The 70787-nt window shown below is 33.7% G+C and overlaps 4 protein-coding genes across 16 annotated transcripts; 1 reads left to right on the top strand and 3 right to left on the bottom strand.

The window, feature by feature from the left end:
- Positions 1-3537: 3537 nt before the first annotated feature.
- Positions 3538-6413, bottom strand: LOC110656526 (cytochrome P450 724B1). Its single transcript, XM_021813352.2, has 9 exons — positions 6143-6413; positions 5739-6063; positions 5477-5629; positions 5150-5389; positions 4965-5051; positions 4815-4893; positions 4612-4718; positions 4182-4300; positions 3538-3868 (listed from the first exon to the last, which is right to left on the bottom strand). Exons 1-9 carry the CDS (start codon positions 6352-6354, stop codon positions 3766-3768), a joined length of 1425 nt encoding a protein of 474 aa, XP_021669044.1. The 5' UTR covers positions 6355-6413; the 3' UTR covers positions 3538-3765.
- Positions 6414-18417: 12004 nt separating this feature from the next.
- On the top strand, positions 18418-19579 carry LOC110656585 (uncharacterized). The gene is made up of 2 exons (XM_021813440.2): positions 18418-18985; positions 19051-19579. Exons 1-2 carry the CDS (start codon positions 18461-18463, stop codon positions 19369-19371), a joined length of 846 nt encoding a protein of 281 aa, XP_021669132.2. The 5' UTR covers positions 18418-18460; the 3' UTR covers positions 19372-19579.
- Positions 19580-19875: 296 nt separating this feature from the next.
- On the bottom strand, positions 19876-42659 carry LOC110656586 (uncharacterized). 13 transcript variants are annotated; one of them, XM_058137322.1, is made up of 11 exons: positions 42483-42656; positions 40162-40240; positions 31078-31251; positions 24577-24892; positions 23684-23881; positions 21921-22058; positions 21720-21809; positions 21377-21466; positions 21206-21264; positions 20577-20727; positions 19876-20518 (listed from the first exon to the last, which is right to left on the bottom strand). In XM_058137322.1, exons 4-11 carry the CDS (start codon positions 24871-24873, stop codon positions 20411-20413), a joined length of 1131 nt encoding a protein of 376 aa, XP_057993305.1. In that variant the 5' UTR covers positions 24874-24892; positions 31078-31251; positions 40162-40240; positions 42483-42656; the 3' UTR covers positions 19876-20410. The 13 variants fall into 13 exon arrangements, with proteins under 13 accessions (XP_057993305.1, XP_057993308.1, XP_057993307.1 ...); XM_058137325.1 differs by having other exon boundaries at positions 24577-24887; XM_058137324.1 differs by having other exon boundaries at positions 31078-31246.
- On the bottom strand, positions 30123-30966 carry LOC131174168 (uncharacterized). The gene is made up of 2 exons (XM_058137333.1): positions 30730-30966; positions 30123-30461 (listed from the first exon to the last, which is right to left on the bottom strand). Exons 1-2 carry the CDS (start codon positions 30964-30966, stop codon positions 30123-30125), a joined length of 576 nt encoding a protein of 191 aa, XP_057993316.1.
- Positions 42660-70787: the final 28128 nt, after the last annotated feature.

Here is a 70787-nt window from a genome sequence, read left to right as displayed (position 1 = left end):
TTAAGTATTGGGCAATCGATGGCTAGGAGGTATATAATTCTGTTTGATAATGGTTCATGCACCATTCAAGAGAAGAATTCAGGCCACATCATAATTAATGTTAAATGGCACAAAACAAAATGTTCGCATTTGAAGTCTCTAAGTTTGGTAATTTTGCCTTTGTTGTTAGGAGAACCAGTGAGTCTAAATTATGGCATTTGCGTTATGGTCATTTGAATGAAAATGGTTTAAGATTGTTGAATCAAAAAGAAATGGTGATTGGACTACTTAAATTTGATTCTTTTGAATTTTGTGAAGGGTGCGTTTTGAAAAACAAAGTAGAAAAATACTTTCCCATAGGAAAATCTTGGAGGGCTGATAATTGTCTAGAATTGTTGTATGCTGATTTGTGTGGACCCATGAACACGGAGTCATTTGGTGGAAGTCGATATTTTTTGTTGCTTATTGATGATTATAGCCGCATGAATTCGGTTTATTTTTTGAGATCTAATTCAAAAGCTCTTGCCAATTTCAAGAAATTTAAGGCACTTATAGAGAATCAAACAGACAGTAGTGTCAAGTGTCTTCGCACTGACAGAGGTGGTGAGTTTATTTCCACTAAATTTAATGGTTTTTAATGAATAATGCGGCATTCACGGGGAGTTTACTGCAACACATACACCAGAGCAGAATGGTGTCGTTGAACAGAAGAATTGAACTATGGTGGAAAGGGCTAGAAGCTTAATAAAAGCTAAAGGTCTTTCTAATTCTTTTTGGGCTGAAGTAGTTGCAACGGCAGTGTATTTGTTGAATATCTCTCCTACAAAAGTAGTTCTGAATAAAACTCCATATCAAGCTTGGAAAGGTACGAGATCTTGCATTCGCCACTTAAAACTTTTTGTTGTGTAGCCCATTCTTTAGTAAGCTCTCAACATCATCCCAAACTGAATGAAAATTTTGAAAAATGTATCTTTGTTGGCTATAATCCTCAATCTAAGCATGTAGGCTGTATAACCCTTTAAGTGGCAAGATTATTATTAGCAGATATGCAGTGTTAGATGAAGATGCAAAATGGGACTGGGGAAGCTTTTAAAACAGCGATCAAATTCCAACTTTAGAAGATGTTTCTGATCCATTGCCTTCACATTCAGAAAATTCCTCTACTGGGTGCAGTAGTTCTTCAATTCCCATCAGCTTTAGTACCTCCTTGTTCAATGAAACTCCTCCAAGGAAATTTAAGTCCTTCAAAGATATTTATGCATCTTGTTCTTTTATTTTGTATGTTTCATATCCAATACTCTACGAGAAAGCATAAAAAATGAAAGAATGGTGCACTTTTATGGATGAAGACTGAAGAGATGGCTCCAATTCAGAAAAATTAGAACTGGGAATTAGTGGACTTGCCTTAAGGGAAGAATGCAATTGGGCTTAAGTGGGTGTTCAGAACAAAGTACCATGTAGATGGAGGTATACAGAAACATAAAGCTAGACTTTTAGCATAGGGGTATGCTTAACAACAAGGCATTGATTTCAAAGAAACATGCTCTCCTGTTGCTTGTTTTAAAACAGCTTTGCATGCCTTAGCTATGCAATTATCTTTGCCTTTTTTCAATTTGATGTGAAATCTGCCTTTTTGAATGCAGATTTGGAAGAGAAAGTTTACGTTTTTCAACCTGAAGGTTACGCTGTAAATGGCCATAAGGATAAAGTTTTCAGGTTAAAAAAAGCTCTTTACAGGCTTAAACATGCTTCGTGAGAATGGTATAGCAAAATTGACAATTACTTTGGTGAACATGGATTTGAAAGAAGTGAAAATGAACCCATTTTGTATGTAAATAAGCAAGGGAAAGCTGATTTTCTAGTGATATGTCTTTATGTTGATATTATTTATTTTAGGTCAAGTGAATTTCTTATTGCTATTTTTAATTTTTCTATGATGAAGAAATTTGAGATGACATATTTAAGTCTAGTGCAATATTTTCTTGGGCCTAAGGTGAAATAGGGTGTAGATGAAATTTTTGTTTCCCAACACAAGTATGCAATACGCTCAAGAGGTTCAGCATGCTGAATTGCAACAAAGCATCAACACCAATGAATTTGAATGAAAAATTGCAAACTGAAGATGGGACAGAAATGGCTAATGCAACATATTTTCAGAAGTTGATTGGTGGATGGAATTATTTGACACATACATGTCCTAACATTGCATTTCCTATTGTTATTGTGTAGAAGTTCGTGCATAGCCCAACAAAACAACATCTTGGAACAGCTAAGAGGATCTTTGCAATATATCTTCGAGACTGCTGATTATGGAATTTGATACTCTAAAATATCAGATTTCAGCTATTTAGGTATATTGATAATGATTGGGCAGGTTCATTGGATGATAGAAGAAGTACCTCGGGCTATAGTTTCAATATTGGTTCAGGTGCAATCTCATGGTGCTCAGAAATGAAAAATACTATCACACTTTCATCTTTAGAAAAGGAGTATATTGCTGCAACTTCATCAGCATGTCAAGCTGTGTGGTTGAGAAGAATTTTAGCTAATTAAAGCCAAGGCAGTAACAAAGATCTTTTGTGGCAACAAAGCTACAATTGCAATGATAAAGAATCCAACCTTTCATGGGAGGACAAAGCATATTGAGGTCCAACATCATTTCATTCGAAAATTGGCAGCAAGTGGAACAATTGCCTTAGAGTTTTGCAGCACAAATGAACAAGGTGCAGACATGTTTACCAAGTCTGTGTCTCATCTCAAGCTTCACAATTTTCGATAGCAGTTGGGAGTATCCAATTTTCAATCAAGGGGAATGATAGGAGTGAAGACTAATTCAAAATTAGTTTGCAATGTGTCCAAAAAATTGCAATGTATCCAAAAAAAGTGCTATGTGTCCTTGTTTCTAGCTTTCAAGATTACTCTATTTTTTTGTTTTGTTAGTGGTGAATAAAATATCTGCACATTCAGTAAATTTTTAGTTCTTTTTTTTGGTTTAAGTTGTTGCTGTAAAGCCTATAAAGGCTCCACTTTCTCTAACAATAATATGACCACTTTTACTCTCTTACTTTGGTTTTGTCCTTTAGTGGGTAACTTGTTTGAGTTTATAAATTTTGCCAACATTTATAGCCCTAAACAGGAGCAGGGAGGGAGTAACCTATACCCTGGATTGAGATAAAGCCTTTCCTACGTAATCTTGGAAGAAGAAACCAACGAAGAGAAAAACCTCTCTCTAAAAAAATTAGAGAGAAAGAAACTAATTCCTTCTTCATGTTGACTTCTGCTATTTCCGATAGTATTACTCTATTTTAATAATAAATAGTTTCAAATTTCACACACACACGCACACGTGCGTGCGCACATATATATATATATTAAAAATTTTTCCCACATTGCTGAATAGCCTTGAGAATGGAGAATGGATGAGTGGTGACAAGGTTGAGAAGAATTCTTTCCCATTATTTAGGGAGGCGAGGCCAGAAATGAGTAATAATATAATGGCTCTGATCCCTTCTATTGCCATATCAATTTCTACTCAGAAAAAAGAATTTATAAACTAAATAAAGAGAAAATTACTTGCTAGAAATCACTAGCATTATTTAAATTCCATATGCTGAAATTTCTACAACTTAAATTCTTAATTACCACTCCATTTTCTTCTTTCTACAGCTGACTAATTAATTACACTAATTAAATCTGACCTCATAACAATTTCTTTCAACATACATTGATGTTCAACCATTAACTGTAATTAATCAAGGTTCTGCAGTCCCGGCCTTTCCTTTCCCATTATGGTTTGTGCCTGCCTGCTGGTTCAATCTCCAAAAGCAATCCTTTGCGGAATTCCACATAAGGGTAAGCAACAGGGAACTCATCTGCTTTTATTTCCCACCTGCATGTATACATATGCAAAAGTAATTAATATAATATAATATAATTAATCATTTTGCTTTCCATATCTATCAATTCATGTTTGTATTTGTATGTGCAAAATGTTGTGTCTGTAGGCCAGGTTTGAGCCTCCAACATTATCCAATAGCCCATCGATTGGCAAAAAATTAAACAACATTAAAGCATAATTATTTAGGTTCCTAATTGGGATGCAGTGGATAATTAAACCCAATAATCATTAGAAATGTATAATTAATCCATGTATTGATGATGATTATGTTGTAGGGTGCGTTAATTAGAAGCTGAAATTTTACCTATAACAAAGGACAAGATGATGGAGGAAGAATGCAATCTCCACTTTAGCTAGCTCGGCCCCTGGACATAGCCGAGGTCCACCACCAAATGGCACCACCTTTTTGCTTGTCGCTTTATCCTGTCAATATATATATATATATATATATATATATATATATATATATATATATATATATATATATATATATATATTATATTGAAGGGTAAAATTATCAAAAAAAAAAAAAAGAATTAGCTATTATTCTATGTAAGTGTAAAATGTTAATTATATATGCAGCTCTGTCCATGTCTATTCAAGCAACCAACTCATTGTGCTTCTGTCCCAATTATACCATCTTTAACTTCACCTTTTACCTGCCGTCAAACTGATATATAAATGCATGCAGATGCTTACATATATACGAGATTGTGTACTTGATAAGTACTTACAGTCCATCTCCACGGATTAAACTCGAAAGGGTTTTCATGAAGGGATGGATCAAAATGTGCCCCTGTAAACACTGGTAAGACTTTCCATCCTGAAGGAATGAAATATTCTGCAGAAATATAACAAACAAGAATTGAGAACCACCTCCATAATATAAGACTTATGCATATAATGATATATCTATGAGCATTTATATTACAAAAACCTTTATATTTGACATCTTGAAGAGCTTTGCGGTGGACAAACTTGACAACGTTCCCACATCTCATAGCTTCTGACATGACCTGCTAGTTTCAAGAATCTATAAGTTCTAGCTTATTAATTAAGGAGATTCTCATTAAATATGAGTTATTACATTTTGGGTAAACTCCATTTTTTGGTAATCTTCCCAGTCCAAGGGTTTGCCATCCTCTTTGCTTCTTCTTATAGCTTCATGTTCTTTCTGTGTAAGTCATTGAAAAGAGAGAAAAATTAAGAAAACAAAAAAAAACTCTTTTGGCGGCCTATAATGAAAAGAGAGAGAAATTAAGAGAGAAAAACCTTCACGCTTTCAAAAGCCGCCGGTGCATGCCCAAGAAAGTAAACAATTAAAGAAATGAGTGTCGAGGTTGTCTCATAGCCTCCAAGCAAGATGTCCAATACAATACTTATAGTTTCTTCATCGCTTAGCCTCTGTTTTGATAAAATAACATCCAAAAAGTCTCCTTTTGGCGCCACACTGATCTCCTTTTCCCTTTCTTTAATAATCTCTCTGACAGTGGAAGAAAGTCTTGCTCTTGCCTATACCATATATGAGAAGAGAACTTTAGAAACTATAGGCTCATTTGGGTAGTTGAGAAGATACAAATAACAGTAAATAGTACTTACCTTTACTGCTTTTGTATAAGGAGATCCAGGAAAGTCTAGTGGCAAAGATACAAACCCTTTCATGTAAGTTCGAAAATCTTTTAGTATCTTGGAGGCTACTGGTTCTTCTGGTTCAATACTTAGAAGGGTCTTCACCATGAGATTGAGTGTAAACTGTTGTTAAATCACAAATTAAGCAAGGTAAAATAAGTGGGACCACCATACATAATGTGTCACAATGGACGGTAAGAATTTTCATAGGTTATTTTGCCTAATTGATTACCTTTCTAACTTCTTTATGAAAGGCAATTTCTTTACACTCTTTCCATGATTCCATCATTGAGATAGCAAACTTTTCCACACAATGAAGAAAGCTGGGGGTCGACTTTGACACCGCGATGAAGCTAACAGCGATGCTTCTTAGCTTCTTATGAAGGTCTCCAGAGACGAGAAGTAATGAGAAGTTGCCAAGAATGCCATGCATGGCTGTGGGGTAGCTGGCTTGAAACAACTTCTCTTCATTCTGAAGGATAAACAAGTTGAACTCATGGTCACAAGAAACTATAGCAGGAGAACCAAAGAGATGTGATTTGAAAACTTTCCCATACCTGCAAAGAGCAAAAATGAGACTAGATCATCATTGTCTAAATGCAAGTATATTAAAATGAAAAAGAAAGAGTTATATACCTAGAGCAGCGTTCTTGCAAGAAGGTGCCCATGGAGTTTGATCTATGAGGCTTGAGAAAGGCAAGAGTCTCTCCACAGAGAGGCCAGCCCATGGTTCCATTGGGTACGTTTGCAGGCTTGTTTCTTGTGAGAAAACGAGGGAGAACAAAGGCCAAGCTTATTCCTAATAAAATGAGAGGTAATACAATGGGCAAAAACCCAAGAACGACCATGGTTGGCCGGTAGCTAGCTCAAAATCGCAATAAAGAAATGAAGATTGAAGAAAAGGACAATGTTTTGAGTCCACTGATTTGTCCCCTGCCATTTATATATATATTCCAAAAAGCACCAAATTTAGAATAGCACTTAATATGCTTCTTTTTTTTATTATTTTTTTATTTTTTAATTTGTGTTTTCAAACCAATACAATAATATTATTGCTTGGATTCTAACTTTAATGATTATCCTCTAAAGGAGGAAATAAAGGAAACTTTACTTTTATGCTTGGCAATTTTATGGAAATACTTTTTATTAATTAAATTTTATGTAATATTCGTCTTATATTGGAGAAAAATAATTGTCAAAGGGATTTGTATATATTTTAGACTTAATTTTAATTTTTAATGTTGTAATTATAATTTTAAACTGTTTAATAATTAAATTTTAGAATATTACCAAACATTCAAATTTGAAAATTTAGTAACTCCGACAGATTACCTAAGCATTTACCTTTTTTAAGGAATATCTTAGCATCAAATTAGCAATACATATGAGATCCATCCATATCTTAGTACAAAAATATATATTTGACCAAAAATAAAGTAATATAAATGTATATTTGACCAAAAATAAACTAATTATTTTATAAAGGATCATCATTATAAAAAAGGAAATGGAGGCTGACCTAACCTTCCTTAGTCCTCATGCATAATCTATCTCTCCTCATGAATCTTGATGTTTTTTTAAGAAACATCATAAAGAAGATAAGGGCAATTGCATTCTTAAGGGAAAAACTTAAATTCAGTCTTTGAAAATGATATTATTGAAAAGAATAACAACGAATCTAAAAAAATTAGTTTTTTTTGGATTATAAAATGAAAATAAAAAACATCCTGATATACTTTAAAAAAAACCATAAAAGGGAAAAGCCTAATTGATTTGCTTTTTCAATGTGTGATTAAAATATATTCCAACTTACAAGCCATATAGGCACACATATACTGTATGTAAGTATGGATTGAAATGTTTAGAGACATATATACATGAGAAAATGAAGATGGTTTCCCTAATGGTGAGCAAAGAGCAAACATGTTTGGTGGGATTCTTCCACTTTTGGAGCTCAAAGAAGGCAAAACTTTGAAAAACTTTGATTGGGTTTTTAGGCTTGATGTGGGTTTATGATGTGGATGTTTGCAATAGAAATCCGACCAAAAAATTAGTGACCCATAAGGCTATTAGCTATATAAGGTTGAAAAAGGATCATAATCATCATCACCAAAAACCAATCTTTAGGCTTTTAGCCAAAGGGAATAAGAGAATGAGAAAGAAGGCAAGAAAAGGAATTTGCTTTGCTTCGCTTTCTTGTCTCTCCTTTATTAAGTGTTTGCATGGTGCACGTGCAATGGGCTAATCATAATAAAGATGGGTTTTTTTTTGGGCATCTAGAACAATTTCTAACTAGCTGTATATCATTAATTCTTATTTGCAATCATGCATGAGATGTCTTGGTTTTTCTCCTTTTGCTTTTTATATATATATATTTTAATTTTCTTTATAAATTATTTAAAATAAATTTAATATCTAATAGAACTGAACTATGAAACTTTTTAAATTGTATAATTTATTGACTAAATTTTCTTATATTTTTAATCTCTTTTTGGGTTGCATACATGAGACTATTTTTTAAAATAATATATAATGATTCAAGAGTCAACTTTTGTTTACAAATTTCAAACCTTTTAATAAGTGCAAAAATGTTACTGACCCTTTAAAAAAAATTCCTTCTCAAATGAATAAAAATATTTATAACCTTATTTTTACAGAAAAGCCACGATTAGTTAGTGATTTATTATAGCTTTTTAAGTGTTTGATGTAAATTTCTATATAATACTTTTTTACTTCTAAAGGGTTTGAGTGACAGATGAAATTATCTATTATAAACCAAAATCATATCATATAATATAAACCAACTTACTTCTAAGGGAACACAGCTTAATTGACACTATACTGAAAAATTGAAGTCCCAAATTATTTTGGTTAAAAAATAATATTGTAAGTATAAATATATACTATATATTGCTTTAGCACCTCCTAAATTTGTAATCTAGCTCCATTATTAATTACGGTCTCATTCGATAATAACTTTTAAGATAATATTTAGTGTTTTGATTAAGTTAAAATATTATCTCTCTTATTTATACTGTTTAGTGACATAATATTTATACTGGTATTTGAAGGTTGAGGGAGCGATTTATGAAAAATTACTCTCCTAATTTTTAGAGGTTGAGGGATAGTTTTTACTAAAGTAAATAAGATTATATCACTATTTTTATATTTAACGGCTAATCCAACAACTATTTTTACTGAACACTTCTACTTTAACAGCTATGTAAACAGCTAATTGTTAACAATTAACGATTAGTAAAATAACTGATAACTATTAAGACAGCTAATAACTATTAAAATAATATTATCGAATTGAACTTAAATCAATAATCTATCCACAAATAAAAGTTTCAGCCTCCAAATAATGAGAAGAGAAAAAAAATTTCTACTGCAATTTAAACTCAAAATCTTTAAAGAAGATTCAAGTAAGGAAAGATTGCTTTCAAACAAATTAGATTAATTTGCATTAATATTCCATGCACCTAGACAAGGGTGACTATATGATACTGTACCCTTCTCTCTTGTTCACAAAGCATAATCATTTGAAAACATTCTTTTAGAAATGTCATGTGTCTTGAACCTTGACGTTGATATGATACCTTATTGCACGTTTAAGTAGGAAAAAAAAAAAACAATGATTATTCTTGTCTTTCTATTTTTTTTTTTCAATCAATATTGACAGGATAGGACAGCTTGTAGGCTTAGCAGGAAATTAAATTTAAAAAAAAATTAAAGGGTAATTAATTACTTCTGATCGCATTAATTTTGGATGAAATATTTAAACTATATATAAAATTTAGACAAATATTTTTCTCTTAACTTAAGTTTTAGGAAGGAGGTAAGTCTAATGCATATAATTAGATAATGCACACCATTCTTTTAATGTAACTTGAATTTTAATAAAAGAGTTGAGAAGCTTGTTCATTAATTAAAAAGGAAAAAAAATTAAATTAACCTTAATAAATCTTTTCAAAGTTAGATTTCTTTTAGAGTTATAATTATATTTTTTTTAATTATATTATTTATATCTATTTTATGTTTAAAGGGTTGAATTAAACATTAAATTTAAGATAAAATAATGAAAAATATATGAATTAGAAGTATACCTAAAAAAAATTAAAAATTAAGAAAACAAGTTTGATGCTACACCCTAAGTTACCCAAATAAGATGGATTAGTTGCTCGAGTGTCTGACCCATGTAGTCCATCCTAACATATGATTTTGACATACATCCAACAACTAAATTATTAGGGCTACAAAATACTTGCCTGACTGAGTTATTATCCTGATCCTAGTCAAACCGAAATAATGGAAATGAATCATAAGTCTAGGTGATGCTTATATAATGGATTATTAGGTAATCATATATTATTGTATCTCATTTAGTGGGTGTTTGTTTTAACTTATAAGCTGATCAGTTTATAAGTTCTAAAAAATATGCTGATATATTTGTTTATAATAATTTTTGGATGTATAAATTGAGTTTATAAGTTAAAAAAAAGGTTGGGGAACCCAACTTTTTATTTTAGTGCTTATAAGCTAATGGATAAAGTTTTACAGTCTTTCCTGAACTTATATAGTTATAACACTACAGTCTTTCAACTTAAAAAAATAATATAAAACCCCCTCAACTTTTAAATTTTACACAATAAAATCCTTATAACATCCAATCACCGGTTTTCTAGTTAGACACTAACATGGACAGTTTCTACGGGATATTTAGTCAACATTTCTCTTTCCTTTCTTAAGTAATGTGTAAATTGAATACTTCTCCTCTTTGTATAGAGAATAACTCTCATCATAGTGCTCCTAGATATTTGCTAGACAAGCTTGGCTGCCTTAGTTGGCTTTCTAGGATAGTTTTTGGAAAAGTGTCCTTTTTCTCCGCATATGAAATAGCAGTCCGATCTTTTATTTTTTTCCCCTAGCCTACTTCTTCCTAAAGTATCTGAAAGACTTTCTCTTCTTATCCTTCAACTTCTTCTTTTTGTATGTCTTGAAATGAGATTTTTTGGATGAAGGACAAACACAATCTTTATCTCCACATTTAATCTCCAAATAAGATTTCTTACAAGCCTTTCTGAGATGCTTATTGTCAAGCATGGATTTCAACATCTTCTGTTGGTCACATTACTTTTCAATGGCATTAAGTGTCATCTGATGAATTTCTCCTAGAGAAATTTGAGCCATGTCTTTGCTAGTGGCAATAATGGTCCATTGGATTTCTGGTTGTAACTCCTTGGGGAGAGAGGTAATGCAAGTGTGTCTCAAATTTGGATCATTATATCCATTAAATAGATAGTATCCGTGAGACATCTTTTGATAATGAAACTCAATGTCTTTAGGCTTGATAGAACAACACCTCATCTCAAAAACCTCCTCGTCCTTTTTGCAACCAAGGAGGGATCTCCAATGAATTTCGCATGAATAAGCCCTAAAGCATGATTGGTATGAGGAAACTGAAAGAACTGAAGCTGTCTATATTCTCCGAGACTTTGGAACCAATCCCTGAAGGTACCAATGAATCTAGAAGTAAATTCCTAAAGTACTTCTGAAAGGATAGCATCAGGCCGAGTCATCTGTAAATCAATCCATGCTCTAAACTCACGAATTGTGCTCTGCCATTGAATAGAAGGGAGACTATTAAAGGAAAACTAAGAGCCTGATGTAGGTCCTAGTTTGTTGATCTTTTATTCTCCTTCTTTATGAACCACATAAGCTGAAGCATCTGGAATGTGCTCATTTGGAGGGGGATGAGGCTCTCCCATTTCTCCAAAAAGAGATGTAACACCCCTAATTGCATAGCCTGGTATATTTCACTGTTCCGGTGACCGGTGTCAGTCCGGACAATTAAGGGGATTAGAACCACACTTAAGACAACTAGAGAAGTCATAAACACAAATAATTAGTAATGCTCAATTAGTTAAATATAAATAAGAAAAACAGAACAGAAGAAGTTAAACGAGCCGAGAGTCACAGCGATGGGTGACCTTCTCGGGAAGGACTGCGAAGTCATTTTAAACTCAAATTTCAAACCGTAAAAAGTGACACTGCGGTCCTTAGGACCCTTATAAACACAGTGGAAAAGAGAAAATCACGAAAAAGATCTATTAAGCCAGTCAAATAATTAGGTCAGGGAGCCGGAAGAAATATTGAATTAATTGCAAACCGGTTGAATCAAGTAGGGGCAATTTGGTCAATTGACCGAGAGTCGACTCTGACCTAATCACAAATAAAATCAGAGAAAAGAAAATTTCGGGATCAAGAATTAAATTAAAGAACTATTGAAGAATTAAAGAAAAAAGAAAAAGAATAAAAATGATACTTATTACATCATGATGATGACATCATATAAGATGTCAAAAATTAATTTTAATTTTCCAACCTTTTTTGACCAAGTCAATTATGGGCATAAAAACAAAAATTGAAAAGCCAAATTTTATCTCTTCTTCTTCTTTTTTTTTTCTCTCTTTCCCGTAGCTCCTCATCCCTCCCCCTTTTCTCACTAAATCCTCCATGGCTACTTAATTTCAAGCTTTTAAAGCTTGAATCAACCCCATAAATCCCATAATTTTCCTAAATAAAACTTGTTCTTAGATCTTGGTAAGCCTATTGAGAAGGAAATTTGAAGGAAAATAAAAGGAAAATTGAAGCTTGGGGAAACTTCACAAGAGGTTAGTGACAAATTCTTCAAATTGTCTATTGAATTTTTGTTTAAGTAATTGATATAAGTTAGAAAGTAACTTTAAATGGAAAGAAAACAATTATTGAGGGACTATATATGAGTTCAACCAGCTAGGGTTTATGTTTGAAATGGGTGATTTGATGCAAATTAGAAAGTAGTTAAGTGAGAATAAGTGAATGAGAACTAAATATGCATTTATAATTCAATAAATGAACTAAAAATGGAAGTTAGGGTTTTGCACTTAGGGTTTGTGAACCAAAAATGCAAGAAATGAGTAAATGGCATCTTTGACCTATTTTGAAGTGAAAAATGGTCAATTGTGACCAAATGAGTTGTGTTTGAATTGTTGGAAGTGAAGCCAAATTCGGAGGTTGAATGGTCATGCTGCTGGCAGCATGACCAAGCCAACTTTGAAGGACTAAAACGGAAATTTTACAAGTCCAATTGATATACCACCAATTGGAGATGAAAATAGACATAAAATGACACAATTTTCATTAAGGAACCATGCCCAAAAACTGACCAAAACCTAGTAAACCAATTGACCAAAGTTGGTTAAGAGCAGTCTGCCACTACACAAACTAACCAAATGAACAGTATTTGTTCATTTGGTCATAACTCGAGCTAGGAAGTTCAAAATGACCTGAAATTTTACCAGTAATTAGATAAGATATAGGTCTAAAACTTTCATGAGGAACACCAACCCAAATTATGCCATTAACCTAATCAAATTATTGAGCAAAGTTGAGTTACTGAACCTGCAAAACTGCAGGATTGCCATTTGAACAGTAAGGTTTCAATGGCTATAACTCTCTCTAGAAAACTCCGATTTAGGTGAATCTTGAACCGATGGAAACCTAAGACATAGTAGAACATTTCGTATGAAGGAAATTAGACCAAATTACGGACTTAACTTGATCAAATTATTGAACGAAGTTGGATCAAAAATCTGCCAGAACCAAAATTGCAGCATGAACAGTGCACGTGAACAGTAACTGTATTTTGGCTATAACTTGAGCTACAAAACTCCAATTGGGGTGATTCAAAAAGGAGAATAAACTTAAGACAATGGGGAATATTTTATATGAAGAAAGTTTTGCTAAATTCCAACAATAAAGTGACCAATGGAACAGTGCAACTTAGGACTCCAAAACTGAAATTTACCAAATTTGCCTAAAAGACTTAGGATTTGAGTAAACAACCAAAACCAACAAGTTTAGTGACCAAAATGTGGTATGTGGGTGAAGTTGGAGTTCCCATACCTATTAAGCCTTAGAAAGTCAACTATTTGACTTGAATAGTATAGTGAATAGTAACCCGAAACACAAAAATTTCGAGAACGTCGAATTTAACACGTTAGAACTAGGTAAATGTGAAGCTAAATTTATTTTGGATTTATGTTAAGTTCTAGTACTGAAACATTATAAAATTGTGTGTTTCAGTTGAAAAGAATACCGGGAAAAAACCCGAGGAACCGAGTCAAGGCCAAGAGGCGACTCACTTGAGGTTTGTGCACAACGTATACTTTTTATAATCATCTTTTGTATACTGTTTTGAATAATGTGAAATATTGAATTATGGCATTCTTATGATATTTTGATTTAAATTGTTGAAAGTTATTATGTATATTGAAATGACAATGTTTAGCAAATTGTTAAGATAAGTTTTCAAACCACAGTGTCATGATCATATATTTGAACACCTCACTAGCGCGACTAGTGGGAGTAATTAGTTTCGAATTTTGATTCCTTCTCTGGAGAAGTGTTGAGGTGTGCCAGTAGAAGAGGATGTGAATGGATATCCATATATTTGAGCTAGCTAGCCTTGTGATGTGATTTCTCTTTAGCCTCTGGCTATTGAGATTCTATTTGTTTCGAATGGCATGATCTAACTGTGGGTTTTATGAAATGTGTTTTGATACTTCGAAATGAACGTGATTTGCATTAAAATCTCATAATTCATGTTTTGTGTTTAATGCTCATGTTTAGTCAAATTTTTGAATAAATGTGATTTTATTTTTGCATAAAGATTATTTTAGTATGTTTTGCACCACTGAGTCCTAGTACTCAGCGATAGCTTCTATTGCTGTCGCAGATACAGAGACTAGAGGAGCAGCAGACTGAGCTGCTAAAAATTGAGGATCATTCAGCTTGAAGTCTTCGAGTATAATTTATACCCCAACTGTAAATATTTCTTTTGATGTATGTATTGCATATAAATGTATGCAGATACAGAGACTAGAGGAGCAGCAGACTGAGCTGCTAAAGATTGAGGATCATTCAGCTTGAAGTCTTCGAGTATAATTTATACCCCTACTGTAAATATTTCTTTTGATGTATGTATTGCATATAAATGTATGGACATGTAAATGGGTCTTGAGCAGCTTGTACAAAATTTGTATGAAGTTTGTAATAAAGTTTAGTTTGTATTTCTTTTAATGTGAATTTTGTAAGAATGTATATAAATTGTTTTATCTCAAATGAAATGATTGTGGAATTGTTGAAATTGATAGAGTTTGATTGTGAAATTGAAGTAGTGGTTGAGAAAAATTTTTAGAAGTGCTTTTTACAGGTATTTGAAGAACTGTTTTCTCAAAATACAGAGGGAACTCTGTCAAAATTTTTATAAAATTGCGGAAAAATAAGATGGACTAAAAATATTAACGAGATTTACTTTTAATCATATGTTTTAAATACCTATTAGAAAATGCTCACCACTTAACAAAAGTAAGAAAATTGCTTTAAAATCCCTTGTAGGGTACTTAATGAGTTATCGGTAGGTGAAGTGCGGTAGTTCATTAGGTATTCTACGGGATCATGTTATGCCTTACAAAGGGGTAAGGTGTGACAAGAGAAGTGTCTGTTTCCCCTATAGCACCTTTGTATCCAAGATTTGATGATGCAGCTGAAGTAGCCATAAGTAAATTAGTGATATCCATAATTTCTGACTCTAATTTTGTAGTTGTGTCTTCATAACTAAAATAAGAATTTATATCAAAAGAGTCTTTTTATACTGGAGAAACCATATGTTGATCAGGCAAACCTGTCATGGGTTGCTTGTCTTTGAAAGTGTTGGGATTAGGCTTCCTAGGTTGAGAAAGGTACTGAGGATAATCTTCCTTTTCCATAGAATTAAAAGAGGAAAGACTTTTGGGTGGTTGAGGATGGACTGATGGGGAAGATATTGACTTTTTGAATAAGTCATAGGTCATCTTAAAGGGATTTGAATCTGAGCAGGTTGGTTGGAAAATGGCTTATAAAATGAGAATGGGTAAGTAGAAGAGAAAGGGTCATTTGTTTGTTGATTTAAGTCTGCCTCGATCTTTGCAGGCCCCATTTTTAGCCTTTTGATTTCTACTTCCTCTGATAAAATTCACCTCCAAATCTCTTTTGCTCGATAAGGCTTTTTAATTCTGCATCCAGCCGAGAAATCTTGACCTTTAAGTCACAATACATGTTTTAGACTTTGGTAGTCAAAGAATTCAGATTGACATCAATGTTTTTGCCTGGCTCACTACTTGATTCAATTTCCCATCGATCTTTTAGAGGACCTAGTTTTAGGCTATTGCATTATTAGTTTGCCAATTGAGCATCGCTTTAAATGGTTTTGGTTCTTCCATTTTACCGGAAGGGGTCACCATAGATGGTTGGACATATGGAGTTGAAACCATTTTGGTTTGTGAATTTATAAATCTTCTTAGAGGGAAGAAAATTTGTGTTCATGTCTATTGGATTAAACATCATATAGGGTTGAACCAGAGGAACTGAAGGAGTAGGGCCATATATTGGTGAGCATTTGTTAGGATAAACCATTGCTTCTCTTTCCTTTTTTAGGATCTCAAGTCCTTTCTAATGGATAGGAAGTGGCTTCCTGTAAAAATTGAGCTCCTTAGCCTCCTTTTCCAATACCTATTTATGGGTACCAATCCAAGGACTAGAATCTAGATCCTCTGGTTTTCTCCTTGACATGCTTTATCTATCGGGGTTGACTGCAGTCTTCTTGAGCTTCCTGTTGTTCTTATGACATTCATGGTATTCGATTTCTTCACTATAAGTGCATCCTGGGTCACAGCTACCACTCCTAGCAACATCCCAAATAAAATGCCCATTTATCTTGTCAACATAAATGCAATTTCATCAGATTTAAAACTATGAATAGGGATTTTTTCCCTAGGCTGCATTATAGGGGTTATCATGAAAGAATAATGAACTGTATCTAAACTAAAAGAGCTTCTAGGCTTCTAGAAAATAGTTTTTACCAACCCATCCACTTATTTATGAAATATGGGTTGAATAGTCTGGATAGTTTGGGAGTCCTGCAAGAGCCTTTCATAGTTTGTTAACCATTCCATGAGCATGAGTTTTATCAACTCCTCCCTTGAAATTTTTCTAGAGATTTGCACAATAGTTGGAACTCTTTCTTCTTCTGCTAATATGAATAGAGCCTCAGAAGAAGTTTCTTGTGAAGGGAGTTCCAAAGCATGATTTTGGACTCTGATTATTAATTGACGATGCAAGGTGGCTGATAAGGAAGTGGCCGTCTATTCTACTCCCGTGGTCTAGATATGAACTTTAAAAGCAATGGATAGATTTGGATCCATAAGAGATAGGTTGAAGTTAGGGAAGAAGGTTAAGACTACACTTCCTGCATGCAAAGTAGTCAAAACAGTGCTAATCACTACATACTCATAATGGACAAAATGAGTATCTAATAGAGCAAGCTGAGCGATGACTAGTAATCCTTTCCTGCCATGGAGGAACAAGATCAAATGAACTACTCCAAGATGAAAATGGGTATATCCTTCTCTTTTCGAGTAGGAGACAAGTTCTTGTAATTCAAGCATAACACATGGTTCGGCCACAGTGGGCTTGAGAGAACATTGGTCTAAACAAGAGGCTTGGACATATTCTTTAGTTACTAGTCTTTTAGCAGAGATGAGAGTTCTAATACTCTGGGTCAGAGTATTATTCCTCCTATATACATTGTAAGGATTCAATAGAGGCATAGATGCTTCAGAAATTTGGGCTTCCTCCGGAACATAAGAGTATTTGATAAGGTTTTCAATTTTTGAATCTATAGAACTAGAGCATGAACGAGGTAGAGAAAGGGAGGATGAGACTCTAACTAGATCACCAGAGAAGGGTGTCAAAGAGGATGCCATTTACGAAGACTAGCTCTCTCTCTATTCTCTACTATTCATATTTTGCATAAGAGAGGAGAGAGAAATGTTAACTAAGCATCACGTTAGAATTGTTTATGTCAGTGTCTAATTGGAAAATCAGTAATTGGAAGTCAGAAGAATTTTATTGTTCAAAATTTGAAGGTTGAGGGATCTTTATGTTACATTTTAAAGTTAAAATACTGTAATATTACAACCATATAAGTTCAGGGACAGTTGTTGAAATTTATCCTTAGCTAATTTGATCAAATATTTTATTATATTATCCTCATTTAATTTTTAAAATTTTATTATAAATCTTATTTAATATTTTTTTATTCATTTTAATAATAAATGTGCTAATAAGCTATTTTTCATTAAATATATTAACTATTTATTAGTTAATTATAAGTACTTACCAAACACGTAACTGCTTAAAATTTCAAGTGCTTTTAAGTTTAAATTAGCTTATAAGCACTAGGTGCTTTATAATCTGATTTTCATTAATTAAGCTAAACAACCTCTGAATACTCTCTCTCAAATCACTTGAGCATCAAAGAGTTTACCCAAGTAACCCGCCTAATGTTTTCTCTTGTTTTGAAGATCCATACCCATGGAAATTACAAATAGTATTAATATTAAATATAAAATATAATTTTTTTTAAAAAATTAAAAAGTTAAAAACTAAGATAATAAATTTAAAATTAAAAATTCTTGAAAAATATTAAAATTATTAAACAAATTAATAAATTAAGATGATTGATTAAATTTGATTATAAGAAAAAAAAGATTTGAATTATTTTTGTTAATCAATAATTTAATTATTAAATTTATTTTAAAAATAATATAAAAAGTTTAGAATTAAACTAATAAATTAAAAAGTTTAAATAAAATTGAAATGCTTGTAAAGATTTGAATTTTCTTTTTTCATTTAACCTAAAAAATTGAAAAAAAAAACAATTAAAGAGGAAAAAAAAAAGAAAAACCAACGACACATGAAATTCATCTTGGGCCCATGAAAGGATGAACCAGACCCAGCAAATGAAGTTATCAACTTATCATCCATCCATTCTCCGACACAGAATCTAAAGAACTTGATCACTTCAAATCCATGCTGGCCTTAGCCTTACCACCTGCTGCAAACGCCCTGCAGACCTCATCCTCTTTTCTATTCCAAACCAAATTTCTTCCTGCAAAAATTTCCAATTCTTTAAATGATAACAGAGAAACTCAAGAATCCACTGCAGGCAAAATTAAGCGACTTGTTCTTACCCAGGAAGGCAGAACCAAACTCAACACATACCCTGACACAGAATTCTATGCCTATCCACGGTTTGTGACCCATGTTGATCATGGCTTTATTTCCACATTGACCAACCTCTATAGAGAGAGGTTGAGACCTGGTTCAGAGATTCTTGATCTCATGAGCTCTTGGGTTAGTCATCTGCCTAAAGAAGTTGCATACAAAAGAGTAGTGGGACATGGGCTTAACGCACAAGAACTTGCCAAGAACCCAAGGCTGGATTACTTTATTGTGAAGGATCTCAATCGGGACCAGAAGCTGGAATTTGCGAGTACCAGTTTTGATGCAGTGATATGCACTGTTAGTGTGCAGTATCTTCAACAGCCAGAGAAGGTTAGTTTTGTTGGGAGCCATATATATAAAATTGGAGATGCCTAAATGGACTAATTCCATTGCAGGTATTTGCAGAAGTGTTTCGAGTGCTAAGGCCTGGAGGGGTGTTCATTGTGAGCTTTAGCAATCGAATGTTCTATGAGAAAGCCATTGGAGCATGGAGAGAAGGGACTGGATACAGTCGGGTTCAGCTAGTCGTGCAATACTTCCAGTCTGTGGAAGGATTCACTCAACCAGAGATTGTTCGGAAACTGCCTGCTTCTGGTGGCGCTCAGGAGGATAATTCAGCCTTTAAATGGTTCATGGGTTTGCTAGGATTTTTGTCTGGATCAGACCCTTTCTATGCAGTAATAGCCTACAAAAACTTCAAACCTGTATACGAATAAAATCCTGGAATTCTGCCGGTCACATTCAAGAGTTAAGGTCGAGGCCATTCATTAGTACTGACTATATTTCCAGATATGCTCATTACAATTTCGTTCTTTTTATTTTTTCATATCGTTAGTCCATCATGTCTTTGTACCCATATATAGACAAGTATTAAACATCTTGTTTGCGTAATTGAAAATATAATGAAAACATGATTATATAGTATATTACATTATTTTATTTAATAAAAAAATATTAATACTATTAAATAATAATCATATTATATAATTAGTGATGTATGCAAAAATTACAAATTTTAGTTTATTTTTTAATTGTCACTATGTCCACTAGGCTACCCACAACACCATTATCACCACCATTGTTACCACCACTATTACCGTGACCCAACATTCAAAGTTAACTCAAGGAGAGAGGAGAGGAGTAAACAAGACCATATAAAGGGTACATTACTTTTGTTTCAAACCAACATAAGATTTTAAAAATACAAGAAGAAGAAATGAGGACACAATAGAAGAGAAATTTCTTGCTAGTGAATAGTGTATTTGCTAAAGAACTGGCATATAAATATTTTCCGATACGGTGTATACAAACTTTACATTCTTCACATTTCAGATCAAGATCATTTTCTTACATCACTCAACAATGAGAACTTGAGATGTGCAAAAAAATCTTCAAAAATTTTAATGATTTCAGTAAGAATACACATGCTAAGAACCTAAAAAAGGAGAAAAAAAAAAAATTATTCCCACAACGTGCAGATATTGTACCTATTCATCTCAGCAGGCAAAAAAATTGGCTGTACTGTGCAGTAAATTGCACCAAAACCAAGTACTAAGGAATCATCCGGGAATTGCTTCAACTTGAAGTGTGGAGGTATTCAAGAATGAGGTTACTTTTTAGCCTTTGTGCTTGAAGTATCAAGCTTAAAAAATAGAGCTGAGATGCAGAAATTCACAAGCATCTCCTGCTTAAGCAAGAGCTCTATATCATGGCACTGATCTTGTAGTATTAGCTGCACTTGGGTAATAATAGGGTCTAGATACCTGAAATTTTGCTATTATGAGAGCTTTCTAGCTTTTTCAACTGCTTCAACATAGTAATACAACCTCCACAGAGTTGCATTGTCCTGGAAAAGGGAAGATACTAGAGAGAATCAGAATATATTAACATATCAACAAAAAATAATTTGATGTTCCGTTACCTCTTTCTCCAAATCAACAAAAATTTCATCACAGTTCTGTGTTTCTAATGACTTGCTACGTTGGACAATTTCAGCCACACGGTTGAGATTTTTTGGTGGTAGCTTCTGAATCAGTTTTTGAAGCTGCTTCTTCTCCGCAAGGGACATGGGCCTGCAGCTCGGAGATGGCAGTTCAGTTGAAGTCAAGGTAATATTAAGGCAGAATAGCAATTTACACATTCAAAAATCAAAAAGTTGGGGCACAAAAACACGGCCCAAGATGTTATATATACAAAGCCAAAACTCAACACTAGCACAGCTTACTGGTGAGTTTGGTTAGTTCGATTGAATTTCACTTCTCTAATATTTATTCTCAACATTAGGCATTATTGCATCTTATTTTTTTATTTATGTATTTATTTTAATGTGGTGTTACAAAAGCCTTCATTTTGCAATATTAATAATGGCCAAATTAACCCCTCTTCTCCTCCCAATCTTTTTACTTGAAAACATCACATTCCATGTATCAGAACATCATTAATAGGTCATTACTTGCATTTATACAATTGCATATGCTATGATTGAGGAATATGAAACTTGAACAGCAAAAAACCAACTTGTCTTTCTGTCAAGCATCAAATGTATCATACCTGCATGTAGACACCACAACATCAAGAAGTTCTTCAAGTTGCTTCTCCATGTGACCAAGCTGAAAACAAGCATCTACCCTTTGTTCAGCTATAATCACAAAACTAATATTCCAAACACAACGTGGCCTTGGTACAGAGCCATAAAAAATGGATTAAATTTCTGAAAATTACCATTGTGAATAGTTGATCAGAATATTTCTTGATTGATGCCTCAACCAGTGAGCTATCATTCTCTAGTAAAAACTGCAAATCAACATCCCCCTAGAATGAAGAGAAAAGAAGAAAAAAGACAAATGTTTGTTTAAAATTTAATAATGCATGTGTTTGAGAGAGAAAGAGAGAGAGAGAGAGGGAGAGAGAGAGAGAGATAGAAAGAGAGAGTGAAAGAGAGGCACGAGCACATCTTGCAACTCCTTCTCAACTCTCCTCTAATGCATCTGCAAAAGCAACTTAAATTCTGCATCCAACAATCTCTTAAACCAAAATAATAAATAATCTATGCTCCACCTCTCACCTCTTCGTCCACTTTATCAGCGGATGTGTTTGAGGCCAAATGAAATTCACTTTCATTTGTACTAGTAGTTCCACAAGCATTACATTGAAACTGAGGGAAAAAAGAGCACCAAAATGAATATAATTTGTGTGACTACATGTATCTGTTTGTTGCATGAACAATGATGAATGAAATATATAATTACAAAAGAGTGTTTGCTACCTTTCCTTCTTGGTCAGCTGTACCATTCGGGTTGTTAGTACTGCAACAAGTACAGTGCTTCTGGACAACAGTGGACATTCCTTTTCCAGGCAAAGCAACATCTGAACATTTAGAACCCATACATTTAGATGCTGAACCCTGTATCAGGAAATAAATCTAACAGTAAATCCTTCCACATAGAAGTTTCTTGATCATCCCAAACTTGGTTCTTTCTTGCTTTAGACAATAAGGAAAAGAAATATGATACAAACATTTATTCTTATGGGAGTGCAAAGATAATATATACAGAAAAAAACATAGATCTTTCAAACAAAAGAAAGAACAAACAACATAGGCATCCAGATGATTTCATGTGAGAGTAACAAATGGAAAAGCATGAGGTAAGGATTCATTAACATGAAGTAAGGATCTATTATGTTAATCTATATTTGCAGGAGAATATGAGCACAGGCACTTTGATCTTGGGATTTGTTTGTGGATTTGGAATGTTGCTTATGCATTTTACGGTATGGGGCCTTTACTATAGAAGAATATCATAGGATATTTAGTGGACTGGTACATTATGTTAAATATTTGCAGGCGACATGAGTAGGAGGTATCTGAGAGTTGTGCTACACATCAAGGCAAAAATTGTTCTAATGACTTGCAAAAAGAGTTTGAGTGACTACAAAAAAGATGCTTGGGTTGATTTAGAACACTAATAAAATGACCTATATTTGTGCTTGTGAAAGGTGCAGATCCTAGGTTCTCACATCCAAAATAGCATACCTCAACAACAAATCAAATATGCCTTAGAGGCTACATCCTTAATTCCTTATATAGAGAATTAATGCAAAAAATTGCTTAACCACCTTTTAAAAAATATTTAATAATTTTATTATTAATAGAATGGCTAAAGGAAGAATAATAGTTGCAATAAGTCTTTCTCTCCAAGACAGGCTCAAGTCATGATTAGAACCCAGGCTAAGTCTATTGAGAGAGAATAAACTCCATAATTCTACCATTGTTTGAAGAATTAAACCTTGAACAATTAAAGGCAAACTTGGGAGAATCCAGGAAATCAACCCAACTAAACTAAGCCTTTATCCCAAAATTTATTGGGGTTGGAGAATCCAAGAAATCAACAGGACAAAATTTCCTCAAGGAAAATGTGACACCCCCAACATTTGCCTCTTGCCATATTTACAAGAATGGCAATGGATCAGGTTTGGAGTAAATTGGCGCCCTCCATCACTAACATTTATGGTTACTCCACCCACATGACCACTAGCAGATATGGGGATGTACAAAAGCTAGGGATTAGAAAAATAGGTCATTAAAATTCCAAAAGATCTAGATCAAAGTAATGAATTGGCAAAAATATCTTTCTCAAACCCATACTCTTGAGTTTAAACTGAAACAACATATCCCATTCTTTCCAACAAACCACAAGGCAACAAGACATCTTATAAAACCTTAGATTTGAGTGATTAGAGATCAAACAACAAAAGGAGTCACAAGAAACTCAAACTTAAGGGTGAGAGGTTTTCGGAAGGGAGTTGAGAAAAATCCTCACTTTGAGATTTTGACCTTACAATCTAAAGGAGAGAATTTTTAAACCATAACAATAGTACCCTTTTTATCATGCATAAGATACTATTTCAAGAAAATTCTCATAAACTAACATATCATATTGTTTCAAGAAAATGACACCAGATAAAACATAAGATCTCAATGTGTAGACTAATATGAAGAACAAGGATTTATTGATAAGCATGTATAACCTCTCTACATGATCCAGAACTAACAGGACTAGCAGCTGTATTGATGTTGGTTGATGAGGAAGATGACTTCTTGATTCTCTTATTGGCATTGTTCTGCTCAGTCTCACCTTCAGACATTACATCCTTAAGACCTGAAATTAACTTTCTGTTTCTTACCTTTGATTGGAGTCGACGCATGGCTACAACAGGATCAAGCATCTGTATTTGCCCATTCAAAATTACAGTCAATTCAAGTACTTATGGTACATACACTTAGTTGAAAATAAAAACAACGAAAGTGAAAAAAAAGAAGGAAGATCACCCAAGCAATTATTCGAGTATCAAGTGAATGAATTACAAATCAGTAACTTTGCACGGCAACACAAGTATCACTATACCAAAAGAAGAGGGAAAAGGAAAAAGAACAAAGGAAAAACAAAGTATAAACTTAGTCTCCATAGAAAATCGATAAAGTATAAACTTAGTCTCCATAGAAAATCGATTTTTCCCTGTATAATCACAAGGTTTTAAATATCTTTGTCCAGTGTCTAATAAACTTACCAATTGCAAACTAATGAAAAAATTGGACCACCTAGTATCTGGCTATTTTTCTCTTCTTCTCCAAAATCATTGAGCAATTGAATAGATTTTATAAAGAAATATAACATGAAAAAGTATCCAAGCCATAGTAATAATTCAATGAACTACTCCCCAAGGAAAACACCTAGCAAGCAATACGCATAAATCTTAGTCAAAGCTTTTTTTAGTCTTCTTTCCAATAGACTATAAGAAAACAAAATTAGAACCCATTAAACATATTAAATGCACACAGAATTCAGAGATTTCCAACATATTAGATTCTATAATTTTACGCACAATAAAAGTTAAAAGAAAAAAAAAGGATCTCAGTCTACCTCATCAACTTCTGGTACAAGAGTTGCCAAAGTCTGCCGAAGCAATGCATTCAACCTTTCCTTTTTGCAATCAGAAAGACCGGCTCCTATGCACTTATCAAAAAGAGAACCAGAAGAAGGCTCAACATTATTGCCCCTGACCTCCTCACATCTGTTTCCAGCAATTTCAGCCGCAAAAGGCAGGAAATCCTCATTTTGTGATAGCAATTCTTTTACTTCACATGTGTAGAAAGTAAAGTAATCTGGTCCTAATTTATTCAGGTCAGCTGAAGTAAAACCTCCTGAAGTCTCTGACATTATAATCAAAGCAACTGCGCTGCATAAGATGATTACATTTAATCACATTATAATCAATCAATTGTTGGTTAGGCGAAGGGCATAATGAAAGCCTCTCCTACTTGTCATGGAAAAAAGAGCAGCCATGCTGAATGAGAATAGACATAAAACAGAAAGTATGTTTCACAAATGACTTAATACAGCAATCTTGCTTTAGCATAACAATTCATCTGCAACATAACCAACTAGAATAGATGCCACACCATAAACCATATTGAGTCCAGGAATGAGCATTCAGTCTGTCCAGTTAATCAAATTATCTGAATAGCATATATATTCAACTGAACCAAAATAATATAGGAATCAAATGGACTGAACCAAAAAAAATAACTAAGCTTTAATCCCAAACTAGATGGGGTTGGCATAGACTGAACCAAATAATCTGCTAATTCAGCTTTTCCCTTTAGTTTTGAGGATCAAATTCTATTCTTTGTCATGAACTCACAACACAACAATTAAGAGAACAGAGGAGTGAAAATCAATATTCAATCAAGAAGAATTCATTATACTAATACATGAGGGTAACAACAATACTACTGCAGCAACACAGCTTCAAAATTACCAATTACAAGGAAATAAAAGCAAAATTCGCTTAAGGAAAGTGAGGCTTCCAATCCCAACAAAACAAACCAGTAAATTAGCATTTAACTTGTCAAGAAGATGATAAATAAAAGGGAAGAGAGGACCTGTTGAAGCAATTGTTGAAAAGAAGGCAGCAGCCTTAAATGACAATAAGGGGAATTGCCTGGCAAGAAGTAGCAACAATGTGTGTAGTTTGTGTGGGGAAAGGTCGGCAGCACTGTTAGAGAGAGCTAGAGAGAAGCAATTCACATTAGGTTCTCAATTTCAGAAAAGAGACAAGAATGTATCTAAGTTTAGAGCTGGCCACAGTCTGGTTCAGAACCAAAACGATCTAACATGGAACCGAAACTAGGTGAGGAGAGAGGGGAGTTTGGAATAAAACAACACAATATGTATATATATATATATATTGGTTTGAGAGAGAAAAGAGAAATACTGACTAAGATCCATGCTGGAACTGTTTAGGTCAGCGTCTAACTGAAAAACTGGTAATTGGAGATTAGAGGAATTTTACTGTGCAAAATTTGAAAGTTGATGGAGTTTTATATTACATTTTTAAGTTGAGAAATTGTAATGTTACAAGTAGATAAATTCAGGGAAAGTTGTCAAAATTTATCCCCGTTAACTCCACCTACGTAGTTTGTACTTAGCCGATCCCAAGCCCGAATAAAAGAGAAGGGTTGCGATAGGTGACAACCAGCGAAAAAATTTCATCACACCTCATGATATAGATTCTTATGACAAACGTTGGGATATCGTCCACTTACAACGCGCTACATCGAATTCCGGGTGTAGTAAGAAATATGCAAGAGTGTAATGCGTTCACCGAAAACGACGTGCCATGCCCGCGCTTGAGTGTGGTGTTAAATGAGCAAGAGTTCACATCATGGACGGGTTTGGATAAAGAAGTTAATCATAGAATAGATAGTAGAACAGATAGTGAAACAGAACACAAGATAGGCATAGAGAACAATAGAAGATATCATAGAACAAGATCAATTAGGAAGGAACAGAGTAGGAAGAGAATCAGGGTTGATACTTAAAATATTGAATCACTTACAGAAAAATTAATGGAGCTTGTGGATACCTTGAAAAGGAGAAGGATGAATATTGTTTATATTTGTAGAAAGAGATTATTCTCATTAATTTCAATTAATCTGTACATGGGTATATATATACAATTGATTCCTATAATTGTGTTCTACTAATTAGGAAGAAATCCTAAATAAGAAATCCTAAATAGGAATACAGAATACAAAATATACAGAGAAATAATATAGTGATTGACTTTCCATAACATAGTGATTGACTTTCCATAACACTCCCCCTCAAGTTGGAGCATAGATGTTAATCATGCCCAACTTGTTACAAATGTAGTCAATCCTAGCTCCTTTCAGAGCTTTTGTGAAAATATCTCCTAACTGCTCTCCAGTTTTGATGTGTCCTGTTGAGATGATCTGTTGTTGAATCTTTTCACGAATAAAGTGACAATCAATCTCAATATGTTTGGTCCGCTCATGAAACACCGGATTAGAAGCAATATGAAGAGCAGCTTGATTATCACACCACAATTTCGCAGGCAGGGAGGTCTTAAAACCTGTTTCATCTAGTAATTGAAGTATACACATTACCTCACATACTGATTGTGCCATGGCTCTGTATTCGGATTTAGCACTAGATCGAGAAACTACACTCTACTTCTTGCTTGTCCAAGACACCAAATTTCCTCCAATAAAAATGCAATATCTAGTAGTTGACCTCCTGTCAACCTTAGATCCAGCCCAGTCGGCATCTGAAAAACATTCAACATTTAAATGCCCATGATTACCATATAGCAAACCTCTTCCTGGAGCGCCCTTTAGATAACACAAGATTTGTTCCAAGGCTTCCCAATGAGCAACAGTTGGGGAAGACATAAACTGACTTACCACACTAACGGCATAAGCAATGTCAGGACGAGTGACTGTAAGGTAGTTCAATTTTTCCACCAATCTCCTGTATCTCCCTGAATCTTCAAACAACTCACTATCCCCTGCTAACAATTGTAAAGTTGGAGTCATTGGTGCGCTACAAGGCTTAGCACCTAATTTTTCTGTCTCTGTCAATAGATCGAGAACATATTTTCTTTGAAACAAGAAAATACCCTTCTTACTTCTCATAACTTCGATACCCAAGAAATACTTTAACAATCCCAAGTCTTTGGTCTGAAACTGAGTTTGGAGGAAGGTTTTAAGAGATGAAATACTGTGAGTCACTCCCGGTGATGACAATGTCATCCACATAGACTACCAAGAGAATTAGACCGACCTCGAGTGCTCGTAAAATACTGAGTGATCACACTTACTCTTTTGCATACCAAATTCCTGTACTGCTTCACTGAATCTCCCAAACCATGCCCTAGGACTTTGTTTCAAGCCATAAAGAGACTCCCAAAGCCTACAAACTTTACCCAACTCCCCCTGAGCAACAAACCCAGGTGGTTGCTCCATATGCACCTCCTCCTGAAGATCACCATGAAGGAAAGCATTCTTGATATCCAATTGATGCAGAGGCCAATCATATGTAGCTGCTAAAGAGATAAACAAGCGAATAGAAGTAAGTTTAGCTACAGGAGAAAAGGTATCAGAGTAATCAACCCCATATGTCTGAGCATATCCTTTTGCTACAAGGCGTGCTTTTAACCTAGCCACAGAACCATCAGGATTTACCTTTACTGTATATAGCCATTTGCAACCAATAGCTTTCTTACCAGTGGGCAAAGGCAATAGTTCCCATGTACCAGTAGCATCTAAAGCCTCCATTTCCTCTTTCATAGCATCACACCAGCCAGGATGAGACAGTGCCTCATTAACAGTATTAGGGATAGGAACAGAGTCTAAAGAAGTAACAAAACACCGAGAACAAGAAGACAATTGATTATAAGAAACAAAAGAAGAGATAGGGTAAGTACATGAACGTTTACCTTTGCGAAGAGCAATGGGTAAGTCTAGATCAGAATCATGATCAGTATGAGGTACAGGATCTCCCAACGAAGTAGCTGGTGGAGGATCTGAGTCAGGAATCTCCAATCTCCTGGAATAAACATGAATAACGGGAGGTCGAGCAGGTCTAGAGACAGAAGGAACAGGCTGTAGGAGAGGACTAGACATTGGTTGGACAGTATATATTAAGAGATCATCCTCCTCCCCCTGACTCTCATACACAGATGATGGAGGAAAAAATGGAGTGGACTCAAAAAATGTGACATCTGCAGAAACAAGATAACGATTAAGAGTAGGAGAGAAACAACAGTACCCTTTTTGGAGCCGGGAGTACCCAAGAAAGACACATTTGAGAGATTTTGGATCCAATTTAGTAACCTGTGGACGAACATCACGCACAAAACAGGTACAACCAAAAATACGGAGTTCAATAGGGAACAAAGATTTTGTAGGAAACAAAGTAGTATAAGGAATATCCCCATTAAGGACAGAAGACGGCATACAATTGATCAAAAAACATGCCGTAGAAACTGCATCCGCCCAAAAGTGTTTAGGTACTTTCATCTGAAAAAGAAGAGCACGAGTTACCTCAAGAAGATGACGATTTTTTCTTTCGGACATTCCATTTTGGGATGGGGTATCCACACAGGAAGACTGATGAAGAATGTCATTTTGTGTCATATAAGGCTGAAATTGTGCTGAAAAGTATTCTTTGGCATTGTCACTTCTTAATATGCGCACAGAAATATTAAATTGAGTTTTGATTTCATTACAAAATGCACAAAAGATAGAAAACAACTCAGAACGATTCTTCATTAAATATAACCAGGTAACACGAGAGTAATCATCAACAAAAGTAACAAAATAACGAAATCCAGTTTTAGATATAACAGAACAAGGACCCCAAACATCAGAATGAACTAACTCAAAAGGAGAGGAAGCCCGTTTATTGACTCTAGACACAGAAGGCAAACGATGATGTTTTGCAAACTGACACGACTCACATTCTAGTCGATAAAAGATGAAATTGAGGACACAGCTTCTTCATGGTAGACAAAGAAGGATGACCCAATCTACAATGAGCTTCAAGAGGTGTTAAGGTACTGGAGCAAACAAACGACCGCGGTACATGATTTTCCAGAATGTAGAGTCCGCCTGACTCGCGTCCTCTACCAATAATCTGCTTCATCGTAAGATCCTGAAACAAACACTGGTCAGAAAAAAAGGAAACAGAACAATTTAAGGTATGAGTAAGTTTACTAACAGAAAGTAGATTAAAAGAGAATTTTGGTAGACACAAAACAGAAGACAAAGGAATTGACGAAATCAGGTTCGCAGTTCCAGAACCCATGACACAAGAAGTAGAGCCATCAGCTAAAGTAACAGTAGAGGAAGTGAGATTAGACTGAAAAGTAGATAGAATACTAGAATTACCTGTCATGTGATCTGTCGCACCAGAATCAATAACCCATTTGGATGAAGAAGACACAAGGCATGTAGTAGATTTACCTGACTCAACGATCGCAGTGACAGGGGAACTGGTAGGCTTTAGAGATGCCTGATACTGGGAAAATTGTGCAAAATCCTCTGCAGATACCAAAATAGTTTTCTCAGAGGAAGATACTGTAGAATTCTCTGCTGTCATATTTACCATCTGTGATCGCTGATTTTTTCTCTGAAGTTGCGAACAATTATATTTTGTATGGCCAAGCTCATGGTAATAATAACAAATAACTCCTCTTGAGTCCTGATTAGAACTAGCCTCTCCATTACGCTAATTACTTCTATTGCCTGTAATTCCTCCTCTACTTCCTCTTCTATTACCCTGTTGTCCATTTGGATTACGGCTAATAAGAACAGTACTGGCAGGCTTTGAAGATTTAGTACTCTCTGTACGAAGGACCCATGTGAACGTTTCATGCAAAGAGGAAATCTCAGAACTGGAGAGGATCTGAGATTTAGCAGTCTCATACTCTGAAGGAAGGCCTGCAAGAAAACTCATAACAGCCAGTTGCTCTCGTTGGGCATGTTGAACTTTCACATCAGGACTAAAAGGCAACAATACATTAAGTTCCTCATATACCCGTTTAAAATCCATAAAATAAGCCGTGAGAGACTTATCCTCTTTCTCAGCACGGTAGAATGCCTTACAAACATCATAAATACGGGAGATATTCCCTTTACCAGAATACAGAAAATCTAAGTAATCTATCAATTCCTTAACAAATTCACAGTGATTAATTAAACTAATTACCTCACTATGAATCGAGTTCCGAAGCTGCAAAAACAACCGAGCATCCTCCCTTAGCCAAGTTTGTCGTGTATCATCAGTGGGTGGATCTTTAGTAGGGTGATCATCCTTATCAATGCTACGCAAATAGACCCTAACAGTCTTACTCCACTTCAGGTAATTCGAACCATTAAGTTTGTGTTCCGTGATCTTAGTTATCACCGGAATCACATCAGAAATAACATTCTTATTGTCTGCCATTTGTTGAGACAAAGAAAACTAACCGAAACGCTAATACAAACTGTTTATAGCAGCAAAATAACCCAAAATCACAAATCAAGCAAATACCAAAATAGGATCTGAGAGCCAAACCTCGGAAGTCCTTTAATGGTTATACTGGATCAGGCAACAGCACATAGTGGTGGAATGAGGGGGTTGAGACAACGCCGGCGATGTTGATCGGGGTTGAAACGGCCAGTCGGCGGCCAAGATCTCTCCTGAGCTGGGTAGTGAGAACAAATAGTCACCCTAGATTGATGACCTGCTCTGATACCATGTAGAAAGAGATGATTCTCATTAATTTCAATTAATCTGTACATGGGTATATATATACAATTGATTCCTATAATTGTGTTCTACTAATTAGGAAGAAATCCTAAATAAGAAATCCTAAATAGGAATACAGAATACAAAATATACAGAGAAATAATATAGTGATTGACTTTCCATAACATAGTGATTGACTTTCCATAACAATATTCAAGAGACTAAATTGGTAGGAGAGAAAAGCAAAGAAGTGGGTAATTCAAGACACGAACTGTGGTTTATCGGAAAAGAGAGGAACAAGAACGAAGTGGGCATGATCATAGACAGGACATTGAAAGATGCCGTAACAGCTGTGAAAAGTGTAAGAGATGGAATTATATTAGTAAAGCTAATAATAGAAAGAGAAACAATAAATGTAGTTAGTGCTTATGCCCTACAAATAGGACTAGAAAGTGAGAGTAAACAAAGGTTTTGGGAGGATATGGATGATCTAATGCAAGGCATACCGAATGAAGAGAATGTTCTCATCGGTGGAGATTTGAATGGACATGTAGGAACTGATAGGCAAGGTTATGAGAATGTTCATGGAGATTTTGGTTTTAGTAACCAAAATGAGGAGGGGAAAAGCATCATGAATTTTGCCATGACGTACGACCTAATACTAGCAAATACTTATTTTATAAAAAGAGAGTCGCATTTAATGACTTTCAAAAATGGAAAACATAGAAGCCAAATTGCTTCCTCTTAATCAGGAAGACAAATAGAGCTCTGTACAAGGATTGCAAGGTTATTCCGGGAGAGGCTTTAACAAGTCAACATCGGTTAGTGGTCTTGGATGTCAAGTTTAGGAACAATTCAAGTAAGATTAAAAGAAATATTGTAGCTCAAACAAAGCAGTGAGAGTTCAAAAGAGTAAAGCAAGTGAAGTTAAAAAATGAGCTTCTCGAATCCGAAGCATAGAAGCTGGACGTGGAGGCTGATGGTATGTGGATGCAGATGGCATCAAAGATTAGAGAAATAGCTAGAAAGTACTTAGAGAGTCTAGAGAACATCGACCAACCTCAAAAGAGAGATCGTGGTGGAATGAGGAAGTACAAAATGCAGTAAAGAGAGAGAGAATGGTATAAGAAATTACCTAAGTGTGATAATAACGAGGCTTATGAACAGTACAAGAGAGCAAAGAAAGAGGCAAAAAAGGCGGTTAGTCAAGCAAGAGCGCAGGCCTTTGAAAAGCTATATGAGAGACTTGGAACTAAAGAAGGAGAGAAAGATATTTATAGATTAGCAAGGAGGAGAGAAAAGAAATATCAAGATCTCAATCAAGTTAGGTGCATTAAGGATAAAAAATAAAAAGTGTTGGTGAAAGATGAGGACATTAAAGAAAGATAGAGAAATTATTTTGATGACCTCTTTAATAATAATAGTCAAAGAGGTAATAACATGAATATAAATTGTAGAGCAATAGAAAAGAATGTGAATTACACTAGAAGGATTAAATCTTCAGAAGTAAAGAAAGCACTTAAGAGAATGAAAGTGGGTAAAGCCTATAGACCCGATGGAATACCAATTGAAATATAGAAGTGTTTAGGAGATGTGAGAGTGGCATGGTTAACTAAATTGTTTAATAAAATTCTAAACTCAAAGAAAATGCCTGATGAATGGAGGAGTATTTTAGTACCTATTTTTAAAAATAAAAAAAACATATAGAGTTGCTCAAACTATAGGAGAATTAAACTCATGAGCCATATTATGAAGTTATGAGAGAGAGTTGTAGAACATCGACCACGTCATGACACTTTTATCTCCCCCAATCAATTTGGCTTCATGCCCGGTCGTTCAACTATGGAAGCGATCTTTCTCATTAGAAGCTTGATGGAGAAATATAGAGATGTGAAGAAAGATCTACTCAACTAAACTCAACTCAATTAAGTTTTTATCCCAAGAATTTGGGGTCGGCTATATGGATTCTGAAGAAAGATCTACTTATAATATTAATTGATTTAGAGAAGACTTATGATAATGTTCCAAGAGATGTCTTATGGAGAGTGTTAGAACAAAAGAGGGTATCTATTAGGTACATACAAGTGTTGAAATATATGTATGAAGGAGCAACGACTATTGTGCGCATAGTGAGAGGGGACACAAGATTTTCCTATCTCAATTGGATTACACCAAGATTCAACTGTAAGCCCTTACCTTTTTACATTAGTTCTAGATGAATTGACGAAACATATACAAGAAAGTATCCCTCGGTGCATGATGTTTGCGGATAATATAGTTTTGATACATGAGACACGAGAAGGGATCAATAGAAGCAAAAGCTTTGGATAAGTACTCTAGAGTCAAAGGGCTTTAAGTTAAGTAGAACGAAGACAGAATACATGCATTGCAAGTTCAGTGAAGGCAGAATTGGTGATAGGAAAGGAATTAGTTTGGCTAGAGTGGTATTGCCCCAAAGTAATCATTTTAAATATCTCTGCTTAATCCTTCAAGTAGATAGAGAATATGAGAAGGATGTTAGTCATAAGATTAAAGCCCGATGATTAAAGTGGAGAAGTGCCACGGGAGTTTTATGTGATCGCAAGATTTACAATAAGATGAAAGGAAAATTTTATCGTACAGTCATATGACCGGCCATCTTATATGGTAGTGAGTGTTAGGCAATGAAGGAGCCGTATGTGTCTAAGAAGAGAGTTGTGAAAATGAGAATGTTAAGGTGGATGAGTGGCCATACTAAACTAGATAAAATCCGTAATGAAAGTATTAGAGAAAAGGTTGGAGTGGTGCCAATTGAGGATAAGTTGAGAGAAGGGAGATTGAGGTGGTTTGGTCATGTAAAGCATAGACATACGAAGCCTCCAGTTAGACAAGTGGAGCACATTAGGTTAGAGGATATAAAGAAAAGAAGGAGTAGACCTAAACCGACTTGGAGGATAGCAAGTACAACATGACCTAGAAGCATTATACATTTCCGAGAATTTAACCCAAAATCATTTAGAATTGAGAAAGAGAATCCATATAGCCGACTCCAACAAATTTTTGAGATAAAGGCTTAGTTGAGTTGAGTTGAGTTGAGTATTGCATGTCACCGTTGTTGTCCCTTTGTCATTTGTCTAGCCTACTATTGTGTTTGATCATGATGCGTTCATGCATTTACTTGTCAGGGTATCTGGACCTCTCAAATGGGTTGTTGAAAGTTTTCTCGAGGAAAATACAAACAATCCTTGTCCAATTCGGCTTACATTATTGCAATTATTAAGACCAAAATGAACTTGGATGAATCATTCTTCACTGTAATTCCAGTATTAATTTCACATCACCACCAGTTTGAGGGTTTTACTCAGTTATCCCACCAACAATTGCTTGAATTACTTGTTTTAGGTTTGGCATACAGCCTTGAGGACAAGCCTATTTTTGAGGGGGTAGTATTGATAGGGATATGGAGTATTCTAGAAAAAACAAAGAAGGCCAGCTATGCTATTGATAGGGATATGCAGTACTCTAGAAAAGCAAAAAAGGCTAGTTATGCTACAATCCATTAATATGATTCTTGAAAGGACATGTTCAGCAGCTGAAGAAAAATATAAATAGATATATGGTGAAGGATAGATGTGTGTGAAAGAATTGAGTCGTTTTTTCTTCCAACATGTTTAGCTTGGGGGCAATGAGTATGCTACTGGGTGTGTGAGAGATAATCTTATCTTGTAACCATCTAGACCCTTTTGCATATTTGAATAAAATTCTCTTCTTCTTTTTGCTGCCATATCTTGTTTTGTTTTCGTTTTATTTAACTTCTGCTCTGTGGTTCCTAACTCCATCACTATACCATTTCTGTTGGATTCAACTCTCAAACAACTCATGCTCCCTCTAAAAGCCATTGACCTCATACTAGAAGTACCGATTACATCTTCTCTTCCCTACAAGAGCTTCATTGGACCCGCTACACAACAACCTTGAGAGCTAAGGATGCAATTTTCTACCAACTATGGCTTTGGAGGTTAAAGCTTTGGAAGAGCATGAAGCAGGTTTTGACAATCGCCAGGTAGGCATTGGACTCCTATTTTGGAACCCATCTAGGAGGAGCATGGAGATTTATTTTCTTTTTCCCTAGTTATGGTTTGAAATGGGAAACCCGATGATACACTTGCAGGAAGTTGAAGAATGCAATTGCTCATGTCAATTTTACTCAACATTTTTATTCATTTGTTGAAGAATGGCAGGCTATGGAGGAAATGGGCAAGGGAACGGGACTTGTGGATAGGCATGAACTTAGAAGATAAAAGAAAGTCAAAATTTTCTTACCGTACTAATGGCAAAATTGGTTAAAATTGGATGAAAGGACCATTGCATTGACGAAGCAAAAATTTAAAGACGTTTTAATGAGTTTCTCAAAATATAGAAATCAATTTGTTAATAATGACAAAATCAATGAACAAAATTATAATTCACCATGTTGTCAATATGGCAATGTACGATAAAGAAAATAAGATAAATAAAAATATTTTCCTTTCACAAAAAATTATTAATTCAATTTTTTAATTTTCATAAAAAACGTAAGACCTTAGACATTTTAAAAAAGGGAAAAAATACAAAAAAGAAGCATGTGATTCCACATTTTTTTTAAGTCAGGGAATGCGATTAACTTTATGAAAAAAAGGATTTTGTGCTTTTCTGTCATTAGCAAAGTGGGGCTTTCCTGCTTACACTGTTAAATTTTGATAACGTGACAATAAATATTTAATTTAAAATAATTTTTAATTACAAATATGGGTCCCAATTGAAATAAAAAAAATAACGTAAAATCAAAAAGCCTATTTTATTCCTTAAAGTATAGGTAAATAGTTACACTATTATGGATGCATTGCAGGACCCACAGCAAAACTAGTTGAATTTTAGGGATTTCCTTCGTATTATTATTAGATATTAATTCTTATTTTAGTTAAGAGTTATTTCCTTTTCAGAATTGTAAACCCTCTTAACCAGGAATTGCTATTATTACTAGGACTTCTAATTCTACTAGAATTCTCATAAATATTATGTAAACCTCTTTTATAAAAGGGATCACTTGAATAATAAAATTAAGCAGAACTATTTTGAATTAAATTGAGATTTAAACTACCTTCTCCAACAAGTCTAAGGTTAGGGCTCCCTTTTAATGATCTCAAGTTTTTAGCAACAATAGATCGAGGAAAGAATCGACGTAAAACAAAAGCTTTAACTTTTGAATCAGATTTCACTATTAATAGGCCTATGACTAGATCCTGGGCGAGAGATCATAATAAATTAGTATCAGAGCTGGCTGTCATGGATAATACAGATCCGAGAGAAGAATTTAGGGTACTATTCCAAGAAGCACAAGTATTGACTGAAGCAAGGGTATCACAAGCTGAATCAAGGATGGAAGATCGGATCAAGCGACTAGAGTCAAACTGTACAACTTGTCCCGTTAATTACAAGAATTCACTTGGGAAACTTACAAGAGTTAAGGCAAGGAAACAGAGGGTAGCAAATGTAGTAGTAACAACTAGAGGGCGGCAAATATAGCAATAACAACTATGAAGGCAACAACAATAGAATTGATAGGAAAACAGAAGTGAGACCTGGGACAGGGGTAATATCAAGGTATCCGAAGTTGGATTTTCCAACATTAGATGGATCCAAAGATTTTTTCAAAGATTTTCCAACAGAAGTGAGACTTGGGACAAGGGTTAATTTGGTTACACCGATTTGAACAAATTTTTTCAAAGCAACGAATGTTAGAAATATATAAAGTGAACCTTGCAGTATTCCATATGACAGGAGAGGCACAACTCTGGTCATATAAAGCAGAACAAGAAAAATTCCAATTATCATAGAACGCATTCAAAGAATATTGCAATTTAAGATTTGGGCCTCCACTCAGTAGCAATCCTTTGGGCAAATTGGTTAATTTGAAACAGACAGGGACAGTGGAAGAAAACCAACGTTAGCTCCTTCTAGCTCATGCAATAATAGTTCAGGTAGATCAACAAGTTGATTTGTTTACGCCTGACAGATTCAATCCAGATTGATGTAGAGATGCAAAATCCCTCGAGCTTGGTGGCAATTATGAACCTGACAAGAGCCTTTGAAAAAAAAAAGTAGCTAGAAGAAAATTGGACAAATTCATGATCCAATACAAGAACAACACATACTTCATCAATTCTGCCTGTAACTAAGGCTACTGCCAACTAGGCCATTAACACATTACAAAATTTTAGTTTAGGAAGTGTTTCATCTCCCTTACTTCAAAGATTGAGCCATCCAAAGATGGCTGAGCGAAGAGCAAAGGGGCTTTGCTATAATAGTGACGAACCATATTCCTCCAAGCATCAATATAAGTTGTTTTGGTTGCAGATGGATGATTCAAAGGAAGCAACAAAGCAAAGGGATTATGAGTGATTCATAGTCTTATCCTACTATTGAGCATGAGGACAAGGTCTTTGTCCAGGGGAGAATGATGTTATGGACGCATTAGGTGTCCCCTCAACAGAACTAGTTCAATTTTAGGGATTTACTTCAAATTACTATTAGATACTAATTCTTATTTTAATTAAGAGTTATTTCCTTTATAGAATTGTAATCCCTCTTATACAAGGATTGCTATTATTATTAGAACTTCTAATTCTAGTAGAATTCTAATAAATCTTGTGTAAACCTCTCTTATAAAAAGGGTCACCTAAATTAATAAAATTAAGCAAAACTATTTTCAATTAAATTGAGATCTAGACCATCTCTTCTCCAACGAGTTTAAGGTTAGAGCTCCCTTTTAACAAGCTCAACTTTTCAGCAACAATAAGTCGAGGAAAGAATCGAGGTAAAGTAAAAGTTCTAGCATTTGAATCAAATTTCACGATTAATAGGTCCATGACTAGATCCTGGGTGAAAATCATAACATACACAAATCTTTAAACTTTTTGGAATTCAAAAAAACCTTTCAAACAAAAAAATATCAAATAAGACTTTCTAATTTTAAAAATATATTAAATAAGCCCTTCAAATTATAAAAATAGATTAAATCAATTTTTCAAATTTAAAAAATAGATCAAATGTCCTTTAACTTTTAAAAATATATTATAAGAGACTAGACGATAATTTACCTCCAATATAAATCCAACCAAAGCCGTATACGTAGATCTTTTGGTGCACAGGGTTCTCATCAGCAATACTGTGTATTTGATCTACAACATCTCATGGGTATTTGCTTTATTCTAAAGTAAATTGATAAGTTATTCTTTACTAAACAGTTTAATAAGCTTCCCTATGAGTTTATCATCTTCATCATAGTCATAATTACCGTTACCAACCTGATTACAATATTACAAGATCTTATTATTTTGTTAAGAATAATCTTCTTCTTCTTTTTCTTCATTGTCACTATTATCCTTTCTTCTACATTAATAATGGTATTAAAAGAGTAATACATATTACAAAGTATAAAAGAAATCAATTAGGATTCAGATGTTAGGTTTTGGATTTTGGAGAATGCTTCTTTAGTAGGCATGTGGTGGTGAATATGGGCTTGAGGTTTTAAGTCCAATTTTCGAATTGGGTATCAAACAATGTTTGAATTCGTATTCTTCAAATTAGAGGATTGGAACTGTCTTCAATTGTTAGGGATTATCTGTTATCAGTGAATCGCAATGAGGATATCTAACAGAGACTGATGAATTCATGATTTGGGAGAATAAAGAGGTGTGATGTAGAAAAGAGAAATTTTTGGCCTTTTTGAGTGTATAGGTGAGCAGGTGACGTAAGCTTGCAGACATTAGTCACAAAGAGATGAGATAGAACATGAATAGAAGATATAAATTGGAAGTAAAGGCTTATTTTGCTCTATTTTTAAAATTTAAAAGATTTATTTGTCCGTTAAGGACTTAATATATTTTTAAAATTTTAAAAATTTATTTAATCTCTTTTAAAATTTGAAGGGCTTGTTCAAGCACCAACAAAGTTTAAGAGCTTACGTGACTATCGGCCCAAACTTTAAGTGTCAAAATAAGCCTTTTGCATAAAATAAAACAAAGAAAAGTCAGGATTGGAACCTCAAATCAATGCCAATATGTCAGCTACTAACACTGGTGAGCTCATTCAGAAGAGTGGTGAGCTCATTCAGAAGAGTGGGGAGGCTATGTGCGACGCGTCCTGGGACTTCTAACAACTAATAGTAATTAAAAGAAAGGCAAATAACCTTTCCAAGTCTGGTTTGGGTCACCCTCATACTAACATCAATCCACAAGCAGTTAAGACTATCAAGCTTGTCCAAAGGTAAGGAGGCTATGTGCAGTAGGTCTTAAGGCTTTCGACAGCTAGTGGCGATAATTCTTTATGGGTTTAGATCTCGGTCATGCTCTATCTCTCCTCTCGTTTTCCCATTGATCCATTATCGTTATCGTCGATCTTGCCTTGTTTATAGTTGCCAGTCATTGCCTAGAGGGCTAAGAAGTCCCCAATGCTAGTGAGGAAAGAATTGCAAGAGGAAAAAAAGAAGTAACGGAGAAGGGGAAATAGGTTTGCCAGGGGTGGTTTGTTGGTTCCTCCCTTTTTTAATTATATTTTTTTAATTTTAGTTTTAAGTAGGACACACTGATAATTAAAAAATATTTTTAATTATTTATTTAATGTCTCATCATCAAAATTTAACAGTGTTAACAAAAAAGTTTCGTTATGCTAATAATGTAAAACCACAAATATCTATTTATCACAGATTTAAGTTCAAGATCTAATTGAAAATGTGCAAAACCACAAGGTACCTTTTTGTAAATTTTCCTTGTAAAAATAATATTATGTTATTATTAAGTCAGCCACATTAATATCAATAGAGCATTTATCGTTAAAGTGCTAATAAAGTAAGACCCATTAGAGATATAAAACTATTCTTGAGACTCTCACCTTTAATCTTGAGATTTTAGCTTGAATAATTTCTTGACATGATACTAGAGTCTCAGACAAAAGAGAATGAGATTAAGTCCTGACAACACAAGTTAAAGTATTCACACATTCACATATCAAACCCAATAAATATTCACATGTAGGGTATGTTAGATATATAAAATTATTCTTGAGGCAAACTTTCTTTAGATCAAGTGAGTTTTTGACAAAGCTTAGATATCATTTTATCAAAAATTAAAACACATGCTTAGTATTAAAGCTCAAAACCTCAAAATACTTTTTATACTTTTCCCTTTTTAGTATGATGATTTGTTTGTTTTGAGAAAATTGGATTAAAAAAAATCATTTCTCTATTTTATTTTGTATGTATAGAGACTAAAAAAAATAAAAAACATTGAAATTAGATTTTCTAATTTCCTTCCAAACCTTTAAAAAAAAATTTCACCAATTTAAATGAAATTGAGATGATTGAAAAAGGTAAATATCATAAAAGATGAAGTTATGAATATACTCTTACAAGAGGAATAAATTTTAATAACTATCCCTGAACTTATATGGTTGTAACATTATAATCCTTCAACTTTAAAATATAATATAAAACCCCTTCAACTTTCAAATTTTAAACAGTAAAATCCCACTGACTTCCAATCACTGATTTTCTAGTTAGATGCTGACGCGAACAGATCCTACGTGACACTTAGTTAGTATTTTTCTTTTCTTTTTTATGCAAAGTGTAAAATTATTCTCTCTCAACTCAACTCAACTCAACTCAACTAAGCCTTTATCAAAAAAATTTGGGGTCGACTATGTGGATTCGTTTTCTCCACTCTAAATGATTTTGGGTTAAATCTTCAGAAATGTGTAATGCTTCTAGATCATGTTGTACTACTCTCCTCCAAGTCAATTTAGATCTATCCCTTTTTTTCTTTCTATCCTCTAACCTAATGCGCTCTACTTGTCTAACTGGAGCTTCCCTATGTCTACGCTTCACATAACCAAACCAACTCAATCTCCTTTCTCTCAACTTATTTTCAATTGGCACCACTTCTACCTTTTCTCTAATACTCTCATTACGAACTTTATCTAGTCTAGTATGGCCACTCATCCACCTTAACATTCTCATCTCTGCAACTCTTATCTTAGACTAATGCGACTCCTTCAGTGCCCAACACTTACTACCATATAACATAGCCGGTCGTATGGCTGTACGATAAAATTATCCTTTTAACTTATTGGGAATCTTGCGATCACATAAAATTATTCTCTCTATAAATAAAAAATTATTTTCTACACATGAAAAATTATTTTCTCCACAGAGAGTAGAAATATTCAATTTACAAATGGCTTGAGAGATAAAAGAAATGATAACTAAACATCACACTAGAACTATCTACATTAATGTCTAACTGAAAAATCAGTGATTGAAGGTTAAAGTGATTTTACTGTGTAAAATTTGAAAGTTAAGAGGGTGGGTTTATATTATATTTTTAAATCGAAGGAATGTAATGTTACAACTATATAAGTTCAAGAAAGGTTGTTAAAATTCAACCCTTACAAACGTATAATAACAACAATAGACTTTACAAAAATAAAATTTCTTTTCTACCCAAGATGCCCAAACAATATATATATAGTGAAAAACAAAATTTTTTTCCTCTATTACACAATTAAAAATCAAACTAAGGCTATTATTGTAAAATCATATACTTTTTGCAATATTTTTTCAAAATTTAATATTTTATATTAAAAAAATTAAATTTTAACAAAAATAAATTATATAAATAATGCCTTAACTTTTTTATATAAATGTTGCCTTAACTTAATAGTATAATTTTAATTTATAATATAAAAATTTTAAAATTTAATTTAAATAACATAAAAACCTTATTAACTTGTTTATCAAAACCTATTTATCCATAAAATATAATTTTTTAATTTGATAAATGCTACTTTAACATAAACATAAAAATTAATTACTAAGACTATAATGAAATTTTATGTAAAATTGAGATGTAAAAAATAATTAAATAAAAATAAAATTGAGTTGAATTCTTACAATATTAAAATATGATAAAATTTAAATTAAAAAGAAAAGGGGTGAGATATAATAGTATGATTAGAAGAATAAAGGGAAATGTCATGAAATCCTCACAAGACTTCAAGAAGTAGGGTAGATATAAAATAAGGAGGAGAAAAAAGAAAGAAAGAAAGAAAGAAAGAAAATAAAATCTAAAATGAACCCAAAGAATTAAAGAAAGAAAATAAATGAAAAGGAACAACGATTGAAGAAAGACAAAGCAAAAGAATAGAAAGGTACTGACCAGATACCAAGCAAGTCGCTGAAACTTGGAGAAGATGGCCGATGGGATAGGGGAAACGCCGCAAGCACAGTGATTTAGGGCACCGATTCAAATTCCGCTTTTAACTTTTCATTTAGGCAAGTTTATGTGAGATTGTATAGGGGTAGCGTGCGCATCGGTTGGGCCAAAACAGGTTGGATCCAGTCTTCAATTAGAAAAAGTATTATTTTTAATTTGTTAATAAATAAGTATAATTTAAACTTAAAAAATAAATAAATAAGTAAAATTTATTTAACTTAACAATTAATTATTAAATAATTATTAAATTTAATTAATTTTAGATAAATAAATTATTATATAATTATTGAATCATGTAATTAATAATTTTATTAACGATAATTCTTTATTTTTTATTTTATTTATTAAGTAGTTGCCCTATTTAATTTTTTAAAATATTTAAAAAAAATTAAATGGTATTAAAAAATTTTTACCCTAAATCTTTATCATTAACTTCCTCTTTTTCATTTCTCTTCATTCTTTCTTCATTTTTGCCATCGACTCTCTTTCCTCCTCCATCTTCCCTTACCTATCTTTTATTTCTCTCTCTCTCTCTTTCTCTCTCTATAACTCAAATCCTAAATTTGATTAATTGGAGTGGAATCAACCTCAGCTTAATTAACATCTTTTCATAATGTTAAACAAATTATGGTAGACATATATAATGTAAAAAAAAAAATAAGATTACATACAAAACAAAAAAAAAAATCTAAGATTACATATAAAATAGAGCATATCAAACCATATTACATCCACAATTTTACCATTATTACTTTCCATCAACTAAATAATCTTACCTTATAACAAAATTAGAAATCTTCAGTGCCCTTAATATCTTCTTGTAGAAAAAGATGATTCTCCTTAATTTTAATTAATCTGTATATTGGTATATATATGCAATTGATTCCTATAATTATGTTCTACTAATCATGAATAAATCCTAAATAAAAAATCCTAAATAAGAATACAGAATACAGAATATACAAAAAAATAATATAGTGATTGACTTTCCATAACACTTCCCCTCAAGTTGGAGCATAGATGTTAATCATACCCAACTTGTTACAAATGTAGTCAATCCTAACTCCATTCAGAACTTTTGTAAAAATATCTCCTAACTGCTCTCCAGTTTTAATGTGTCCTGTTGAGATGATCTGTTGTTGAATCTTTTCACGAACAAAGTGACAATCAATCTCAATATGTTTGGTCCGCTCATGAAACACCGGATTAAAAGTAATATAGAGAGTAGCTTGATTATCACATCACAATTTCGCAGGTAGAGAGGTCTTAAAACCTGTATCATATAGTAATTGAAGTATCCATATTACCTCATATACTGATTGTGCCATGGCTCTGTATTCAGATTCAGCACTAGATCGAGAAACTACACTCTGCTTCTTGCTTCTCCAAAACGCCAAATTTTCTCCAACAAAAATGCAATATCCAGTAGTTGACCTTTTGTCAACCTTAGATCCAGCCCAGTCAGCATCTGAAAAACATTCAACATTCAAATGCCCATGATTACCATATAACAAACCTCTTGCTGGAGCACCCTTTAGATAACACAAGATTTGTCCCAAGGCTTCCCAATGAGCAACAGTTGGGGAAGACATAAATTGACTTACCACACTAACGGCATAAGCAATGTCAGGACGAGTGACTGTAACGTAGTTCAATTTTCCTATCAATCTCCTGTATCTCTCTAGATTTTCAAACAACTCACTATCCCCTGCTAACAGTTGTAAATTTGGAGTCATTAGTGCACTACAAAGCTTAGCACCTAATTTTTCCATCTCTGTCAATAAATCGAGGATATATTTTTTTTGAGACAAAAAAATACCCGTCTTACTTCTCATAACTTCAATACCCAAGAAATACTTTAACAATCCCAAATCTTTAATCTGAAACTGGATTTGAAGGAAGGTTTTAAGAGATGAAATACCTGCAGAGTCACTCTCAGTGATAACAATGTCATCCATATAGACTACCAGGAGAATTAGACCAGCCTCAAATTGCCTATAAAATACTGAGTGATCACACTTACTCTTTTGCATACCAAATTCCTGTACTGCTTCACTGAATCTTCCAAACCAGGCCCTAGGACTTTGTTTCAAGCCATAAAGAGACTTCCGAAACCTAAAAACTTTACCCAACACCCCCTGAGCAACAAACCCAGGTGGTTGCTCCATATACATCTCCTCCTAAAGATAACCATGAAGGAAAGCATTCTTGATATCCAATTGGTGCAGGGCCCAATCATATGTAGCTGCTAAAGAGATAAACAAGCAAACAAAAATAAGTTTAGCTACAGGAGAAAAAGTATCAGAGTAATCAATCCCATATGTCTGAGCATATCCTTTTGCTACAAGGCGTGTTTTTAACCTAGCCACAGAACCATCAGGATTTACCTTTACTGTAAATATCCATTTGCAACCAATAGCTTTCTTACCAGTGGGCAAAGGCAACAGTTCCCATGTACCATTAGCATCTAAAGCCTCTATTTCCTCTTTCATAGCAGCATACCAGCCAGGATGAGACAGTACCTCACCAACAGTATTAGGGATAAGAACAGAATTTAAGGGAAGTAACAAAACACCAAGAACAAGAAAACAATTGATTAGAAGAAACAAAAGAAGAGATAGGGTAAGTACATGAACATTTACTTTTACGAAGAGCAATGGGTAAGTCTATATCAGAATTATGATCAGTATGAGGTATAGAAACTCTCAACGAAGTAGCTGGTGGAGGATCTGAGTCAGGAATCTCCAATCTCCTGGAATAAACATGAACAACGGGAGGTCGAGTAGGTCTAGAGACAGAAGGAACAGGCTATGGAAGAGGACTAGACATTGGTTGGACAGTATATATTAAGAGATCATCCTCCTTCCCCTAACTCTCATACATAGATGATTGAGGAAAAAATGGAGTGGACTCAAAAAATGTAACATCTGTAGAAACAAGATAACCATTAAGAGTAGGAGAGAAACAGCGGTACCCTTTTTGTAGCCGGGATACCCAAGGAACACACATTTGAGAGACTTTAGATCCAATTTAGTAACCTGTAGACGAACATCACGCACAAAACAGGTACAACAAAAAATACGGGGTTCAACAGGGAATAAAGATTTTATAGGAAACAAAGCAGTATAAGGAATATCCCCATTAAGGACAAAAGACGGCATACGATTAATAAAAAAATATGCCATAGAAACTGCATCCGCCCAAAAATATTTAGGAACTTTCATATGAAAAAGAAGAGCACGAGTTACCTCAAGAAGATGCCGATTTTTTCTTTCGGCCACGCCATTTTGGGATGGGGTATCCATACAGGAAGACTGATGAAGAATGCCATTTTGTGTCATATAAGACTGAAATTATGTTGAAAAGTATTTTTTAGCATTTTCACTTCTTAATATGCACACAGAAATATTAAATTGAGTTTTGATTTCATTACAAAAGACACAAAAGATAGAAAGCAACTCAGAATGATTCTTCATTAAATATAACCAGGTAACACGAGAGTAATCATCAACAAAAGTAACAAAATAACAAAATCCAGTTTTAGAAGTAATAGAACAAGGACCCCAAACATCAGAATGAACTAACTCGAAAGGGGATGAAGCCCGTTTATTGACTCTAGACATAGAAGGCAAATGATGATGTTTTATAAACTGACACCACTCACATTCTAGTACTGATAAAGATTGAAACTAAGGACACAGCTTCTTCATGGTAGACAAAGAAGGATGACCCAATCTACAATGAGCTTCAAGAGGTGCTAAGGTACTGGAGCAAACAAGCGACCGCGGTACATGATTTTCCAGAATGTAGAGACTACCTAACTCACATCCTCTACCAATAATCTGTTTCGTCGTAAGATCCTGAAACAAACACTGGTCAGGAAAAAAGAAAACAGAACAATTTAAGGCACTAGTAAGTTTATTAACAGAAAGTAGATTAAAAGAGAATTTTGATAGACACAAAATAAATGACAAAGAAATTGATGAAGTCGGGTTCTCAGTTCCAGAACCCATGACACAAAAAGTAGAACCATCAGCTAAAGTAATAGTAGAGGAAGTGAGATTAGACTGAAAAGCAGATAGAAGACTAGAATTACCTGTCATGTGATCTGTCGCACCAGAATCAATAACTCATTTGGATGAGGAAGACACAAGGCATGTAGTGGATTTACCTGACTCAACGATCGCAGTGACAGGGGAACTGGTAGGCTTTAAAGATGCCTGATACTGGGAAAACTGTGCAAAATCCTTTGCAGATACCAAAATAGTTTTCTCAGAGGAAGATACTGTAGAATTCTCTACTGCCATATTTGCCATATGTGATCGCTGATTTTTTCTCTGAATTTACAGACAATTATATTTTGTATGGCCAGGCTCATGGCAATAATAACAAATGACTCCTCTTGAGTCCTGATTAGAACTAGCCTCTCCATTGCGTTGATGACTTCTGTGGCCTGTAATTCCTCCTCTACTTCCTCTTCTATTACCCTGTTGTCCATTTGGATTACGACTAATAAGAGCACTACTGACAGGCTGTGAAGATTGGGTATTATCTGTACGAAAGACCCGCGTGAACGTTTCATGCAAAGAGGAAATCTCAGAACTGGAGAGAATCTAGATTTAGCAGTCTCATACTCTGAAGGAAGGCCTGCAAGAAAAGTCATAACAGCCAGTTGCTCCTGTTGGGCCTGCTGAACTTTCACATCAAGACTAAAAGGCAGCAAATACATTAAGTTCCTCATATACCCGTTTAAAATCTATAAAATAAGTCATGAGAGACTTATCCTTTTTCTCAGCACGGTAGAATGCCTGACAAACATCATAAATACAGGCGATATTCCCTTTACCAGAATATAGAAAATCTAAATGATCCATCAATTCCTTAACAAATTCAGAGTGATTAATTAAACTAATTACCGCACTGTGAATCGAGTTCCGAAGCTGCAAAAATAACCAAGCATCCTCCCTTAGCCAAGTTTTTCGTGTATCATCTGTAGGTGGATCTTTAGTAAGGTGATCATCCTTATCAATGCTACGCAAATAGACCCTAACAGTCTTACTCTACTACAGGTAATTCGAACCATTAAGTTTGTGTTCCGTGATCTTAGTCATCACTGGAATCACATCAGAAATAACATTCTTATTGTCTGCTATTTGTTGAGACAAAGAAAACTAACCGAAACGCTAATCCAAAGTGCTTACAGCAGCAAAATAACCCAAAATCACAAATCAAGCAAATATCGAAATAGGATCTGAGAGCCAAACCTCAAAAGTCCTTTAATGGTGTACTAGATCAAGCAACAGCACACAGTGGTGGAATGAGGTGGTTGAGGCGACGCCGACGATGTTGATCAGAGTCGAAACGACCAGTCGGTGGCCAAGGTCTCTCCTGAGCTGGGTGGTGAGAACAAATAGTCACTTTAGATAGATGACCCGCTCTGATACCATGTAAAAAGAGATGATTCTCCTTAATTTTAATTAATCTGTGTATGGGTATATATATATATATATATATATATATATATATATATATATATACAATTGATTCCTATAATTGTGTTCTACTAATTAGGAAGAAATCCTAAATAAGAAATCATAAATAGGAATACAGAATACAGAATATACAGAGAAATAATATAGTGATTGACTTTTCATAACAATCTTCTTTGCTAACAAACAACTTATTCTCACCCCCTCCAAATTTCCTAATTATCTCCCTTTTTGCATTCTCCAATTTATTCATAAAATTCCTTCTCTATAACTCTTCACCTATCACATTATCTGTCTCTATTCAATTTTCCTTCTTAATAACCCTTGATCACACCTCAAAAGCTCATTATCTTTCCACAAAAATCTAAGTCTTATAATAATGCATTACACTATCCATAGAGCCATTAGTGAATATCATAATTTGGTTTTACCTTTCATAAAAGCTCAAAGATCATTCCTTAAATTACATAACTGTGCAAATTCTAAATTTTCAAACATGGAACAGGTCTCGATCAAAGTCAAGCCCTCAATATCAACATCAACATCGATGAAATGAATCATGAAATTTGTTGCTTCTATTAGAATAAAGCTTGTTTGTCTCCCAAACCACTGCACCATTGGCCCTTAGGTCTCATATTTTGAAATATCCCAATTCACCAACCCATGAGAGAAGCGATACGATGAGAAAAGAGACCGCTAACGACTAATTAGAGAAACTAAGAGAGACCCATTTCACATAATTGCCAAATTAGACGTCATTGTCACCAAAAGAGCTACCAATATTCATCAAGGGAGAGGAAAATAGAAGGGATGGGAGAGGAGGAATAAGGAGGCATTTATTCTAATGTGGAAATGAAAGAGAAGAAATGAAAGATTCTTGAGTTTTGATGTAAGGGAGGGGTTGAGGAATGAGGAGAATGATAAGAAGAATGGCGCTAATGGTGGTGTAAGTGGGTTCCTTAGTAAAGGAAAAGGAAGGGAAATGTAAAAGTGCTAGTGGTTGCTTGCAAGCTATGGATGGTTTATGTGCATGGGTCTCAATTCTCCCAAACTGAACTTGAAAATCAAACCAAATAAAAAAAGAACCAACACTATAAGAACTTATCAATTGTAGTAAATTTTTGTTACTATTTTGGTTCGATCATGGTTATTTATTACCTTTGCAAATCTCCATAAAAGTAACTATTTAATCATTCCAAGAGATCCATGGTATATAAAAAACTCATTGTCTCTATAAATTCCTATGCACATCTCAATGATAATAACATCTCAAGCCTTGAATGATATAGATTTAAACTTTGAATTCATTAGCACTTTAGACGCTATCATACCAACCTAGTATCACACAATCCTATTATAACTGGATAAATTTTGAGAACTGTCTCTGAACTTATCTAGTTGTAACATTACAGTCCATAAACTTAAAAATATAATATAAAACTCTATCAACTTTTAAATTTTGCACAGTAAAATCCTTCTAACCTCCAATTATCAGTTTTTTCAATTAGACACTGACCTGGACAGTTCCGGTATAGAGCTTAGTCAGTATTTATCTTTTCTCTCTCAAGTCATGTGTAAATTGAATCATTTTTCTCTTTATAGACAGAATAATTTATCATGCGTAAAGAGAATAATTTTATACTTTGCATAAGAGAGGAGAAAAATATTGACTAAGTGCCATGCGAGAGCTATGCACATCAGTTTCTAACTAAAAAATCAGTAAATGAAAGTCAGAGGGATTTTACTATGCAAAATTTGAAAGTTTAGGAGGTTTTATGTTAAATTTGAAAGTTAAAGGACTATAGTGTTATAACTATATAAGTTCAGAGATAGTTGTTGAAACTGTAACACCCCGTTTGCATAGCCTAGTAGATTTCACTGTTCCGGTGATCGGTGTCTGTCCGGACAATTAAGGGGATTAGAACCACACTCAAGATAACTAGAAAAGCTATAAACACAAATAATTAGTAATGTCCAATTAGTTAAGTATAAACAAGAAAAATAGAACATAAGAAGTTAAACGAGCCGAGAGTCACAGCGATGGGTGACGTTCTCGGGAAGGACTGCGAAGTCATTTTAAACTCAAATTTTGAACCGTAAAAAGTGACGCTGCGGTCCTGAGGACCCTTATGAACACAGTGGAAAAGAGAAAATCACGAAAAAGAACTGTTAAGCCAGTCAAATAATTAGGTCAGGGAGCCGGAAGAAATATGAAATTAATTGCAAACCGGGATGAACCGGCGAGGGGCAATTCGGTCAATTGACCCCGAGAGCTGACTCCTGACCTAACTGTCAAATAAAATTGGAAAAAAAAAATTTCAGAATCGAGAATTAAATTAAAGAACTAATAGAAAAATAGGAAAAAAAAATCAAAAAGTAAAAAGGTGATGACATCATGCATGACCTCATGCATGATGCCATAACTAAACTAATTAATTTAATTAATTAATTAGAAATTTTGTGGTCTTCCATAACTAAAATAAATAAAGAAAATATATATATAGGAATTATAATGTCATAGATGATGCAATAAAGTCAAATTATTAAAATTAGAAAAAAGGAGATAATTATTAAAAAAAAAAGGAAATTTAAAAAGTGGTCTTCCTTCTTGCCATCACACACACACACACACTTCTCTTATTTCTTTCATCTCTTTCCTCTTTCCCTCTCATACTCCATTAAAGCTCAATCTTGAGCTTGAGCAACCCCCCTAAACTAGCCCTAAAACCCTTAGTTCTCTTAATTAAAACTTGAAATTTGACCTTGGTAAGAAGAGTGGTGAAGGAAGAAATTAAAAAGGGAAGTAGAAAAGTGAAGATTTGAAAAGCTACAAGAGGTTAGTGACAAATTCTTTAAATTATTTATTGAATTCTTGTTTAAGTAATTGATGTAAGTTAGAAATTAACTTTAAATGGAAAGAAAACAATTATTGAGGGACTATATATGAGTTCAACCAGCTAGGGTTTATTTTTGAAATGGGTGATTTGATGCAAATTAGAAAGTAGTTAAGTGAGAATAAGTGAATAAGAACTAAATATGCATTTATAATTCAACAAATGAACTAAACATGGAACTTAGAGTTTTGCACTTAGGGTTTGTGAACCAAATTTTGGAGAAATGCATAAATGATATCTTTGACCAATTGTGGACTGAAAAATGGTCAATAATGACCAAAGGAAATGTATGGGAATTGTTAGAATGGAAGACAAATTCGTAGGTCAATAACCAAACAAACTTTGAAGGACCAAAACAGAAATTTTACAAGTCCAATTGTTATGCCACCAATTGTGGATGAAAATAGACATAAAAGGGCACAATTTTCATTAAAGAACTATGCCCAAAAACTGACCAAAACTTAGTGAAACAATTGACCAAAGTGAAATGAGAGTAGGCTACCACTGCACCAAACTGACCAAATGAATAGTAATTGTTCATTTGGTCATAACTCTAGCTAGGAAGGTCAAAATGACCTGAAATTTTACCAGAAATTAGATAAGATATAGATCTAAAACTTTCATGAAGAACACCACCCCAAATTATGCCATTAACCTAGTCAAATTATTGAGCAAAGTTGAGTTATTGAACCTGCAACTCTGCAGAATTGCCATTTGAGCAGTAATGTTTGAATGGCTATAACTCTCTCTAGAAAACTCTGATTTAAGTGATTCTTAAACCGATGGAAACCTAAGACATAGTAGAATATTTCATATGAAGAAAGTTAGATCAAATTATGAACTTAACTTGATCAAATTATTAAACAAAATTGGATCAAAAACCTGCCAGAACCATAGTTGCAGTATGAACAGTGCACGTGAACAGTAATTGTATTTTGGCTATAACTTGAGTTACAAGACTCCGATTGGGGTGATCCAAAAATGAGAATACACTTAAGACAATAAGGAATATTTTCTATGAAGGAAGTTTTGCCAAATTCCAAAAGTAGATTGACCAATGGAATAGTGCAACTTCGGAGCACCAAAACCGAAAATTGGCAATTTTGCCAAAATGACCTAAGCTTTGAGAAAATGACCAAAACCAACAAGTTTAATGACCAAAATGTGGTATGTGGGTGAAGTTGGAGTTCCCATACCTATTAAGTCTTAAAAAGTCAACAATTTGACTTGAATAGTGCAGTGAATAGTAACCCGAAACACAAAATTTAAAGAACGTCGAATTTAGCACGTTAGAGCTAGGTAATTATGAAGCTAAATTTATTTTGGATTTATGTTAAGTTCTAGTACTGAAACATTGTAAAATTGTGTGTTTCAGTTGAAAAGAATATCGGGAAGGAACCCGAGGAACCGAGTCGAGGCTAAGGGACGACTCGCTTGAGGTTTGTGCACAATAAACCTTATTTAAGCATTTTATCCTTGAAAAAAATTGATTTAGTACGCATTATGAATTTATGAACTTTTGTGTTGCCACCTTGTGATCAAATTGTAACTTTGGACATTGATTTGACTTTTGTATGCAATATTTGAATGAAATGTTTGAAATGGATTTTCGATTCACACTTAGCATGACAGTACCACATTTCCTCCATTTATGGGGTTGAGATCGTTTATTTTCCTCCCTCTCTGGCTTGCCAGTTGAGGTTGTAGATCGGATGAGTACTCATTAGCTAGCTAGCCACCTCCCTCATTGATTTCGATTAATGGGGTTGTAGATTGCTTTGTCGTGGTGTACAACGCGGCATTGATCGGAAATTTTGTGTCATTGCTTAAGTTGTGTATGACTTTGGCAACACTGTGTTTATGAAATTGTTTGACTAAACTGTGTTTAATAGATTATTTGACAAAATGATGTTATTATAAACTTTAATATTTGTGAAATGTGATTGAGAAACATTTGAATTGTGTTTGGCAATGAATGATTTATTTATTGCATTTTAAATTTTTATTGTGCACCACTGAGTATTTTTAAACTCAGCGATGGCTTATTTTGCTGTCGCAGATAAGAGCAAGGAAAAAGCAGCAGAGTGAGCTGCGATTAAATCGAGGATTACATTGATCTTTTGTACGGGTATTATTTTATGCCCTTGTAGATAAATTTTGATGTAAATATGGAAATGTTGTATGTATCAATATAAAGTCGAGCAGTTGTAAATAAATTATAATAATATTATTTTGGATTTTCTTCTGTAAATTTAATATTTGTACATATGAATTTTCTGCTTTATGTTTTGTGAATGGAAGTATTAAATATTCTGAGTTAACAAATTTGATTTGGATTGTGGAACTGTTTTGGAATGAATTGATTTGAGTTGAATTGTGAATTATTGAAGGTTGGGAGTTGTGAAATATTTTTGGAAGTGCTTTTTACAGGTCTTTGAAGAACTGGTTTCTCAAAATACAGAGGGAACTTTGTCAAAATTTTTATAAAATTTGCGGCAAAATTTAAAATGGACAAAATTTTTACTAGTATTTAAGCTTTGAATAAATGGTTTTTAATTCTCACTAAAATGCTCACCACTTCCAAAATGTAAGACAATTGTTTTAAAATCCCTTGTAGGGTACTTAATGAGTTATCGGTAGGTGAAGTTCGGTAGTTCATTAAGTATTTTACGGGATCATGTTATGCCTTACGGAGGGGTAAGGTGTGACATGTTTTAGTGGTATCAGAGCATGGTTTTTCAATAAATTTTGACTATGTGTATGAACATTTTATTAATAAGTACAACTGCTCAAGTGTCTTTAATTGATACATATGACATATTTACATCATGAATATGCACTAATGGAGGTCAACCTCCTTGTGTTTGATCTCAAGAAGTAGAAAATTTGGGAAAACGGAATGGAAAAGATGGAAGGAAGAGATCACAAGAAGAACAATCTGTTCAGGTGAGGTTCAAGAGGTCCCCCACGGCCTTAAACTGAGTGGGTCTTGGCCTCTTCTCAATTTATGCTTCAATTTATGCAGATGGTCGCTTTCTTCAAAATGGCGGGTAATGTGCCACCCCAAGCTCGATGCCACATGCAGCACCACGGCCTCATTTCTATTAATTGATGAAATTTGATGAAATTGAGTTTAGGCACCTTGTGATAAAGGCGTACAATGGTTGGAAAGAATGGTTGGAAAGAAGTTTTGAGCTGCCATTCGGAAGAAGTTTGAGTATTCTGAGTTTCCTTGTTACATATGGATGCATATGAATGGTGGAAGACCATCCCCACTGGAGCATGGTTCTGCTCACCTTACATCTGTAAGGCATAACATGTCAGATCCATAACTGAATATAGAATACTTAATGAACGACTTCACCTACCGATAACAATTCATTATGGATTTGAAAACAATTACTTTTGGTAAGTGGTGAGCATTTCTAATAAGTATTTAAAACATGTACTTAAGTGAAAAGCTAGTTGGAAATTTTGGCCCATTTTATTTTTCCGCAAAAATTTTATAAAAATTTTGTGAGTTTCCTCTATTTTTTGAAAAAAACTTCTTCAAATAACGTAAAAGCACTTCTAAAAATTTTTCAACCACAACTTCAATTTCACAATCAAACTCTATCAATTTCAACAATTCCACAATCATTTCATTTGAGACAAAACAATTTATATACATCCTTACAAAATTCACATCAAAAGAAATACAAATTAAATTTTATTACAAACTTCATAAAAATTTTGTACAAGCTGCTCAAGACCCATTTACATGTCCATACCTTTATATGCAATACATACATCAAAATAAATATTTACAGGCAGGGTATAAATTATACACGAAGACTTCAAGATGATAGCTCCTCACACCTCGTGACTCTCTTTGCTCTTCTAGGACTATAGTGCTTACAGTATGACAAGTACTAGGACTTAGTGGTACACAACATACTAAAATAATCTTTATGCAAAAATAAAATAAAATTTATTCATAAAAATTTATTCAAAATTTGAGCATTAAACACAAAACATGAATTATGAGATTTTAATGCAAACCAAGTTCATTTCAAAGTATCAAAACACATTTCATAAAAACCCACAATTAGATCATGCCATTCGAAACAAATAGAATCTCAATAGGCAGAGGCTAAAGAGAAATCACATCACAAGGCTAGCTAGCTCAAATATATGGATATCCATTCACATCCTCTTCTACTGGCACACCTCAACACTTCTCCAGAGAAGGAATCAAAATTCGAAACTAATTACCCCCACTAGTCATGCTAGTGAGGTGTTCAAATATATGGTCATGATACTGTGGTTTCAAAACTTATCTTAACAATTTGTTAAACATTGTCATTTCAAATATACACAATAACTTCCAACAATTTAAGTCAAAACATCATAACTAATGTCACAAGTAAATTCTCAATAATTCAAAGCAAATGTAAAATACATATTTCATTCACTTTATCAACACATTTTAAAGCATAGTGATGTTGTGCACAAACCTCAAGCGAGTCGTCCCTTAGCCTCGACTCGGTTCCTCGGGTTCCTTCCCGATATTCTTTTCAACTGAAACACACAATTTTACAATGTTTCAGTACTAGAACTTAACACAAATCCAAAATAAATTTAGCTTCACATTTACCTAGTTCTAACGTGTTAAATTCGACGTTCTCAAAATTTTTGTGTTTCGGGTTACTATTCACTACACTATTCAAGTCAAATAGTTGACTTTCTAAGGCTTAATAGGTATGGAAACTCCAACTTCACCCACATACCACATTTTGGTCATTAAATTTGTTGGTTTTGATCATTTTCTCAAAGCTTAAATCCTTTTGGCCAAATTGTCAAATTTTCAGTTTTGGTGCTCCAAGTTGCACTGTTCCATTGGCCCTTTTACTGTTGGAATTTGGTAAAACTTCCTTCATAGAAAATGTTCCTTATTGTCTTAAGTGTATTCTCATTTTTGGATCACCCCAATTGGAGTTTTGTAGCTCAAGTTATAGCCAAAATACAATTCTCGTTCACGCAATCGCTCATGCTGCAATTTTGGTTCTGGCAGATTTTTGATCCAACTTCATTCAATAATTTGATCAAGTTAAGTCCATAATTTGGTCTAATTTCCTTCATACAAAATGTTCTACTATGTCTTAGGTTTCCATTGGTTCAAGAATCGCCTAAATCGGAGTTTTCTAGAGAGAGTTATAGCCATTGGAACTTTACTGTTCAAATGGAAATCTGCAGTTTTGCAGGTTCAGTAACTCAACTTTGCTCAATCATTTGATTAGGTTAATGGCATAATTTGGATTGGTGTTATTCATAAAAGTTTTAGATCTATATCTTATCTAATTACTGGTAAAATTTCAGGTCATTTTGACCTTCCTAGCTCGAGTTATGACCAAATGAACAATTATTGTTCATTTGGTCAGTTTGTGCAGTGGCAGCGTGCTCTCATTTCACTTTGGTCAATTGGTTCACTAAGTTTTGGTCAGTTTTTGGCCATGGTTCCTTGATGAAAATTGTGCTATTTTATGTCTATTTTCATCCCCAATTAGTGGCATATCAATTATACTTGTAAAATTTCCGTTTTGATCCTTCAAAGTTGGCTTGGTTATGCTGCCAGTAGCATGACCATTTACCCTACGAATTTGACTTTAATTCCAATCACTCCAACACAACTCATTTGGTCATAAATGACCATTTTTCAATTCACAATAGGTCCAAGACACCATTTACTCATTTCTTACATTTTTGGTTCATAAACCCTAAGTCCCAAAACCCTAACTTTGTCCAATCTTCACAATTCATGTAATCTAATTATACAATCACATATATAACATCTATTCACCAATATTTCATGTTTAACCTAACTAAATACCATTAAAACCTTAGGGTTCTATGGCTGCCACATTCTTTCTTCCCTTATTCAAGCATGATTTCCTTTATTTCAAATGCAATTTCATCACACATAAACTCAAATTCATGAATTCCATAAGAATCCAAACTTGAAATTGCACTTACCTCAATTTGTAGATTTCCTAATTCTTCACTTCTCCAAGTTTTCTTTTCCTTCTTGCTCCCAAAGTGTTTATCTAGGTCTAGGGATAAGATTTAATGTTGGGATTTAGAGGATTTATGGAAAGGAACCAAAGAATTCCAAGCTTTTCTTTTCTCCAATTTTATTTGACAGTTAGGTCAGGAGTCAGCTCTCGGGGTCAATTGACCAAATTGCCCATCGCCGGTTCATCCCGGTTTGCAAATAACTCCATATTTCTTCCGGTTCCCTGACCTAATTATTTGACTGGCTTGATAGTTCTTTTTCATGATTTTCTCTTTTCCACTGTGCTTATAATGGTCCTAAGGACCGCAGCGTCACATTTTACGGTTCGAAATTTGAGTTTAAAATGACTTCGCAGTCGTTCCCGAGAAGGTCACCCATCGCTGTGACTCTCGGCTCGTTTAACCTCTTATGTTCTGTTTTTCTTATTTATACTTAACTAATTGAACATTACTAATTATTTGTGTTTATGGATTCTCTAATTGACTTAAGTGTGGTTTTAATCCCCTTAATTGTCCGGACCGACACTGGTCACCGGAACAGTGAAATCTACCAGGCTATGCAAACGGGGTGTTACAATTCTCCCCCCTTAAAATAAATTTCGTCTCAAAATTTTACTTGATAATCAGTCTGAACAGTTGTGGGTGCTGTCTCCTCATGTCCTCCTCTCGTTCTCAAGTAGCCTCCTAGCCCGAATGATGGTTCCACAAAGACTTTTACCATATATATATGCTTGTTTCTCTGCTACCTTCACCTTCATAATCTCTTCTCTTCTTCTCTTCTATTCATTTTCAATTTTTCAATTTCCTCTCTTTGTAGTACATGAGATGAGATCTGATACCTCAACATACCTCACACACACAGACATTTATGTATTTTTCCAACTCTTGGACAGAGTAGGTAGTGTCGTGCCAAAGACCCACTCTTCTTTTAGAACCTCATCATGGCCCAAATGAGGGAGGGGTGGTTCTTCCTTTCTAGAAAATCTCATATCTCTCCAAGGAGAAACCTTTGCAATACTTTCTCACCTTGCATACTCAATATCCCTTCTTTTCACTTTATAGGACTTGGGGAGGAGAATTGTAACACCCCGCTTTGCATAGCTCGGTAGATTTCACTGCTCGGTGGACCGTGTCTGTCCAGGACAATTAAGGGGATTAGAACCACACTCAAGACAACTAGAGAATCTATAAACACAAATAATTAGTAATGACCAATTAGTTAAGTATAAACAAGAAAAATATAACATAATAAGTTAAACGAGCCGAGTCACAAATGATGGGTGACGTTTCTGAAGGATCAGAAGTCATTTTAAACTCAAATTTTGAACAGTAAAAAGTGACGTTGCGGTCCTTAGGACCCTTATGAACACAGTGGAAAAGAGAAAATCACGAAAAAGAACTGTTAAGCCAGTCAAATAATTAGGTCAGGGAGCCGGAAGAAATATGGAATTAATTGCAAACCGGGATGAACCGGCGAGGGGCAATTTGGTCAATTGACCGAGAGTCGACTCGACCTAATCACAAATAAAATTGGAAAAAAAAAATTTCGGAATCAAGAATTAAATTAAAGAACTAATAGAAAAATAGGAAAAAAAAATCAAAAAGTAAAAAGGTGATGACATCATGCATGACCTCATGCATGATGCCATAACTAAACTAATTAATTTAATTAATTACGTAGAAATTTTGTGGTCTTCCATAACTAAAATAAATAAAGAAAATATATATATAGGAATTATGATGTCATAGATGATGCAATAAAGTCAAATTATTAAAATTAGAAAAAATGAGATAATTATTAAAAAAAAAAAAAGGAAATTTAAAAAGTGGTCTTCCTTCTTGCCGTCACACACACACACACACTTCTCTTATTTCTTTCATCTCTTTCCTCTTTCCCTCTCATACTCCACTAAAGTTCATTCTTGAGCTTGAGCAACCCCCCTAAACTAGCCCTAAAACCCTTAGTTCTCTTAATTAAAACTTGAAATTTGACCTTGGTAAGAAGAGTGGTGAAGGAAGAAATTAAAAAGGGAAGTAGAAAAGTGAAGATTTGAAAAACTACAAGAGGTTAGTGACAAATTCTTCAAATTATCTATTGAATTCTTGTTTAAGTAATTGATGTAAGTTAGAAATTAACTTTAAATGGAAAGAAAACAATTATTGAGGGACTATATATGAGTTCAACCAGCTAGGGTTTATGTTTGAAATGGGTGATTTGATGCAAATTAGAAAGTAGTTAAGTGAGAATAAGTGAATAAGAACTAAATATGCATTTATAATTCAACAAATGAACTAAACATGGAACTTAGAGTTTTGCACTTAGGATTTGTGAACCAAATTTTGAAGAAATGCATAAATGATATCTTTGACCAATTGTGGACTGAAAAATGGTCAATAATGACCAAAGGAAATGTATGGGAATTGTTAGAATGGAAGATAAATTCGTAGGTCAGCAGCATGACCAAACCAAATTTGAAGGACCAAAACGGAAATTTTACAAGTCCAATTGTTATGCCACCAATTGGGGATGAAAATAGACATAAAAGGGCACAATTTTCATTAAAGAACTATGCCCAAAAACTGACCAAAACTTAGTGAAACAATTGACCAAAGTGAAATGAGAGCAGGCTACCACTGCACCAAACTGACCAAATGAACAGTAACTGTTCATTTCGTCATAACTCGAGCTAGGAAGGTCAAAATGACCAGAAATTTTACCAGAAATTAGATAAGATATAGATCTAAAACTTTCATGAAGAACACCACCCCAAATTATGCCATTAACCTAGTCAAATTATTGAGCAAAGTTGAGTTATTGAACCTGCAACTCTGCAGAATTGCCATTTGAGCAGTAATGTTTGAATGGCTATAACTCTCTCTAGAAAACTCTGATTTAAGTGATTCTTAAACCGATGGAAACCTAAGACATAGTAGAACATTTCATATGAAGAAAGTTAGACCAAATTATGAACTTAACTTGATCAAATTACTAAACAAAATTGGATTAAAAACCTTCCAGAACCATAGTTGCAGTATGAACAGTGCACGTGAACAGTAATTATATTTTGGCTATAACTTGAGCTACAAAACTCCGATTGGGGTGATCCAAAAATGAGAATACACTTAAGACAATAAGGAACATTTTCTATGAAGGAAGTTTTGCCAAATTCCAAAAGTAGATTGACCAATGGAACAGTGCAACTTCGGAGCACCAAAACCGAAAATTGGCAATTTTGCCAAAATGACCTAAGCTTTGAGAAAATGACCAAAACCAATAAGTTTAATGACCAAAATGTGGTATGTGGGTGAAGTTGGAGTTCCCATACCTATTAAGTCTTAAAAAGTCAACAATTTGACTTGAATAGTGCAGTGAATAGTAACCCGAAACACAAAATTTAAAGAACGTCGAATTTAGCACGTTAGAGCTAGATAATTGTGAAGCTAAATTTATTTTGGATTTATGTTAAGTTCTAGTACTGAAACATTGTAAAATTGTGTGTTTCAGTTAAAAAGAATATCGGGAAGGAACCCGAGGAACCGAGTCGAGGCTAAGGGACGACTCGCTTGAGGTTTGTGCACAATAAACCTTATTTAAGCATTTTATCCTTGAAAAAAATTGATTTAGTACGCATTATGAATTTATGAACTTTTGTGTTGCCACCTTTTGATCAAATTGTAACTTTGGACATTGATTTGATTTTTGTATGCAATATTTGAATGAAATGTTTGAAATGGATTTTCGATTCACACTTAGCATGACAGTACCACATTTCCTTCTCCATTTATGGGGTTGAGATCGTTTATTTTCCTCCCTCTCTGGCTTGCCAGTTGAGGTTGTAGATCGGATGAGTACTCATTAGCTAGCTAGCCACCTCCCTCATTGATTTCGATTAATGGGGTTGTAGATTGCTTTGTCGTGGTGTACAACGCGGCATTGATCGGAAATTTTGTGTCATTGCTTAAGTTGTGTATGACTTTGGCAACACTGTGTTTATGAAATTATTTGACTAAACTGTGTTTAATAGATTATTTGACAAAATGATGTTATTATAAACTTTAATATTTGTGAAATGTGATTGAGAAACATTTGAATTGTGTTTGGCAATGAATGATTTATTTATAGCATTTTAAATTTTTATTGTGGACCACTGAGTATTTTTATACTCAGCGATGGCTTATTTTGCTGTCGCAGATAAGAGCAAGGAAAAAGCAGCAGAGTGAGCTGCGATTAAATAGAGGATTACATTGATCTTTTGTACGGGTATTATTTTATGCCCTTGTAGATAAATTTTGATGTAAATATGGAAATGTTGTATGTATCAATATAAAGTCGAGCAGTTGTAAATAAATTGTAATAATATTATTTTGGATTTTCTTCTGTAAATTTAATATTTGTACATATGAATTTCCTGCTTTATGTTTTGTGAATGGAAGTATTAAATATTCTGAGTTGACAAATTTGATTTGGATTGTGAAACTGTTTTGGAATGAATTGATTTGAGTTGAATTGTGAATTATTGAAGGTTGGGAGTTGTGAAATATTTTTGGAAGTGCTTTTTACAGGTCTTTGAAGAACTGGTTTCTCAAAATACAGAGGGAACTCTGTCAAAATTTTTATAAAATTTGTGGCAAAATTTAAAATGGACAAAATTTTTACTAGTATTTAAGCTTTGAATAAATGGTTTTTAATTCTCACTAAAATGCTCACCACTTCCAAAATGTAAGAAAATCATTTTAAAATCCCTTGTAGGGTACTTAATGAGTTATCGGTAGGTGAAGTTCGGTAGTTCATTAAGTATTCTACGGGATCATGTTATGCCTTACGGAGGGGTAAGGTGTGACAGAAACCTATCCTATTATAACTATACCTGACACTAAAACACTTTACTCATTACCTTTCACTTAGGTAAAGCTACCAAAGGGCTCTTTAACCGTTCCTTGTGGCTATATTTTATACTTTGCATAAAATAATTTATCATGCGTAAAGAGAATAATTTTATACTTTGCATAAGAGAGGAGAAAAATATTGACTAAGTGCCATGCGAAAGCTATGCACATCAGTTTCTAATTAAAAAATCAGTAATTGAAAGTCAAAGGGATTTTACTATGCAAAATTTGAAAGTTTAGGAGGTTTTATGTTACATTTTAAAGTTAAAGAACTATAGTGTTATAACTATATAAGTTCAGAGATAGTTGTTGAAACCTATCCTATTATAACTATACCTGACACTAAAACACTTTACTCATTACCTTTCACTTAGGTAAAGCTACCAAAGGGCTCTTTAAGCCTTCCTTGTGGCTATATTTGTTGAAATGACTCTAACAGCCCACCAACTATTTTCCAACTTAACTATTATCATAATTCACTGTAAGGTATTAAGGTGTGAGAGAAAGAACATTCACACAACTATTATTCACTCTCAAATTAAGAAAGGCAAACTAGAAACATATTTGGTGTTATTGATGCCAAAGTTTTATCATTTTTTTACTTAGACCTGGTTAAGGGTGTGCAAATGGTCAATTCGATTCCAAACTGAACTGAAAAAAACTGAAAACTGAATTTTATGTTTTTTTATAAATCAAACCAAACCGTAATATTAAGGAAACCAAACCAAATTAAAGAAAATTTTTTTTATTTGATTTAGCTCAATTCAATCGGTTTTGGGCAAATCACAACACTACATGAAGATCAGCCTTCAAACAGCTTCCAGAAAAAGATGAAAAAAAAAGATAAGATCATATTAATCAATTTGCATAGAACAAAATACATATATCTCAAACTACAAATTGCAACACACATGAGAGATATATCTCACATACAAGAAATTTCAACCTTAATTGAATGAAATAAAATGAAAATCAATTATCATTATAAAAAAAAAAAACTGCAATACCAATCATAAAAACAATTTCTCACAATTTGACTACAAATCGTATCACAATCCAACAACAAAATGCATATATCTTGTCACAACCCAAATCTATGGATCGGACTGGTACTAGGACTTGGACTAATATAAAGCTCTCGAAACTTGTAGTAAGCTTACTACTTTTTTGACACCCCTCACCCGACTACAGTGTAGCCTAGCAAGGAGTGCTACATTCAGTGTCGAAGCACCCTATCTTATCTTACTTTATTCCTTTAATAATTTTGTTCTCGTTATATTTTAATATTAATTATTTTTCTAAGGAGAAACCAGCGGAGTTTCCCCTATTTTATTATCGTTTGGCGTATTTTAATATTTACCTGTTTAAAAATCTCAACAATATACAATAATTCATCCATACTCATATCATCATTTCAAAAATCATTATGTAATTCAAATCCATACTCATTTGTACAAATTCATTCATGCTTACTATATATATCAAAATTCTCAATTTCATTAGTTTACATAATTTGCAAACTAATTGCATAAATTCATAATTTACATTAGGTGCATATTACATATAATTTCCTAATTCTCATTACAACATAATAAATAATTATAATGCACAAATTACATAATATGACTAATGTGAGCCCTATCTACATGCATTGCTGAGGAGGTGACAACCTTGAATACTTCAGATACTTTTGTATATCAGAACTCTAAAATCCCTATGTAATATTTGCTGGGCTTTACCTTCAGCACCTGCGCGAAAGAAATAAATCCATCGTGCTAAGCATTGCTGCTTAGTGGTGCAATAATATAACAAAGAAATACTATACAAAATATAATTGGAAATAAAATATGGTTCAGATAATTTAGATCTAATTATGCTTCAATAAGGTTTCTAAATTTAATATCCCCTTTTTTTATTTTTCCTAATTTAGTCCTCTTTGGAGGTGCTTAGTTCATAAGGTTACAATAAGAATATACAATATACTAATATTCTAATAGCATTATTCTTAACTTAATATCATTATGAAAGGTACATTTTGTAACATTTATTTAAATTATATTTCTATTATTAATCTTTTTGTATCATTTAATTCAATACCTTCTAGGTTATGTTAAATTATTTCATAATAATTAAAGTTTCCAGTGCATTCAATAATAGATAACTTTTCTTTTTTTTTTTTTATCATCACTCCAGTTCATTTCAATTCTTTCTAGCATTTTATTAATCATTTTCTTTGATGATTTTGAGCCTCATTTTATTGTAATCATCCTTATTCTTCATCTTGATATTTAATTTCGTTACTTCCTTTAATAATCAATTCAATTACATTTTTACTTTTCCATACTCAATAACCTATACAAATTGACCGGACTGGATAAACGGGTAAACTAGCACTGGGTACCAGGTACCTCAGGCCGTCATACCATCGGTCACAATGTGTCTCCCGGTGTGCAAACAGAATGGCTAATAAGCCATAAAAGCAATAAGGCATAAAGCCAAGTATAACATCATAATCAGTATAGCCATAGGCTATCATATCACAGAATGGCATGAAGCCATACGCAGTACTACTATCAGAACCCTATTGGCATGCCAACCTATCCAAACCAATCACACTAGGCCTACTAGGGCATTTAACACTTTTAATTTATGTAATTCTTTGAAATTAAAATTTTATGGCTGCTATTCATTTCATTAGTCAATTAAAATATTGACTTTTTCATAGACAATAGGTATATTGGTTCTAATATCACCAACATAGCACATTTTGCATTCTAAAGTTATTGGCATTGGTTGCCAATTCCATTTCAAAGCTTATTTCTTGAATATTTGAACTTAACATGTAAGGTTACTATTCATTTAGTCATTTTTTTCAAAATATTGACTTTCTCATATATAATAGTTACATGAGTTTTAATTATATAGATTTACCACATTTTGGTTCTCAAAAGTATTGGTATTAGTTGCCAATCATTGCTTCTAACCAATGGAGAATAAATCAGATTTTCAATTTTTGGGTGCTAGAGTTCACTGTTCTATTAAGCTATTCTATAGTGAGAATTTGATCAAGTATTCTTAATCAAAGTTGTTCTTTATTGTGTTTAGTTACATTTCACTTTTTGAATCACCCCATTTGGAGTTTTCTAGCTCAAGTTATGGCTATTTAACTATAACTGGTCGGATTGCCTTTACCCAGAATTTCTAGGCAGTTTTTACTTCTGCCAGATTTGGTAGTTCAATTTTGGCTAGCAATTTCATTTAGTTAAGTCCAGAATTTGAGTTTGTGTTCTACATGAAAGTTGTTCTAAATTGCCTCAGCTTTCCATTGATATAAATTTTAGGTCAATTAAACTTTTCTACACTGAGTTATGACCAAATGAATGAACACTGTTCATTTGGTCATTTTGCCCAGGTAGAATGTTAGTTACCCGGATTTGGTCAATTTTTAGGTCATCCTAAGTTTGTTTTCTGGGCAAGGTTTCTTCATCAAAGTTGTTCCATTATGTGTCTAGTTTCATGTTCAATTAGCTTTGCACCAATTGAACCTACACAACTCAAGTTAAAGCTGCCCAACCTTGCTGGACTCACATCCAGACATACAGGTCACACTAGGCAGCATACCTAACTTCAATTCCCATGGCACAAATCACTTCACTTCCTAATCACACATAGCCAAATGGTCACTAATTGACCATTAGAACTTCCTTTCACCAATACATGAGCAAATCTTAAATTTGTGCCCCAAACCCTAACTCTAATTTCCAAAATCAACTCTCATATAAATTCATACCAACCAAGGTTATCAATCATATATATATCCTTATCTAAGCTTGTATTCAAGTTTTAATTCAACAAAACACATCAATTCCTCCTCTTATGGTTGCTGCCCAAATTTTACCTCTCACTTTTATACATGATTTCTTTCAATCTCTTAATCATTTGCTCATATTTAAGCTAACTTTCAAGGAATAAACCAGATTTAAAGGTTAATATGCACTAACCTCCATTGACGAAATTCTCAAGCTTGCCAACTCCACTTTCTCCTCTCCCTTTTGCTTCAAATCTCTTAGGCAAGGTCTAGAATTAAGTTTTTGTTTTGGAGATTAGGGTTTTTATGGACATTTATCACAGGAATTAAGCTTGAGAAATGAAGAAAATGGAGGAGAGAAAAACAAATTTCCGGCCATGGAAGGAAAGAAATGAAGAAACAGATTTTTGGGTTGTTTTTTTATTCTCTTTTATGTGTTTTAAATATATTTGTTGAATGGTGATTGGTGGGTAGACTTTAAATGACATCATCATGATGTCATAATTTCAATTTTCTTAATTTTTTTTTATTTTCTTTTTTACTCATTTTTAATTAAATTTTTAGCAATATTTATTTATATTTTAGATTATAATAATTATTTACTTAACTGGACAAGTTGGCCAAAAATCATATCTGAAGACGAAATGACCAAAATGCCCTCCGTTTGGCTTATTTAGCCAAAATCATCTGTACTGATCGAAAAATTTTTCTAAGCATTTTCTTAGCATTCTAATGCCATCGAAACCTCAATGACTCTTCTCTGGAGTCTTGAAAATTATTTCATAAATTTTCTCCCTATTTTAGGGCTCCTAGCAGTGAGGATCGCAACTTCCCACTGGGTTACCCATCGTTAGGGTACCAGCTCATTTAACTTGGTTGTATTTTATTTCTAAAATTTTTCCTTAATTTTTCTCATTAATATTTGAGTTATTTATGACTACTCGCTCTAGTCTACATATAGTTCCAGTCATTCTAGCTGTCCAGACAGACACCGATCACCGAAACAGTAGAATGTACGGAATTGCTACAGTGAGGGTGTTACAATTCTTTCCCTCTAACAAAAATTTCATCCTCGAAATTTACTCGGTGTAAATAATCGAGGAACTGCTACTTCCTTATTTCTTCACCTTACCAGAGAAAACAGATCTGCATTAGTATCACCTCGACTCATATGAATGCAATGCATGTTATGCACACTATTCCTTTCCATCTATCTATGCCTAAGAATGCTTAAACCATGCTCTGATACCAATAAATATGACACTCCTCACCCGACTATAGTGTAGCCGAGCAAGGCGTGTTACATTCGGTGTCGGAGCATCCTATCTTATCTTACTTTATTCTTTTAATAATTTTATTCTCGTTATATTTTAATATCAATTATTTTTTTAAGGAGAAACCAGTGGAGTTTCTCCTATTTTATTATCGTTTGGCGTATTTCAATATTTACCTGTTTAAAAATCTCAACAATATACAATAATTCATCCATACTCATATCATCATTTCAAAAATTATTATGTAATTCAAATCCATACTCATTTGTACAAATTCATTCATGCTTATTACATATATCAAAATTCTCAATTTTATTAGTTTACATAATTTGCAAACTAATTGCATAAATTCATAATTTATATCAGGTGCATATTACATACAATTTCCTAATTCTCATTACAACATAATAAATAATTATAATGCACGAATTACATAATATGACTAATGTGAACCCTATCTACATGCATTGCTGAGGAGGTAACAACCTTGAATACTTCAGGCACTTCTGCATATCAGAACTCCAAAATCCCTGTTTAATATTCGCTGGGCTTTACCTTCAGTACCTGCGCGAAAAAAACAAATCCATTGTGCTAAGCATTGCTGCTTAGTGGTGCAATAATATAACAAAGAAATAATATACAAAATACATATGAAAATAAAATACGGTTCAAATAATTTAGATCTAATTATGCTTCAATAAGGTTTCTAAATTTAATATCCCCCTTTTTTTTATTTTTCCTAATTTAATCCTCTTTGGAGGTGCTTAGTTCATAAGGTTATAGTAAGAATATACAATATATTAATATTCTAATTGCATTATTCTTAACTTAGTATTATTATGAAAGGTACATTTTGTAATATTTATTTAAATTATATTTCTATTATTAATCTTTTTGTATCATTTAATTCAATACCTTCTAGGTTATGTTAAATTATTTCATAATAATTAAAGTTCCCAGTGCATTCAATAATAGATAACTTTTTTTTTTTTATCATCAGTCCAGTTCATTTCAATTCTTTCTAGCATTTTATTAAACGTTTTCTTTGATGATTTTGAGCCTCATTTTATTATAATCATCCTTGTTTTTCATCTTGATATTTAATTTCCTTACTTCCTTTAATAATCAATTCAATTACATTTATACTTTTCCATGCCCAAGTAACCTATACAAATTGACCGGACTGGATAAATGGGTAAACTAGCACTAGGTACCAGGTACCTCGGGCTGTCACACCATCGGTCACAATGTGTCTCCCGGTATACAAACAGAATGGCTAATAAGCCATAAAAGCAATAAGGTATAAAGCCAAGTATAACATCATAATCAGTATAGCCATAGGCTATCATATCACAGAATGGCATGAAGCCATATGCAGTACTGCTATCAGAACCCTATTGGCATGCCAACCTATCCAAACCAATCACACTAGGCCTACTAGGGTATTTAACACTTTTAATTTATGTAATTCTTTGAAATTAAAATTTTATGGCTGCTATTCATTTCATTAGTCAATTAAAATATTGACTTTTTCATAGACAATAGGTATATTGATTCTAATATCACCAACATACCACATTTTGCATTCTAAAGTTGTTGGTATTGGTTGCCAATTCCATTTCAAAGCTTATTTCTTGAATATTTGAACTTAACATGTAAGGTTACTATTCATTTAGTCATTTTTTTCAAAATATTGACTTTCTCATATATAATAGTTACATGAGTTTTAATTACATAGATTCACCACATTTTGGTTCCCAAAAGCGTTGGCATTAGTTGCCAATCATTGCTTCTAACCAATGGAGAATAAATCAGATTTTTAGTTTTTGGGTGTTAGAGTTCACTGTTCCATTAAATATATATGAAAGCAGTGTATTAAGTTAATACATAAATATGAGAGCTGATCCCCTATACAATTTTCTTAGTCCCAATTCCGCTAGTGAGCTCAACTCAAATTAAATTTTCGCATAAATCTATATGCAGGGGCCAGCGAGATCAACTCAAAGCCGTGCCTCACCCCAACTTTCTATATTTATAAGGTTTGAGTTATAGCAAGACTAACTCAAGTTGCGAGTACCCATTCAATTCATATTCATCACATACCATGTATAAGTAATACATATAGCATCAAATTATTCTCAGGGTGGCATACACAAGTAATTAACAATAATTAAATATGCAACAAGAAAAACGACTACATATATATACATTGACCTAATTGTATGCATAAATAAAAGCATATTAAATGCATGAACATGCCATATATATAAATAATATTGAAATTACAAAAATAACTAATATCTAACTCATAATTGATTAACTTGAGGTCCATCTAGAGACAAGAAGACGGCCGGCTCAATCACCTATACAAACACATTTATCTATATCAATGGGACAAAATAATTAAATTAAATCTAAGAAGCAAGAAATCAATCCTAAAGTTTAGCCAAAATTTTAGCAGAATCTCTCCTAAAACTGGACTTAACCCCTTGCAATAAAACTCAAACAAATACAACACATAGGGTTTTAGGTCCATAACAACATCACAATTCCTATCCGGGGCTTACAAGAAACCTAATTTAGGTTCAATTGTCCAAACTTCAGCTCAAGTTCTTAGCTTCTCTACAATTTAAATAATTATTTTTAGTACTTTAAAAATTATAAAAATATTACTGGAGGTCCTCTTCATAGTCTTTATATTAATTAAATCTATTTTACTTAATTTTACTAAGTCAGGAATATTTTATATATTAGTCAGCTAGCTTAATCAATGTAAAAACTGCACAACTTACGTTTGGGACTACCTTTATAAATTCTGCTACCTGAAACGCGTTCGAAACGTTTAAAAATGTTAGAAACGACTATAAACACAACTATTATCTAGGACAGCCGATGAGCTATCGCCAATCCGATTACATCTAAAGAAGCTCATAAATTGTTAATAATCATCATATAATTATATTTAATTCATGAGAATTAAAAAGACTAAAAAAATCTTACCGAGCGATTTAGATCACCCGATGATTGCCTTTTTTAAATAGTATCCAATCGGAGCGGAGTTGGTCATATCTTGAAGGTTTCAATACCCTGAATTCATTAATGATCTCAGATAGTAGATTTGATGGTCAGATTGTCGAAAATCTAGTCAGAAAGCCATGAAAAATCCATTTTTTTCTCTCTTCAATTCTCTCTCTTTAGGTGACCATAGAAGCTGCCATTGTTTGGAAAAGGAAGCTAGAGTTAAGGGAAGTCCAATGCCACTAGAAATGTCAGATTTTGGCTTGAGAAAATTGGCTCTTTTCTCTCTCTCCCTCTCTCTCCACCACGTTCTACCACTTGCCGCTGTGAACAGCCGCTGTTTGGTGGTTAATTGGACGTGGAGGATCTCATCAATGCATCGCCGACGCTGTAAATGGTTGGTCAAAAGTGAAAAGGTGAATGGGAGAGTGGGGAGAGGAGAGAGGATTTTGGGGGGGGGGGGTGGTGGCTACTACTTGATTTGAAATTTCATTTTTTTTCCACTTTTAATTGCATCATAACTCCTTGAACTTTTCTCTTCTTTTCACTTAGGTCCTTTTTCTTCTTTCAATTAGGTCCTTTAAATCTAGTTTCAATTAAGGTAACACTAAAATACTAAGAATAATAGTTACAATAAAAAATATCAATGATATTTTTAAATAATAAAATTATTTTCTGCATTAATAATAAAATAAAATAGTACCATAATAAAAATTTTAAATTAAATACATTCAAAAAGTAAATTAAATTAAAATTTAGAATAATATTAAAATAATGTTAATATTCATGAAATATACACACACACACTATACACGTGAAGGAACACA

This window comes from Hevea brasiliensis, chromosome 15 (genome assembly GCF_030052815.1).
Source record: "Hevea brasiliensis isolate MT/VB/25A 57/8 chromosome 15, ASM3005281v1, whole genome shotgun sequence".
Lineage (NCBI taxonomy): Eukaryota > Viridiplantae > Streptophyta > Magnoliopsida > Malpighiales > Euphorbiaceae > Hevea > Hevea brasiliensis.
This window is presented reverse-complemented; position numbering and strand designations above follow the sequence as displayed.

Coding starts and splice junctions, on each gene's coding strand:
- LOC110656586 (XM_058137322.1), bottom strand. CDS start 24,873: ATGTCAGAGACTTCAGGAGGTTTTACTTCAGCTGACCTGAATAAATTA. Junction 21,810..21,920: donor CAGCTGACCAAGAAGGAAAG/GTAGCAAACACT, acceptor TTTTTCCCTCAG/TTTCAATGTAATGCTTGTGG. Junction 20,728..21,205: donor GTTGTGGTGTCTACATGCAG/GTATGATACATT, acceptor TCCGAGCTGCAG/GCCCATGTCCCTTGCGGAGA.
- LOC110656526 (XM_021813352.2), bottom strand. CDS start 6,354: ATGGTCGTTCTTGGGTTTTTGCCCATTGTATTACCTCTCATTTTATTA. Junction 5,630..5,738: donor TTCATAAAGAAGTTAGAAAG/GTAATCAATTAG, acceptor ATTTAACAACAG/TTTACACTCAATCTCATGGT. Junction 5,052..5,149: donor CGGCTTTTGAAAGCGTGAAG/GTTTTTCTCTCT, acceptor TGACTTACACAG/AAAGAACATGAAGCTATAAG.
- LOC110656585 (XM_021813440.2), top strand. CDS start 18,461: ATGCTGGCCTTAGCCTTACCACCTGCTGCAAACGCCCTGCAGACCTCA. Junction 18,986..19,050: donor ATCTTCAACAGCCAGAGAAG/GTTAGTTTTGTT, acceptor ATTCCATTGCAG/GTATTTGCAGAAGTGTTTCG.
- LOC131174168 (XM_058137333.1), bottom strand. CDS start 30,966: ATGGCAGACAATAAGAATGTTATTTCTGATGTGATTCCGGTGATAACT. Junction 30,462..30,729: donor GGAACTCGATTCATAGTGAG/GTAATTAGTTTA, acceptor GTTTTCTTGCAG/GCCTTCCTTCAGAGTATGAG.